Source organism: Danio rerio, chromosome 4, assembly GCF_049306965.1.
Source record: "Danio rerio strain Tuebingen ecotype United States chromosome 4, GRCz12tu, whole genome shotgun sequence".
In the NCBI taxonomy this organism is placed as follows: domain Eukaryota; kingdom Metazoa; phylum Chordata; class Actinopteri; order Cypriniformes; family Danionidae; genus Danio; species Danio rerio.
This window is the reverse complement of record NC_133179.1, coordinates 15,693,923-15,766,011: the sequence shown is the minus strand read 5'-3', so window position 1 is coordinate 15,766,011 and position 72,089 is coordinate 15,693,923. Positions and strand designations below refer to the sequence as shown.

General features: G+C 35.5%; 1 long non-coding RNA gene across 3 annotated transcripts; it reads left to right on the top strand.

Moving 5' to 3' along the window:
• Positions 1–42,604: 42,604 nt before the first annotated feature.
• Positions 42,605–48,472, top strand: LOC137491533 (uncharacterized). 3 transcript variants are annotated; one of them, XR_011011498.2, is made up of 6 exons: positions 42,605–42,650; positions 43,929–43,962; positions 45,313–45,368; positions 45,462–45,611; positions 45,723–45,799; positions 47,117–48,472. It is a non-coding gene; the product is annotated as an uncharacterized lncRNA (long non-coding RNA). The 3 variants fall into 3 exon arrangements; XR_012402015.1 differs by lacking the exon at positions 42,605–42,650 and adding an exon at positions 42,934–43,320; XR_012402016.1 differs by lacking the exon at positions 42,605–42,650 and adding an exon at positions 43,180–43,329.
• Positions 48,473–72,089: the final 23,617 nt, after the last annotated feature.

Genomic DNA, 72,089 nt, shown 5'->3' with positions numbered 1-72,089 from the left:
ATATATAGAGTGTGCAAATAATTTTCAGAAATATTTACAGTGATTCACCCTACTGTAATTTAGAATTTAAAGGGTGTAGTGCATTCCCAAAGGCCAGACAGACTTACTACACTTGAGATTTATTCATTTATAAATATACAATATGCAAATATTAAAGAAAAGTATTTACAGTAAATCACCCTATCATAAATTTATGATTTTAAAGGGTGTAGTACATTTACAGAGGCCAGACTGACTTACTACAGGTGGGATTTTATCCATATTTTCATTCATATTTGTACAGGAAACAAATAATTTTCAAAATTATTTAGAGTAAATCACCCTACTGTAATTTTATGATTTTAAAGGGTGTAGTACACTCGTAGCCAGACTGACTACGGTTGAGATTTTATCCATATATTCATTCATATTTTTACAGTACACAAATATTGAAGAAAAATATTTACAGTAATTCACCCTACTGTAATGCTATTATTTTAAAGGGTGTGGTATAAAGGATTTGGATTTCTACCTTCCAATTTGTCTCAGCATGACTGCATCAATTTGCATCAATGTTTATCCTTTTCTCATCATCCTGTTTCTCATTATTTTTATTAAAGATGATTATTGAATAATGAATAAAGTTAACAAATTGCTTAATATAAGAATGTTCAGTGCATTTGCCTGTCTCTTTATTATTATTTTCAGGAGCCACCAAACTAGTTCTGCGGTCACGGAGACCTTGAGTGGAACTGGGGGCCGAGGACTTGAAGCAACTGTTTCCATTGTTATTTTTATAAGTTAATACTGTCTAAAAGGTCTAAAGTGATTTTCCTATTTTTATGGTTAATTCTTTTAAAGCGATTCTACTTTTTATTTAAGATAGACTTTGTGTAGTAAGGGTATAACTGCCTGAATGTAGATTATACCGTTTTTTAACCAGTTTTGATAAAGACGACTGAGGGTACACTCAGCTTTAGATAAGAAGCAGATTATACTTTAAGTGTGTGTGTTCTATTTGATTGTGAATCCGTTTTACAGGTCTGGAGACAGCTCTAAACAGTCTAGTGGATGTCTGACGTTTATATGCTTAAGTTATTGTTTAGTATTGTATGCATACACTCACGTAGAAATTTTTCTAGTCTATCTGTGTTTTAACCAATCAGGTTAAAACACCTACAGTATACTGTATGTTCGTTGCAGTTAATGACGTTATGTGAGAGTATAATTGATGTTGGTTTGTGATTGTAAGCAGAGCGGAGTAGGAATTCATTGAGAGTGTTGAAGCTGGCTTTTGCTGATGAAACTGCAAACTATCTTCAGTAAACTTTATTTATTTATTTAAATCTCTGACTCCGGCCCTTCTTCATCTGGCAAACTGGTCATTCTTTGGGTTAAACTGTATACCATCCCTACAAGTAATTCACAGAAGCCAAACTGATTTTCTACAGGTGAGATTTCACACCTATGTTCATTCATATTTGTACAGTAAACTAATAGTTTCAAAAATATTTACAGTAATTCACCTTACTGTAATGTTATTGTTTTATAGGGTGTAGTACATTCACAGAGGCCAGACTGACTTACTTCAGATGAAATTTTACCAAGCAGCAACCTCCTGCAAATACAGAAGTAACTGAAACTGCAATTCATTCAATTTCCGCTAGTCCTGGCTCCATAATAGAGCAAATTTTTATTGACCCCACTTTTGAAATGGCCAACTTTACAGCAGAAAAAAGCTGTTTACAGCCTGGTACAAAAAACGGTTTGGGTGCATATAGCTAATATTACCCTTCATGACAACTGTGGGAGGGGTGAATTTTAATAACTCATCCGTTTCCTTTATATTAAGTCTGCATAATTAAAGGTGTGGCCATTTGAGTGACAGATAGGTCACGTCAGCTGATTCTGGCTGATTAGCCGCTGTACTCGGCATATACATTGTATTTTTGTTTTGTTTTATGTGGCTTTACACAGTTAGTTACCTTTTGGAATTATTTCATACAACTATCAGATGATATGGCATGCAGTGTGCACTTAATTGTGCTCACAAACCAATTACGTGGCCTCCGTTTCCCAGGTGAATGGAATTATATATTTATATACAATATCTATAAATTTTTTGTTTTATTTAAAACCATTTATCATTTATATTTTTCTTTAGAATTGCAATGCACGACAGAATCTGACAGATTGATTAGCTGTAGGCTTTGGAACAGTCATCTGAAATGTTGTCATACAGTGTTATATATTAAACATACGAGTTTTTCAATTGATCAAAAGTGACAGTACATACTATATTGTCAACTTCTCTCTCACTCCAACTTTCGGGATAATCACCGAATCAACATTTATCCACTCACATTCTATCCACTCTGCATATTTTTTCTTCTTTCTCCCCTCTACTTTCATCCTTCTCCACTCCTGACTTTTCCCTTCTGCCTACCTATGCTGGTGTTACTTCACTACTCTTCTTCCTGCCTATTGTTGTCCTTCTACCTTTCTCGATGCCCTCCTTCTACTTCCCTAGTTCTACCTACTGCCCTTTTTCTACCTACCTTTCTTCTAATTTTCTGTTTTGTTCTTTCTCCAACTTCCCCTCTGCCTTCCTATTTTAGTCTTTTCTCAACTCCACTGCTCTGCCTTCACTTCTCTTACTCCTTGGCTCCTCCTCTCTGGATAAATAAGAAAACAGTGGAAGGGAAAAATGGGAACACAGATATAGGAAGGTGCAAAGAAGAGAAGTGGAATGGGGGGGGGGTAGAATTGGAAGGGAGAACGATGATAACTACAAATGAGTAATAAGACAACATGTACATTTTCTCTTGTTTCATCCCTCTACAGTTATTCCCCTTTGCCTACCTATGCTGGTGTTTCTTCACTACACCGCTAGCTTACTATTCTTGTCTTTCTGTACACCCCTTCTACTTTTTCCATGCCCTCCTTCTACTTACTGTCCTCTTTCCTCAATTTTCCTATTCTAGGAATGTTCTTTCTCCAACTTCCCCTCTGCCTTCCTGTTTTAGTCCTTTATCCACTCCACTGCTCTGCCTTCACTTCTCTTACTCCTTGGCTCCTCCTCTCTGGCTCGATTCACTCCACCTCCAGCTCTTAGACAGCTTCTCCATTTTCTCTTCCTCCTCGGCTCCTCCTCTCCCCATCTCTAGACAGGATTGAACCAGGGTCCTCTCGTTGGTGATGCAGTGCTCTACCAGTGAGCCACAGGGCTTTTGCAGTTGGATGTTCTGGAACTCATATTTCACTGTTCAGCGCAAAGTGAAACTTTAAAATGAAGAACCCACAGGCTGAGTCTTGAACCCACATCTGACTGCAGCAACTGACCCTGAGACGGCAAGCTTGACCACTAACCTATCTCTTCATTGCTGTGCATTGAGCTCAGTGAACTCACTGATCTGCACAAGGCTCTACACACAATTTAAAGTGATAATAGTGTAATAATATGGGGGATATTTTCTTGGCACACTTTGGGCCCGTTACAAATATTAGTAAAGATGGGTTGGCGGTCAAACACAATGTCTCAGTGTGCGAGACTGCGGTTGAATTTGCGTTCAAGACTCAGCTGTACCAGTCTGGATAATTTTCTCTTTAACACTTCACTTTAAATTGTGTGTAGAGCCTTGTGCAGATCAGTGGGTTCCCTGAGCCTAATCTAAAGCATCGAAGAGATGGGTTAGTGGTCAAGCATGCTGTCTCAGGGTCAGAGGCTACAGTCAAGCATGGGTTCAAGACTCAGCCTGCTGGTTCTTTGTTTTAAAGTTTCACTTTGCGCTGAACAGTGAAATATGAGTTCCAGAACATCCATCAGCAAGAGCCATGTGGCTCGCAGGTAGAGCACTACAGCACCAACAAGAGGACCCTGGTTCGATCCTGTCTGGAGATGGAGTGGGGAAGAGAAAACGGAGAAGCAGGCTAAGATGGAGTGGATGGAGCTGGAGAGGAAGAGAGGTGATGGAGGTTAAGGCAGAGGGGGGAAGTGGCGAAATAAGAAGACTAGAGTTGTAAGGCAGAAGGAAAGAGTAGAAAAGTGGAGCGGAGAAAGAAGAGGACTAGAATAGGAGGGTGGAGTGGAGAAAGAAGAGGACTAGAATAGGAGGGTGGAGTGGAGAAAGAAGAGGACTAGAATAGGAGGGTGGAGTGGAGAAAGAAGAGGACTAGAATAGTAAGGAGGAGTAGTAACTGAACTAGAATAGAAAGAGGTAGAGTAGGTGGAAGAAAGAGCAACACCAAAATAGGCAAGCTTAAAGGTGGGAAGTGGTGGAAGCAGAAAAATAGGACAGCAAGGGGAAGGGAGAAAGAGGAACACTAGGACAGGAAAGAAAGGGGGAGAGAGAAGAAGACTGGAGTAGGAAGGCAGAGGAACACTAGGAAAGAAAGGGGGAGAGAGAAGAGGATTAGAGTAGGAAGGTAGAGGGATAGAAAATGGTGGAAGGGAGAAAGAGGTACACAGACAGGAAGGTGCAGTGGTGAAAGAAGAAGACTGGAATGGGGGATAAAATTGGAAGGGAGAAAAACGATAATTACTAATGGGTAATATGACATGGTTGCACTTTCTGCAGTTCCCCCATCTATTCACTCTCCACGTTTTCTCTTCTTTCACCCCTCTACTTTTTTCCCCCCTCTGCCTGCCTATGTTGGTGTTTCTTCATTACACAGCTAGCTTCCTATTTTTGTTTTTCTGTACACCCCCCCTTCCACTTTTTCCATGCCCTCCTTCTATTTCGCTATTTCTACTCACTGCCCTCTTTCAACCTTCTACATACCTTTCCTCTATTTTCCTATTCTAGTTTTGTTCTTTCTCTAATTTCCCCTCTGCCTTCCTATTTTAGTCCTTTCTCCACTTCACTGCTCTGCCTTCACTTCTCTTACTGCTTGGCTCCTCCTCTCTGGCTCCATTCACTCCACCTCCAGCTCTTAGACAGCTTCTCCATTTTCTCTTCCTCCTCCTTGGCTCTTCCTCTCCCCATCTCTATCTCTAGACAGTATCGAACCAGGGTCCTCTCGTTGGTGATGCAGTGCTCTGCCAGTGAGCCACAGGGCTCTTGCAGATGGATGTTCTGGAACTCATATTTCACTGTTCAGCGCAAAGTGAAACTTTAAAATGAAGAACCTGCAGGCTGGCAGAGTTAAGTCTTGAACCCTTGTCTGACTGTAGCCTCTACACTCTACAGAGTGTGCTTGACCACTAAAGGCTGATTTATACTTCTGCGTCAAACGCCGGCGTATGCTACGGTGCTGACGCATAGCCCTTCGCCGTAGCCATCGCCGTCACTGACGTGCACCTCTCAAAAAATGTAACTACACGTCGCAACGACGCGTAGCGTAAGCTCTGTGATTGGTCAGCTTGGTAGCGCTGACGAGTCTGGGCGGGACCGAGAGCCGCGCGAATGGCGCGAGCGATTGTTTACAAGTGTGGAGTCCTAGTTAAAGTTGTTGCACGTCCGCCGGTTCCTGCCTCAAAATGAGCGAGTTTGAGCCACTTGTACATCCCGGAAGTGTTCAGGAAAAGCAAAAAAGCAGAGAAGAAACTCGACACAGAGGAACATTTACACTTCACTGCCAACTAGCGTTTCGGAAGTGTTAATGCAGACCGACAGAGAAAGCGCGCAAAAGTATAAATGCACAGCCACGCGCGTTGCATGCGCCGTGGGTTACGTCGGTCACCTGTCGCAGAAGTATAAATCAGGCTTAACCCATCTCTTCATTGCTGTGACAACGGTTCTGTGAACCCACTGATCTGCACAAGGCTGTACTCACCATTTAAAGTGAAGCGTTAAAGGGAAATTTATCCAGACATTTGTTCAACTTTTTTTATTCTCATTTATCCCGACAGTTGGAGTGAGAGAGAAGATGACAATTTAGTATGTACTGTCACTTTTGATCAATTTAAATGAAATTTGTTTTGAAAAAAACTCAATTTTAACCTGCGTTTCCCAGATGACGAACTACTGCTTAGACTGCTGAGCCACTTGAGACACTACACCATCTCTTTTTTTTTCTGGACTCCACAAAAGAGATGAAAGCATAGTAAAATCAAGGTAAAACTATGTGATTGTACTTGCAGTGAACTTTTTAATGAAGTTTGCTTTAAAACAATATTATTTGGGGTTTTAGTCAATGGTTTGCTGGTCTAGATGATGTGTAGAACAAGCTCTGCCTTCTCGTGGATATGACAAAAGGGTCTAAGTATGAAATAAACGATAGTGTAATATGAAGCTCATGAGCAAAATATGAAGCGCTAGACTTTTTATTTTGTCCATATGGTATATATCGTCATTATTGCACAGCCCTATTTGTGAAACATAATATACCAGGAACTATGTAATTTTTGTTTGGCCAAAATGTTTTTGTGGCTCAAGTGGCTCAGCAGTCCAAGCAGTGGTTCGTCATCTGGGAAACGAAGGTTCAAAAAAGATCTGGATTATACCACTGAATCACTGGAACCGCCATGCTAATGGTTCATTTTATTTGGACTTTTCACTTTTAATCAGGCCAAAACCAATGGAAGTAAATTTTTGCAAGCGGCAAGATTTGAACCCGAATTTCCCAGATGAAAGAGCATCATCCTGAATGCTGAGCCACTGGAAACGCCACATTCTTTCTCTGCTTTTTTGGACTTTTGACTTTTAATCAGGCCAAAACCAATGGAAATAAAGTTTTTTTCATGCAAACAGCAATGTGTGAACCTGTGTTTCACAGGTAAAGGACCATCGTTCTGATTGCTGCGCCACTGCCCCCTCTGCCTTCCTACTCTAGACTCCACTGTACAACTGCTCTTCTTTCTCTCTCCCCTCTACTTTCGCCTCTACTCTATTCTAGTACTTCTCCACTTCTCACTTCTCCCCTCTGCGTTCCTATTCTAGTGTTTCTTCAATCCCCCTTCTATCTTCCTATTGTAGTGCTACTCTTTCTCCCTTCTACCTTCCTCCTCTCTGCCTTCCTATTCTAGTCCTTTTCCACTCCCCCCTTCTACTTTCCTATTCTTTCTCGATTCCCTCCTTCTACCTCCCTATTCTAGTGTTCCTCTTTCTCCCTTCTACCTACCTTTCCTCTATTTTCCTATTCTAGTCCTGTTCTAGAAATAGGATTGCTGATGGATGTTCTAGAAATGATATTTCACTGTTCAGCTCAAAGTGAAGCTTTTAAATGAAGAACCTGCGTCTTGAACCCATGTCTGACTGTAGCCTTTCACCCTGAGACAGTGCAAGATTTTTATTTTGTCATTTATTTTGTAGTTAATCAGGCCAAAACTAATTGAATTTTTTTTAAAAGAACGAAATTTGAACCTGTGTTTCCCAGATGTAGAAGCATTGCTCACACTGCTGAGCCACTTGAGACACCACAACTTCTCTTTCTTTTTTTTTTTTTGTTTTTGTTTTTGTTTTTTTGATTTTTGTTTTTTGATCAGGTCAAAACCAATGGAAATAACGAGACTTCAACCTGAGTTTCCCAGGTAAAGGACCATTGCTCAGCAGACCCCAAAGCAGCAAATCAGTGTATAATTATTTTTGAAGGAATATTTAAAGGTCGAAAGACTTCATTTTAAAAATATATTGAAAATTCTTCATAAAAAAATATTTTTAAAGAAAAAAGGAATACTAAAACCTACATTTTTTCATAGGAGTGATTAAGGGATTGATGCTAATTTAACTAAAACCAAAAATCGATTTTAACACACATACACTGTATCACACATCTAAAAGCATATCTGTGAATGTCTGAAATTGCCATAGACACTATGCGTTTTGTCCTTACCAAAGGCACAAAACGGGAAAGCCAGCACTTTCAGCTGCAGTTTGAGTAAAAAGCCTGATGATAACATGAAAACATCAGCTCAGTCTAGCCTTGTTGCACAACAGGATGCTGCAGTCTCAGAAAACACAGGTGTTATCTCAAGGCAGAAAACCTCAGGCAGTCTGACATGTATTCTTATCAGATTTCCCACAATCCTTTGGGCACACGGAGGAATGTCAGGAGACAGAATGGGACGGAGTGATCCAAACGCCTGAGGAAGTAAGATAATTGTGTATTAAACTTAACATCCACTGTAGCAGCCAACAAGCTGAATCAAAATACTAACCAAGTCAATGTGGGGTTAAAACAGGCACGAAGACCTGAAAAACCTCTGGTTCTTAATGGGGAAAATGAAATTAAAATGCCCTATTTAAATTTTTTTAATATATATATATATATATATATATATATATATATATATATATATATACACACATACACACACACACACACAGTTGAAGTCAGAATTATTAGCCCCCCTGAATTACTAGCACCCTGTTTATTTTTTTCCCCAATTTCTGTTTAACAGAGAGATTTTTTCAACACATTTCTAAACATAATAGTTTTAATAACTCATTTCTAATAACTGATTTATTTTATCTTTGCCATGATGACAGTAAATAATATTTTACTAGATATTTTTCAAGACACGTCTACACAGATTAAAGTGACATTTAAAGGCTTTACTAGATTAATTAGATTAATAGTCAGGTTAAGGTAATTAGGCAAGTTTTTGTACTAAATGGTTGGTTCTAGACTATTGAAAATTTATATAGTTTAAAGGTTCTAATAGTTTTGACCTTAAAATGGCTTTTAAAAAATTAAAAACTTAAAAAAAATATTGAAATTAAAAAATTATTCTAGCAGAAATAAAACAAATAAGACTTTCTCCAGAATAAAAAAATAGTATCAAACATACTGTGAAAATTTCCTTGCTCTATTAAACAAAAAAAAATTCAAAGGGGGGCTAATAATTATTACTTCAACTGTATATATGTATATATATTGAGTAATTTTTTGAGTTTTTTCAGTCCCTTGTAATCTATGATCAACATATCTTCCCTCATTTCCAGTGACCTTTTTTGGTGTACGCATTTCTCTTGTAAAATCACAGCAGTAGCAAGCAATGTAATTAATTCCTGTTAAACAAAATCTATCAGAAAATTAAAGGGATTTTACACTCACAGGACTTAAAAGAAAACAAGAAAAATATAGTGTTTTTCACAGTACGTGATTTCCATGTACTGATTTCTTATTTATCAATACCTATATCCAGATTTTCATTTTGTGGCAACTTTAAAATCTGTAGACACCTAGATCCTTAAAAGCATATGGAGTAAAATTTTTCTCATTTTAAACTAGAGTGAGATTTGAACACAAATAATCAATTTTCTATCTACTGAGCCACTATTTCTGTGGAGTTTTTTTTTTTTGGTGTGTTGTGAATTGGTTTTATTAATCACCCTGTTTTGTTTTTAAAAGAACAGTAAGTTGTTTGAACTCAGGACTCGCTGTTTGAAAAATCAATGTTTTATCCAATGAGCCACTGTGCCTGTGCTGGTTTTCAGCATGTTGTGGATGGGTTTTATTAAGCACCATAGGGTATATTTTAGAAGAACAGTAAATAATTGAAAGTCTGGACTCTATGTGAGAAAGATCAACACACTGTCTACTATCTGTGAGCCTTTGCAGATTTCTAATGTGGTGTAGACTGGATTTATAGATAATGTTTTATATGGTTAAAAAAAAATAATTGTAGGACTTGGATAATCACCATGATTCTTTTTGGAAACAATAGTGGGATTTGAACTAAAAGTCATACAGCCGCATTTACATTACATGGTTCAAGAGACCGGTCAGTAATTTTTTTAGTAAATGTAGTGTAAACGCAGATATAAGACATGGGGTAACTTGGCTGAAATTGGGCACCAGGACCTCTAAAGTAAACGCAACTTCTTTTTAAAAGACAACACTATCCAATCATTTGCTGAGTGCTGTATATAAAAAACAACTGTCTTTCTTTCCATACTAGATATATATACTGTATATGTACAAGATATGTAATGGTCATTAGAGTGAGTCAAAGCTGTTACCACAAATTGTAGGAGGTGTCCATCTGTTGCTTGGCGAGTCATAAGTCACGGGCCCTGAGTCAAGTCCCCATATGGTTGTTTCTAGGGGTTTGAAAGTGGGAGGCTATAATGTCTCTGCAACCCAAGGCTTTGGACCAGACAGGCGACGGTCAGCTCTCAGATTACAGGCTGTGACCTCTGGGTGGTTGACAGCTGACTTTGAGATGAAAAAGGTCATTGCCGATGCCTACTAGAACCAGATCTATTGTACTACATGCCTAAAAATTGTACAGCTGATAAGATTGCAGTGGTTTAAACTCCCATAACCATGACGTTCATAATATACGCGATCCTTAATGAACAGAAATCAAGCGTGAATTAATGATTATGTGCTCTTCATTAAATAGCAGTTTGTATTTTTCTTTCACCAAAGATCAGCGTGTTTATTCGACGTGTTCCAATTTGGTGAAAATCCATTCCACTGTTTTGCTTTCGAAAAACGAGAGCGGGACTCGAAAACCCTGAATGCTAAAGTGTTCTTCAGAGCACCTGCACGCTCGAATGGGCTTCAGATGGCAATTAGGAAATGGCCTGTGAAATGACTTGATAACAGCAGACTCCAGAGATGGTGGAGTCCAATTCGTTTAAAGCCGAGTATTTGTGGTCGCTGGTGCTTGGGGGCAGAGGCTTGCTGATAGTACATTTAAATTATGTCTTGACCACAGCAGCCTGAAGTCAACCTTGAAAAACATCATTCAGCTGATGCAAAGTGAGAGAAACTCAAAAAGCCCTCTAATAATACAGCAGCTTCTGAGTGAACGCAGGATAAACTCTTCCTTTATACCCTGTCATTCACAAATAAATAACCCTCCTCCACTGGAACAAAAAATAAAAATAAAACTCCAATTGTCAGTATTCATGTGGAGTTTTTTTTATAAACTGTATTGGTTTCTGCATATACATATGACCAAGCAAATTGTTGGTTTGGATGTTTGTACTGGATGTCAACAAGTTTGAAGCGTGACATAAAATACATTTTTGCATATGTATGTAAAAAGTTGTTGGGTTATTAAACAATGATTTTGAGTTCTGCTTATTTAGATTTTGAATGAATATATATATATATATATATATATATATATATATATATATATATATATATATATATATATATATATATATATATATATATATATATATATATATATATATATATATATATATATATAATGTATAATATATACATAATATATATATATAATATACTATAAACAAGTAATTAAAGTTTTTAATAGATATTTAGATATAGTTAAATGGCTTAACATAATAACATAAAAACTGATTAATATAAAAACCTTAACAAGTTAATTAACATTGTATTAGTTTATTTTTAAACATAGTTAAAATTATTCTTATTCTTATTATTGATCATGTTTTAAAAATGTTATTAAAATTGTAATATTTTTTGCTGTGGTTCATTTAATTTTTGAAAACATAAAAAGTGGAAATGTTGTTTAGCTAATAACTAAAATAAGTTAAAGTTGAATTACTAAAATGACTAAAACTAAACTGAAATACAAAATCACAGAATTAAAAAACTCAACCTTAATTAAAGTATAAAATTAAAGCTTATTAAAACATTTAGAAATATGTTATTTAACTATAAAACATAAGTGAAATAAATGTTGAGTTCTGATTTATAACTTTACCTGTACTAACAATAAAGGCAAAAAAAAATATGTATACATATACAATTACAGATTCTCATAATTGTTACTCCTCACTTCCTTAAAATTACAAAAGTATTTCTCACATTTGCTTACATTTTCCTCTATAAAGCTGAAATAGGCTTCCATAGAATATTCATTCATTCATTCATTTTTTATTAATCTGGGGTCGCCACAGCGGAATGAACTGCCAACTAATGAGCACATGTTTTACACTGCAGATGCTCTTCCAACTGCAACCCATCACTGGAAAACACCCATACACTCTCATTCACACACATACACTACGGACAATTTTAGCTTACTAATTTCACCTATACTGCATGTCTTTGGACTTGTGGGGGAATCCCGAGCACGCGGAGAAAACTTACGCGAACGCGGGGAGAACATGCAAACTCCTCACAGAAATGCCAACTGACCAAGTCTCGAACCAGCGACCTTCTTGCTGTGAAGCGACTACTGCGCCACCACGTCATCTTTCCATAGAATAATTAATCAAAATTAAAAAGGTAATTTATGCAAACCTGAAATCTTCACAAGGTGCAGATTCCCAAACAAGAACCTTTTGTTTGTCACAAATTAGCAAGTAAAGTAAAGTCTGTTGTCATAGAGACAAATATACTGTATAAGAAATATTTATAGCTGGTACATTATTTCAATTCACCCACCACTGACAAATGTCATACAGTGAGAAAAGTAAGTCAGTTCAAACTAATGGGATTGTTTACCCTTCAACCATGTTTAACACATTGCCAACTGTGAGTGTCAGACTGCACTGAAGTCCGCTGATCATCATTGCTGAAATGTTCAGCAAGACTAAATATAATATATTTTGATAAAATAGCACTACAGAACAAATGGCCATGCCTCTAGATACTGCATAGCCATGGTTGCATGATTTTTCCTTTTTGCTATTTTTAAAACTAAATTAAATAATGAAATAAATCTTGTCACAGCATTTATTTTAATTAATGACATCAATTCCACTCAACCAAGAAAGAAAAAATCCATTTCGCATTAAACTCTGATTCCTCCGACAAGCCCTCATCAATGCAAATGGAGATGGCATAATGTGGTATCAAAACAAAGACTGAATGGACATGAAGATAAGCTAATTGGTCTCCTAACAGAGCACATTCTCCGGCCCATTGCATAATTGCATTGCTGTATGACTGAGGCACTTGGAAACGGGAGATATTTACATTCTGACAATTGAGATCAGTGTCGGACCATGCGCTGGTCTAATTAGTGGGGCGGCCAATGACATCACATGCTACTAAACTGATTAACAAGGCAACTAGAGAAGAGCATGACTGCTACGCGAGAAGACAGCGATATCTTTCTTTCTTTGCTCTATATTTGTTACAATTTTTAGCTCTGATATTTTATCTTTGAGCACAATCAAATTTATTTTAACCATTTTAATTCCAGTTTATGGTTATTTTGAACCAACATTTTCAATTAAGCATTGCATGTTACTAGCCTGTTCAGTTTTTCAACACTATTTATCCCTGATTATTTTTTCTACTATAGAAGCTATGAATCACAATATTACAAATGCTGATCAAATTCGAACACACAAGACTGCACTACTAATTTGCTATTTATTGTTTTATTTTTTATTTGTTTTCTCTTCTAATTTGTGCTCTAGCCTAATAAAAACACATATTGTTTTCTCTGCTTGTGTATATATATATTTTTGCATACAAATTCTGCCATTGAACGCAATTGTTTTTAAAAGCTAGCTGAATTAATGCAAATAGATGGGTTCAAGAAAAAAACATAACTGATTAACAACCTCAAAAAAACACATTTTATACTCAGTTATTGCTGTACAGAAAATGAAAAACCCAACTGTTTGTCCTAAGTCTAATTATTGACCAGTCAAAAGACCATGGGCCTCATGTATCAACGCTGCGTACACACAAAAACTTTTTGTACGCCAGGTTTCACTATTACGTTTGGATTTACTAACAATGAAATTAACGTGAGAATATGCTTTGGTCTGCGCCAACTTCATGTCTGGCGTACGTGTATTTCTTGTGTGTGTTTGTTTTTTTCCATTGGCGGCTCCTAGAGGCAATTATGTTAAATTGCACACTACAAAGTATCTTTGAACCATGCAATGCCAGCTGTATGGGGCGAGATTATCCACGTATAGCAGGTATATAAGGGTTCAATATCATGCAGCTGACAAGCCAAACATTAAAGCACAATTTGCAGCAATCACCGATTTTCCCAATGTAATTAACATATAACTACAAATATAATTAACATGTAACTACAAAGTATCACACCGACACGTGAAAAACATTGCTAATAATTTATAATTAATAAAATGGGTTAATTAACACAATATATAGATATTTTTGACCAATTATTTGATTTAGAACATATAAAAGCATTTGCAAATGTATACAACCCTTAGTCTATGGCAGGGGTGTCCAAAGTCGGTTCTGGAGTGCCGGTGTCCTGCAGATTTTAGCTCCAACTTGCCTCAACACACCTGCAAGGAGCATGGTTAGCTAGCAAAGGTGTGTCTGATTGGGGCTGTAACTAAACTTATTACAGGACACCTGCCCTCCAGGACCGAGTTTGGACATGCCTGGTCTATGGCAATGGCAGTGTTGGCCTTATTAGAGGACACTGTCAATGAGAATAAAGAGAATATGCGTGGGATTTCACGCAAACTGTGTTTCATCTGAATTTTTATTGCGTTCGCACATTTACAGCTTTGTCCAGACGCAATGTTTTAGTAATTCAATGCAAGTCTTTGTACATGAGGCCCCAGGAATGGGATTAAATTGTGACTATGTTTAGTCTAATATGACATCCAACTATTTTTAATTCATACATAGCATTCCAACAAAAAAACAAAAGTGCTGTATTCAAAAAGAAAATAAATGTGTTGCTGCAGCAACTAAAATATCTTTGTCAGGTTTAAATAGATTATATCGTTGTGTGATTCTGCAGAATTTTCCTTAAAAATAATGCTGTTCTGTTGTCCTCCAAGCTCAAACCCCATAGCTAATAATATTTTCTTGCCATCGTATCTATTTATTTGCAAAATGATTCATGGACCACTGAACCAAACATTATCACAAGCACACAAACATTTACTCACTGAGATTATGAATTTACAAGACAAATATACAAGACTGATCTAATCCTTTTATGAGTAAATGTTTTAATATAATGGGAAAAGTCCTCCAGCAAGACTGTAAAGTATTATGAATCTTTAAACGATACATTTTAAGTCCTAAAATAAATGTATCCTAATATGCTTTTTTATCATGTAACACATAGTTTTGTTTTTGAGCCAGTAAACCTAATTTTTAACAACAAGAAAGGTTTCTTAATCTCATATTTCTCAATTATCTTTTTTTAATGAGTCCTGTGTCTTTGCAGGCCCATTCCAGTCTAATGACCGCTAAAGCATTATCCAGCTAGGTTAATGACCCACAAACCTGCCTCGCTTAAACGATTTGGACCTGAGCTATTGTGCCCTAAACAGCCACAATGACAAATTGTCCCATACACACACATTCCACATTACAGACATACAAAAAGGCCCGAGCACAAGAACATGATCCATAAACTGTATAACCAAAACTGAATTGAATCTCAGAATACATGGAGGGGGAAAGGGCATTATTGGAGGCATCTATAACATCACGGTTATTGCTTGTTATGAGAATGTCTTTGGTGGGAGCAGAGACAATTCTAGAGACGCAAAGCTAAATGTTGCTCATAAAATTCTACCAATTTCCTGGCATTTGCGATTTTAATTAAAAGAAAATGCACACATGAGACCCAAAAGCCAACATAGTCTCAGACATTTGGAACCCACTGTATCATTTTTTTTTTTCTACAAAGCAATCTTTTTTTGAGATCCCGTATTCGTGTGGGGGGAAGATTTTAATATCCTGTTTTATGGAGAATGAATATCTGGCCTTCATCCAAACAGTTTGGTTCATCTTCCAGCCTCACATCTTTAAACAACAACAAAAAAAAAGAAAACACTATCTCACAGTAAAACAAATGTCAGGCGATCAATAAAAGCTTGCTTCAAACAACAAACTTGAGGGAAAAAATATGGGCATCACAATAACCATCCAGCTGATAATAAAGAAAAAAATGTTACTTTTACAGAAAAAAAAAAGATTTGACAGCCCGCTTTAGATTGAGGCAGCTTATAGAAGATTGATCCTGATACTTCTATTCCCATCTAATGTGAGATGAATCATAATTGCCTAAAGGCCATAATCATGTGTAGAATCATGGAAAAAGGAAAGATGACAGAGACACAGAGGGGGAAAAAAGATGAGAAAGATGGCGTGACAGAGGAAAAACGCTCCCTGTTGATTGAGCATTGATCGCTATAGGAGGCAACCTATTGCTTTTCCACGTTTCCACCCCACATTTCATGCAGCTGACCCAGAGCAGGAAGTGGCATCATGGCCAATCAGCTCATAGTAATGTGACAGAAGCACTAATTATTACTGAAAGGGGAAGACAAGAGAGAAGCAAATGGGGAGATATGAAAAGTGGTTTTGAGGGGTCAGGATACTAAAGTGACAGTGTTGACAGTGACAGAATTTGCTGATAGTCTTAATGCAAGAGCAATGAACAAGCCATCAAAAAATTCAATTCATGTTTATTTATATAGTGCTTTTACAATGTAGATTGTGTGAAAGCAGCTTAACATAAACGTTCTTGTAAATTGAAACTGTGTCAGTCCAGCTTTTATATAAATAAATGCTGTAAATCTCACCAACAACCCAGATCATTTTACTCCTCAAGTTCAAGATGATAAATCAATGATGAATAGCAGTTAGTGATGACAAAAACTGAATAAACTTATATAAAAAGACTGATCTTTCTGAAGACCCAAGAAGTTCTATAATACAGTGCATACTGTGTTTTGATTTGCATTAACTATCCCATTAATCTCAATAGCAGTTGTTGATATTTGGTAAATCTTTGGTTATTATGGCTCACTGAGATTCCAGGTTTTATTGAACTGAAAATGCCTCAGTTTGAAAATGTTCAGTTTTTGGGATTATTTTCAGGACTAAGAAATTTAATTTATTTAAATAGTATAAAGTTTCTATTATTAAAATAATTTAAATCAGTAATTTATTTGTGTTGAGATTAGTAAAAAGAAAGCTGTTAAGCAAGCCAAAATGAGCTAAAGGCAGTTTGATGTTGACTTTAAAGAAATCAAATTACAGCACCGAAGCAAAAGAATCAAAGAGAACACTGTTGTCGGTCTTCTAGATTATTCAATAAAAGAGTCAGACCTATAAAACAACAAGAGGATAAAGTACACTAATTTGCCTAATCAAACCTTGTCTCTGTTGTTTCTGATCTGCTGTTATAGCTTTCATTCCCTTATCAGAACCAATGCAAAAGTGAGTCTGGGTAATTAGCAAGCGGTCTTGAAATCTGATCTGGATGAGGAAGCCCTTGCCAGAACTCATTTACGTTAGCAAGCAAAAAAAAAAGAAAAACAGCTACAGTTCAGCTGCTGGACTGTTGATGCTTTATCTCCACAAACCTTAGAGAGATTGTGATAAAGCAGGTGGTGATATACTAAGAGTCAGATATAGGGTGAATTCCAAGAGCAGTTGATGCACAACATTACTCTTCCTTGTGCTGCTCTATCAGCATTTCTGGAGGCCATTACTCCTCTCTTAACCCCCAGGCCTTTAATAGGAAACCCCTGTTCCCCAAATAGCTCCTGATAGACAAGCAGTGACACTAGGGGCCGCCACTTAAGGGCCTAATGACAGGGCAGATAAGCTGCCACTCTGCGGCCACGGTGCCATTACCTGGCTGGGTGTCTGGATTGATGGAACAAACCTGAAATCTCATACCGAGACGACAGCACGCCTCTCTCTCCCCATTAACGGCTCATTTCCCTTCGGATCCAAATTGAGTTTGGGCGTTTAATATTCAGAGGCTTCGGTATCCTCCGCTTGTTGTTGTCTGACATTATTCATCATTTAAGTGCCGAATATTAGATTGTGTCACTCATCTTCAGTTTATAAGCAGCCGATGAGGGAAAGCGATAAATCTCGGAAGTGCAGACCTCTGGCGATTTATTACAGACAAGAGAAAAGTGAGAGAGAGGAAGAAGTTTGCAAAAAACTTCTCTCTGCATTTAGGTTAGTTTTGTTAAAGACATTAAGCAACCAATAGGAAAATAGCGTGAGATGCAACAGAGCAAATAAAAGCAAAATCTTGTTAAAGGACTAAAATAGAGTTGCTCAGACATTGCCTCTCCATCAGTCAGCATTGTGGAATTTTTTCTGCCACTTTCTGTGAAAGGCACTTTCAGTCAGACTTGTGCTTGATAAATGGCAGGCCTTTTAATTCCCACAACACAATGTGGAGGTCAAGAATTCTCCATAGTGCAAAGAGTAGTAACAGATCTGCAAAGCTAATTATGAGCACACAAGATGACAGAGGAGAGATGAAAGTATGAAACTGTACCTCATCTGTTCAATCCTCCAAATCGGATGTTACAAAGGCCCAATCCCAATTCTACCCTTTAGCCCTTCCCCCTCGTTTTGCACATTCACATGAAGGGGTAGGGGTATCCCAGTTCGGCTAAGGGGAAGGGCTAAAATACCCCTTAAAATGGATAATTTTCAGGACCACACTTGAAACGAAGGGGTACGAATTTTTCCCAGAATACAACTGCAGCATGGCTGCACAAGAAAGTAATGAGATGCACAAATTTGTATTTTTATTTTTTTTTTGTCATTGTTATGAATTTTTACAAACAAGCATATGTTTTAATACATTCATAAGCGCGTAACCATGCTTTAAAAAAAACTTTAAAATAAACCCCCCAAAATTTCGTTATCTATAATCCCTAATAATAACTGCTGTATAGCAGTCCCACAACATACTTTCACATATGACACTCGATGACACTCGAATACTCGAAAAGACCTTTCTACAGTGTCTAGTATAATGTTGTGTGCGTTTACATAAATGAATATGGCCACGATGTAAATGCACAGTACAGTTATGATCTTATTGCCACTTTTATTGTCATGATAACATAATATATGCCTTCAGTGATTTCCTGAAGATAAGTACCAAAATAAAACACAAGTGGAATAACTACAGATCTTATATAAAGTATGAGATCGTGATGACATATGATGATGTGTGCAGGTGTTTTAGTGCTGTCTTATTTCTTAGATGTAAATTCTGAAGCTTAAGGAGAAGGGGTAGGGGTGCAAAAATAGAATTAGAATTGGGCTAAAGTGATCTCCATTGAAAGAAGGAGTTCTCCGTTGTGCCGGACAAGATGGCTTTACTTTAAATCAACATCTGTCAGACACCTTGCATATATCAGATAATTAACTGACCCCAAGGAATGTTGTTTCACGTCATCTTCTGATTGCTTTTTTGCTGATGCCTTACACACTCTATCGCCAGAGGCCTGTCATGATCCCAAATTAAAAAAGTTATTTGGTGTAAGGTAAGATTTGCCACTTTAAAGTTCTATGGCAAAATTGATTCTGATTGTTATATTTTATTGTTCTTTAGCTGAAATAAGATGAGCTGAGATGAATTTTACTCAAAACACATATAACTATTAATGGCAATTACAGAGATCTAGTAACTTGTATGTGTCTTTGACAAGTTAGACTGCTTTTGATATTTTCAAATTAGATGGATGTTGTCTGAGGGCCAATAAGGCTGTTACTTTAACTCAAGGCCGTTAACACCCACCCACCAACTTACACCAACTCTCTGTGATTACATAAATGAAAAGAAATATGCTGAAAAATTGGCTAGTAGATTGCTAGAATAAAATCACCCTGCCAACAAACTTTTATTGCCACATCTAGCACTACTGACTCTGTACAATAAGCAATAAAGATCAAAGTGAAATTAAATTCAAACAAAATACCAACAGGTGTTAACAATATGCACACGGAAAAACCAATTATAATAGAGTAATTGAGAGATTAAATCAAAATTTTCTCCCACTGTCCCCATAACTTCATCTCTCTTTCTCAATTAGGTGAGTTTTAGAGATTCTATTAAAGCTCAGCCATAATAATCAAGAGGAGGGAGAGTGGGAGGGAGTAATATGAGAGAAGCTAATCTGTTTGTGATTAGGGAACTAATTTACAACATCTCAAGCTATCAGTCTTCCAAACGGAGGAAAACAACACAGCCGCTGGAACTTATTGGAAGCACCTTCATCTAAAGCACTAACATAGTAATAAATACTAGGAATCTAACAGGGTCCATTAATTCCAACAACACCAATATTAGCTTAAAATGTGCAAGCTTTGTCTCAAACAGTGTACTATATGATATTCACTAACAGTCTACAGTCTTGTGTGTGAATTATTCAGACAATTTATTAAGTGAACATTGCTAGTACTGCGTAGGACCCTCTTTTGCCTTTAGAACTGTCTAATTCTTTGTGGCTAATTCTAGATCTAGCATTCTCCAGAGATGTTGGTCTATATCAACATGGTAGCATCATATGGTTGCAACAGATTTATTAGCTCCTTGTCTATTATTTAAATCTTCCATTCCATCACTTCCCAAAAGTGCTCTGCTGTATTAAAACCTGATGGCTGTAGAGACAGTTTAATGAACTTTCTGTCATGTTCAAGAAGTCAGTGTGAGATAATTTTTGCTTTCTGACATTAATGTTATGTTGCTAGTAATAACAAACACAAGATGTGTTCACTGTGCTTATTAAGGGGTGAACATACTTAATACTCAGGTAGGCTTTGTTGTACTAAATTAGTACAAATTATTACTAAGAAGGTCCAAAATGTGTACAGTTGTACCACCACTGCCTTTCTGAACCGCTGATACAAGGCATGATTGACTTATGGTCTCATTTTATAACAAACTATGACTTAAACATTCAAATCTCGAAACAGAAAACTCAAAACCAGGCAATCCTTTTCCTGCCTTGTCAAATTTTGGTGAGCCTGTGAGTATTGTAACCTCAATTTTTTGTTCTAACAGTAGTTCGCAGGAGTGTCACCGGTGTGCTCTTCTGCCTCTGTAGCTTACCTATTTCACAGTTTGACATGTAGTGTGCTCAGAGATGCTCTTCTGAAGACTTTGGTTGTAAACAAGTCCTAATTTATGTTACTGCTACCTTTTCTTTAGCTCAGGTGAGGTCATTCCCCTTTGACCTCTGATGTCAACAAGCTATTGTGCTGAGTACCTACAGATGGTCTTGCATGTAAATTTACAAACTACTTGAATATACTGTCAAACAAATGACTTTCATCCCCATTCTGATCCTTGGTTTCAATTTCACCAGATCTTTACCAAATATAAACACATTTTGTTCTGTCATATGATTGACCATTAAGATATAAGATACCAATAAGATTCAGCAATAATGAACATTTGAGCAGGTATATCTATTAAAGGGGCTGTTGAGTCTATATCTATAGCCATGGCATATTCGGTTTTGCTTTAGCTTGAGATTTTACTAAAAACTAAGAACATTACAAACCTTATCTTCCTGTCACCAATGATTAAGTCAAGTATAATACATAATGTAACAAACTTCAAAGATTTGAATCTTTCCTTCCTAGGAATTTAGAGTATAAATGACCTCAAATATCTTACTATGCTGTTTTAGCAAGTGTGAAGAGAGATCACATAAATGCACAATTTTAAGGGACAACTTAATTGCAGACCTCAATGGGGACTGAGATGAAAGAGAGTCTCTAGCAATTCCTCTGCTCTGTCATCATTATATAGTTTCGCTGCAAAGCATAAAAATTAGCTTGAAAATATGGCCTTGTGTGGTTTAACAATCATTTTGTAGGCTTATTTTGCAGCCCACGTTCATTCACAGGCCAGATAGATTATGACAATGCAGCTAGTGGGCTGACTTTGATGAGTCATTTTGTCAACTTTCTCTTGCACACCTACATAGTGGCAACACATACCAAACATGGGTTTGTAACCATATTACACACCGATGGAGACACATCCATACTCAATATTCAAATTAGCAATTGATGGAGTTTGCAATGCGGGTACATCTTTGATTGAAAATGATGACAAATACTGCTAAAACTGAGCTGGTTTGCAGCACACTGATTATGCGAGAGGAGGACAATATGCCCACACAAAAGAAAATATGCTGAATTTTAACAAATTGTTAGAGCCACTCAGAAGAGCCCAGAAGGAAAAGGCGCGAGCGTCATTCAGACATTTTGATTGTAATTACATGCCAGCACAGATAGCAGTCAGACAGACACATTTGTATCATTTAATGATTTAGACATGATGATGGCATGGCTCATTTTTATTCCATTATCTGCTGGTGCACGGATGGAGTGATTAAATGATGGTAAACACTGGATTTGACGAAACGGAGTCATAGGCAGAGTAAAGGAAAATATCACAGTTTTGCTTTGACAGGGCAGACGCATGACTGCAGTCACCCACAGCAAAACCCATTCTATTGCCTTGGTAACCCGGGTCTGAGGCCTCTTATGAAGCAATCTGATTTGAGAATAGCATGCCAAGTGCCTGGATAGAGAGCTTGCGCTGATTTATTGTGATGCTGCTTCTGAGAGATTTCATCATCACATTTAGACTCTTGAGATGACAAAAACACTCTCACAGCACAAACTTTTTGTCTTAGAGTTTTCTTAAACTCCTTGAGATCACTTCACCTTAAAGACTGACTTATATTCAAAACTGTAAACTTTTTGTGACATATTAACTGTTATAATCTTGTAATAAACATGTTGACTGCTTCTATAGTTTCTCCATTTCAAACCTTCGAACAGTTGAGGTTTAAATTAGGTTTTTTGAAAGTCTAATATGCACACCAAGGCAACATTAATTTGAAATATGCGATAGAAATGATATGTTGTGAATTGAAATTTACATTTTACAATTTTAGAACAAAATCAAATGCTTGTAAAGCAGATAAATCTTTTTTTTAACTCCTATAAGTAAAAAAATGCATTTTATATCATATAAATTACAATAATGCTTGTAAAGAGAATTGCAACAATGGTTTGCATTGATGTTTGGTTTATTATGACAGGACAATATTTAGCCAAGATACAACAATTTGAAAATCTAAATTATGTGGGTGCCAAATAATCTATAAATACAGAAAAAATTACCTTTAAAGCTATCTTAGACGCGCACAATACACAAAATTGTATTTTGATATACAGTGTCTTTTTGTAGGAAAATCTTCATGGAACATGATCTTAACATTCTGATGATTTTTTGCCATAAAATAAAAATAAATCATTTAAAATAAATCATTTTGGCTCATGCAATTTATTATTCGGGATTCCCCAAGCCATAACAGTGCAACATAAAGCTTGTCTAGTGGTACAGGGTCACATATTTTCATATTTTTCACATAGTTTCACCCATTATGCACTTAAAAACACAGCTAAACTATGATTTCACAATGATAATTAAAACATACATACTGTGCATTACTAACTAACAGGTCAAACAACAATATTAAAAAAACACACAAAAAATTAAGCCTGTTTGCAGCAGATGTGGGCTAATTTAAATGCATTCCGCCATCCAGGGCTTTATATCTAAGCCTATGAAAGCAAATCTGTGATTCAAAGCCTGAGAGCCAAGAATCTGAAAGTGCATTCGCTTCTAATCACTGCTTTCTAAGAGTCTCTGCACTTGCTGTTATGATAATATAGCCAAAAGATACAGTCAGAGCCGCAGCTTGTTCCAAATTCTATTTCTGCACTGACCCGGCTCATCCATCGCCACTATACATCTGAGCTACACACACTGCTGTCATCCACAAGAAACACACACACACACATTTCTGAGGAACGACCACAGATGGCATCAGAATTTTGTGCATCAGTGTGAAGGGAAAACTCAAGGCACAGAAGGATAGGAGCCAGCGAATGCCAGCGTTCAAACCTGCGGCGCGCTCCTGCCTCCTACGCACTCTTCTAAAACAGCTATATCTAATTATTCTTAATGAAACCCTCCATCTCAGTCACGGATGGCAGTGAGTCGCAGGGCGAGTTAGGTTGGATGGATGGTGCTTGGTAACAGCTGTGTTTCTGGTTTTTATTTTTGTGTGTGTGTGTTGAGATGTGTTGATGGCCTGAGGTTGTGTTTGACATGCTGACCTGTTGCGTTGGGCTTAATGAAGAGCAAACTGGGGTATTAGGATGTAAACATCATGCATGGTATACACAACAGGCCAGGAGATAATTGACAAGCGTTTCTGTTGCATTAACAGATGCTTGTGGTAGTTTTAAGGGTGATGATAAAGCATTAAGTCTTTTATGATGTAGTGTGGCTAATAACGTTTCATCCAAAGCACAAAATATTGCCTTTCTGTAGGCCTTGCTGTGAACAGAAAACAGCAGCTTTGTACATATTAAAAGCAAGAGAAAAATTATTAAGGCAATAATGCTATAAACATACTTATATTTAAGTAAAAACTTGTAAAAAATAAAATAAAATAAAAATTATGCTACTGGAAAAACTTTGTGAATATTCTGATTTTTTATGCTATGATAGTGTTTTGTGTATGAATTATATAATTTATGCATGATATACAGTATATGACAAAAGCAGCTATATGTTGCATGGCCAAAAACACATTGTAGGAGTCAAATTTATCGATTTTTTATTTCCTTCCAAAAACCATTAGAATATTAAGTAAAGGATTTTTGTTAATTTATTTTTCTAAATATATGAAAGCTTCATTTTAATATAAGTAATATGCTTTGCTTTGAGCTTAATTTGGGCAATTTTAAAGACCCTTTTCTCAAAACTGATATTAAGGTGTGTTATGTGCATCTTGAACAGAAACTGTCATATATAAAAATCATAGATCAATGAAAAGTTTATTTATTCAGCTTTCATATGATGTATAAATCTTAATTTTTTTATTGACCTTTATATGTGGTTTTGGGGTACATGAAATATACTGTATACAGTATAGGGTTCTTTAAGTTTCAAACTAATAAAACCGTATATAATTCTAAAGTTGTAACAGTTGTAATACAATTAAATCTCAAACACGAATTTTAGTACATTGCATTATGATTTAATTGTGGTGTATGCATCCACCATTTATTGTAGTTACTATTTTAACAATACAAGTGTGAAAATGCTGCTACCATTATTTTATGTTAATTATTTTATATTATAATGTAAAATAATATTTTTTTCAGAGTTTACTGTTATTTTTTATGAAATTTTTTTTTTATTAAATTTTATGATCAAACATTTATTTTGCTATTAATGAATCTCTGCTTAACTTGAACAGTCCACTTAAAGCTTGTTTTTAAAATAACCTTGCTCAAAACAACCACAGATACTCTGTAGTTTCTGTTTTAGAAGGTTTTGCTTGGATTTTTATATCTTTCATATCCCTTGTTATTCTTGTAAAAGTGCCTCAAGGATTATCTCTGAGTTTAAAATGTAAAGCACCAGCAAAAATTGACAAGGGGAGGACAGCAGTACATTTTGACGAGATTGTGTTCTGGCAGCAAAGGCGAACAAATGCTAAGGGCAGTAGGAACACTTCGGCTCCTCAGCAGATCTTCGGTTCAGGTTATCAGTCTCTGAACCTTGCGGGCATGTGACAAAGTGCTGTACAGGATTATTCAGTCCACCATAAACACGTTAGCTCAATCGCTCCACTGACTCAGACCAAACAGCCAACAGAATATACTAATGCTTCCCAATCTGTTCCCTATAGAAGATGCTCTTTTACTAAATGGCTTTATTAGATTATTTAAAATCATTCATATAAAATCTTCTATTAAATGTTAGCATTTACAAACTTTGGAAATGACACATTTTTCAGTGAAAAATGGCTTTATATTAGAGGCTGGATCAAGTTGTCAAAGTTTTTCTTCATTGGAAACATCAGAATTTAGCTTAATCCTAAAAGTACAATATCTGTTTACGCACATATCATTGCACAAAACTTTAATATGTAAACGTTTATGTTATATTTTAGGAAGGATGCATTAAATTGATCAGAAATGCGGGTAAAGACATTTATAAATGTACAAAACATGCAACCATTTGTTTGTTTTTGTTAAATAAAACTATGGGCAGGGCATATATAGCCTACATACACTGTTTGTATTTGACTTTAGCTCATCAGGCCTGTGCTGCTCTCAGGCTTTCTCAGTTTTTCATAGTACGAAACACTTTTCGCTGTTTTGCACATCTATTTGTGGTCACTGCAAGCTAGCTGAATTCTGTCATCAGCTGTGTTGAAGAAACTCGTGACGGGGGAAAAAAATGAGGAGGATGATGAGGAAAGAATAAGAAGAAGAAGAAGAGGGAGAGAGACAGGGAAGAAGTAATGGAAAAAGAAAGAGCTGACGCTGAGGGCGCTATAAAAAGGACAGATGATGGGGGAGAGAGAAACCGGTTGATATATTGTGTGGACTTTTGCACATTTTAAATAATGTCTCACACATAAAGCCCAGCCAGTCATGAAATTAGGCTTTTACTGTTTCTACAGCAAACACCAGCCCTGAACCGCTGCGATATCTGCCATACTGGAAGACTTTATAGTACAAAAACACACAATTCCAGAAACAGTGCTGTGAAATAAGTTTCTAGTAATTTATTTGTCTGTAAATAGAGGAAATGCAAAATGCATTGTCAAGAGCTGACAAAGACTTGAAAGATTTAGCCTGAAAGACAATTCTTGTGGATATTTTCACTTGACATATTATATTATATTATATTATATTATATTATATTATATTATATTATATTATATTATATTATATTATATTATATTATATTATATTATAACAAAGGAATGTAGAAACATGAAAAATACACTAACAGCTGTTCAATTTTCCTTTGCATTTTGCAATATATTAAGTAAAATTAAAATATAATGGGCATGACTTTGTATTTGGTCAGTGCTAAAGTCTTTATAATGACTTTTGTGATGTAAGTATCATAAGAATATGCATGCAATATTATAAGCCATATATGCATGTCATTATAGGCCTAATTTAAAATGCAACCCTCCATTTCATGCAATTTCTAGCCAGGAATCCATGATCCGTCTCTTTATCCATCAAGAGGTCCTTGGCCTGGAAAAGGTTCACGAATCTGCCTTAACTAACTCTGCTTCAATTTATTTCATAAATGTCCTTTGTTTCTGATGGATTTGTTTCATTTCAATCTCATTTCACCTCCTAAATGCATGAAAGAACGGTCACGTCAGGGTTACAACAATTCCACACCACACACAATCCATGAAGAACAAACTCTTTAAAGTTGAGGAGCGTTATTTACCTCAAACTCTGACTCTTTTCTCTTTCCACACTTCATTAAATAAAAAAAGCGATGAATGTGACATTTACATTTCAAAGTGGTTTTCATTCTTTACAGCAGAGAAAGAGAAAAGGAACTTGCATGAAAGGTCAATAGGCACATCTTTGAGCCCAGACGTGGGAGAGCGAGCCTGTGCATTTGTATGTGTGAAAAAAGAGAACTGAAATTAGTTGATTTTTAGAGACAGTAAATGAAAAGCTTGTCAAATTTTCCTCCTCACGCAAACTCTCATCTCACTTTTTTCCACTCACTTTCTCTGCTGCAATGCGCCAGTATCTGCGTCCTCACAGAGCAGCACTTATGACAACAGAACAGCACAAACCTGCGCTTCATCACAATGCCGTCTCCCTCTCTTACACACCTCTCCTAATCTTCGCCTTTCATTATCATGCTCTCATTCTTCCTCTCTCTCTCCATCTCCGTGTGCTTTTGTCCTACGTGACAGAGCCATTTTAACTCGACGTGTAACAATAGTTGCTGAAAGCATTTTTCAAACATCTACTGCCAATTGTCACTTCAGCTCGATTTTGTCTCGTTACAAAAAAGGTAATCAGTCACACAGAGAAAGTTTGGCTAATGCATCTTGATCTCCTCAACAAAAACCTCAGCGTAAACCACGCATTGGCATTGTGCTGCTATTTCTGAAGCTTGATTTAGAGCACATTCATAGCTGCTGCAAATTAACAAGCGTGCAAATGATTTGCTTCCTTCTTAAGAACACAGGCAGAGGAACGGTTTTATGATTAAATCTCATATTAACTAAGTAATTTATTCAGCAACAACAAAAAATCTAATATAAAGAAAACTATTTGAATTTCAAATTTAACCAGTTCACATATAAAAGAGTCAATATGCACTGTGAAGAACATTTTTGTAAATAGTAATAATAAACATGCTCATTTTGATGCTTATACATGATCAATTAGGATATATATTTTCATTGTTCTTTCCATATTAGTAAAAATCGAAATGTTTCAAAATGTTTTGGTCATTTACATGACAATGGTATTCTTAAAAATAAATATTTAAATCATAAAAAAACATATTTTGTAAAAAGTCTGTAGACATATTCAACACCAATAGAGTACAGGGCTGTTTGTTCAGAGGTACATAGTGTTTCCTTACAAAATGGCATTGATAAAAATGTATTATATATTGTTTAAGACACTTTGACACCTGCTCACTGACTTTAGTCCAATGTTGTTGTGTATAAACCAAACCAGGCTCATTCTGAAAACGTACCGCTATGTACATTTCTGGAGAGCACCAAATACGTCTCAGGAGCTATGTTTTTTTTTTTTTTTTTTTTTTTAAGTTTTTGTTTTTGTGAATTCACCAGAGGCCACTGTGTATGCTTTTTCAGATCTCAAGTGACATTCACATCTGCTTTTCTCACGTAAATCCACCGTAGGCCGCTGACTGACTGACTTACTGAATGACTGACCGATTGACTGACCAACCAATAGTGTTTTCTAAAGCACCAATTGATCTCCCCACCCACTTCTATAAACCCAACCGACATTTTCAAAAAACAATCCAGAAAAAGGAAAGCCCTCGCCTGGTTTTTACCACGTTTTCAGATTTTATTACATTCTCACTCTGATATTTGCTTGTTTATTTAATTTTTTGGTTTTCGTTTTTGTCTTACCTGCTTTGTGGTACCATTTTTCACAGGACTTGAACCCTGTTGTCATCTTGGTCAACTACTCTCTGTATCTAACGTCTGCTGACGTACATGGCGAGCTAACTGGACAAACTGGTAACAGCGGGAAAGCCGTCCATATGGAGGTAAGTGGTCAGTTGGTAAGCGCGAAAAGGAACAGCATCATAGTGTCCCGTAGCATTTGTTTTAAATAAGAAATGCAGCCATACGTACCTCTGGCTACAGAATTCGCAATCAATATAGAGCTACGTTTTCAGCCTGAGTCTATGTTGGTGTAAACATACCCTTAGTAAACTTTTTTTGGTAGCCCACTCAGTATTCTGCTATTGCATTGTCAGACTCATGCACTTGTACTTATCCAAAGTGGAACATGCTCAATTAAGTATATCAAGGACTTTAGATTTGTTATACACTAACTCTAAATGAGTTCTGTGAAACAACAGGATATTGAGCTCAAGATAAAACAGCTCCAACACTTCTAATAGTGAGCTAAAATGGCATGACTGCTTTAGAATCTGTATTTGTTTTTATCTCACATTTGCTTTTATCCACACTATTATTTGCATTGTTATATATGCAGTTTATTGCAGGTGGTCTGCTACTATCAAATGCGATGGAGCTTTTAGAGCCACTCACTGGACATTTCATTTCTGAACTGTTGCAATACACTCTCAACCAACATTATAAAACACTGAATCACATTTATCTGTTTTGAATAAAGCCAAATGCACTTGTAGCACCAAATCACTGGATATTTTATTTAGAAGTATTGCAAAATATAGAAGCCGCAAGATCATACCATTTTGCAGAATTGTCAACAAAGGCCCATTTTTCCACCAAGCCTGGGTAGTTTGGGAAAGATTTTGCTTGAAAATCTGTTATATGACCACAGTAATATCAATAAAAAAAAGAATAACAATTCTGAGCAATGACAAACTAAATGCGGTCAGTTTGTTCATGGCTTATTGCTTTAAAATATTAGCCTTCATTGTCTCTCTCCTCTCATTCTCTCTCTCTCTATCACAAACACGCGCAGTAGGCCTTCTCCGAAACTGACCCCTGAGTGTGGTGGAGTGTGACCCCGCTCTGTGGGTGAGTGTGTGCCCTCATTATAAATAACAGAAACACCCCAGTGCAATAACGGCAGGACAATTAGTGGCCGGTGAGGACCTAATTATGGCCCTATGATCTCCTTTAATGGCAGAGTTTGAGCGCTCATGCCCGGGGTGATTTTCCTCCCTGTTAATTATGCAATTATTCTATTATTGCAGATTGACTGATAGGCCTCGGCCGCGAGTGTAACCTTGTGGTCTTCAGTGGTGAGGAGAGCTCTTCAGAGCAGACAGAGGAATGGTGCCAGTCTCTTGCCCAGTGATGAGAATCCACAGAGCTGGCCAATTTCAGCTGAAGGCCCCACTCCTCCACTCTTTCTAATACACGCTAAATGAGCTTCAAATGAACGTGGAAGATGTGTGTTAATGGATAATATAAATTAGATAGAGGGAGGAGGAGGCATGGCAAAGAGCTGTTATTGAAGAGCTTTGCATGCTGGTATTTAGATTCTAAAAGGTGCCATTTATTGCTGGGGTTTTTTTCAGGCTTTGAAATAATGTATTACATTAGAAATGTTATTCAATGTTTGTATTTATTTGTTTTATAATTAATGCATAAGGATTTCAAATGTTTAAACTGTATTCTAAATGGTTAAATATTCAGGGCAGTATACTGAAAAAAGAAACATTCATATCCTTTAAGATTTTTTGTTTCTTTGAAAGTATTTGAACTATTACTACAGACAGAATACACTTTCGGTAGATACGATTATCTATCCAGGGATTTTAAAAAGCTCTTAGATCCGACCACATGGAATGATGTAACCATACATAATGGACTGTAATGATCTTGGCCGTACTTATGTTGGCAGGATGTACTAATGAACTGACTTCAGTCTTCTCCACCATACAGTCTAGTGATCTAGACGTGCTAACATCTGCTGTGGTCACATCACACATACAGTATTTCGGCAGTTCCGAATCAGGCAAAAAGCTCTGAAAATATTAGAAGCTTCTCTGAAATAAATGTATGTGCTGTACAGTCATACAAATACAGTACAGTAATAAAAATGGAAAATTGTGTCAACATTTACTCCGCCTTAAGACATGTTTACTCATGTGAAATGAATGTTTAAGCACACATGAAATAAAAACCACATTGATTTGGTTAGCTCACACTGCTGGTTTTGTGGTGAACAATTCATTTGTGCATCTAATTACAACAAAAAAAATAGTTAGCCCTTATAATCTAAAATTTAATCTTAAAATGCACTTCGGGTTTTTTTTTCATTTAAACTCTTAGATTTCATCTGTCGGAGGTATTGGGGTGTTTAACAAAATTGGTCATGTCCCTCCAACTGTCCATTTTAACGATCAGAAATGGTGAGAAGGAGCTGTCTGTTGTAATAAGTCTCCTGAAATCCTTTTCCCGATCCTTAAATGCCTACTTTACAATATCCAATCAGCTCACAGAAAAAAAAGCCATGGCTACTGTTTTCACATTAAATATTGAATTTCTCTAGAAACTGCATAGCATTGCAAAAAAATACAAAGACCCCTTCTATTGATTTTTTAAATATTATTTTTAATACTGTTAAAATAAGCCCTGTAATAAGCTTCCATGTCATATTGACTTTTTTATAATGCTAACATACTTGCATATTTTGTTTTTCCTTAGGGCATTTTCATCAGCTCAGGCCATCATGGATTGAACCATTAGGCCTGACATTTAATGAAAGCCATTCACGTGAAACCACAAAGATATGAACTCACATTAACATGTGTCCATACTGCTCCCGGTACATGCATTGACTTTAAACTTTATTGCATCCGCCGAAGGCTACAATCACCAACACAATCTATAGTGTGCAAGAAAATGCATTTCAACCCTATTTCACAGACACATGGAAGCTGAAACTATGTTGTATACTTTAAACTTTAAATGTACTTAATGGTTCACTGAAGTGCCTGAAATGCGTAGTTTTAAATGAAACATATCATGCAGCTTTTTCTCTTTTTTTTTAAATAGCCAATGTGTTATTATGTCTGTATTGTTGTTTTATCTAAGTGTTCATGCAAACACTTTTACATGCAAAAAAGTAGGTTTCCTGCTTTAGAATCCTGTAGAGGTAGAATTTGATTGTTCAGAAGAGCAATATCACCCTGAAGTGACGGTGTTAGGGTGAATGTAAGAGACTGCGAGTTTGGAATGTAAATGTTGTTATTATTGGAACACACTAAAGCTAACCTTAAGACTAGCATATTGATTATAACTCTCTCTTTCTATATATGAAGTGGACTTTAAAACTGGCAAGTGGAAGAAGGACCAAATGAATGCATGATAAATGTTACTGTAAAATCTAATTTACATAATAAGAAGCTAATTAACAAACACCAAAGAGAACCCTGAAAATGTGGCTATGAATACTGCATTTTGTCATATTTACTGAAATTCATGTGCCTACAAAATTGTTATACATAACTTCTGATAACAACATTTCATAATTAATTTCATTTCATTCTCTGCTGAATTCATCATTGTGACTCACACCTGCTATGCTGTGTTAAAACTGTTACCTGTAACGTGGGCGCTGGAATAAATACACATGGTTTTCACATGCAGTGAGAAACAAGCTTTAGGCCACAGCAACTCTTGTGTTTCCTGGCAGGTCTCATTAAAGACAACCAAAAAAGACTTGACTTTTGCCTTTGCTAAATTGTCATTAAAATGTGTTTCTTACTTGGAGTGGGATGTCTTTGAAGAACGTATGGCTTGTGGGTTATGAACAGGCTGTGAATGGACTGTGTGGTGAGGGAAAGTAGGCAGTGGATGTCAAAGAGAAAAATAAAGATGGCTGGAGACTCCATCTAATTGCATGATGATGGTATTTTAAAGTCTTCTTGATTATAAAGCTGCAGCTAAGTGCTATTGATCTGGGACCTGTAGGGGATGTCTCAGTCATGCGGTATTAGGACCCAAACCATTCCACCATGCATTATTCAACAGGCAACTGACAAGCTCTACTGGCAGCCAGCAATCCCAGGGCAACAGGAGCTCAGCTGTGACTAACTTCCCTGGCCAAACGCACACACATGCGCACGCACACTCGCTCGTTCCCTCACTCACATACCCACTGGCCCCTGGCTAGGCCGCTTTGGTGCCAGATTGTTGTCGAGAACTCATCGACCCAAAGCAGCCAGAGGTTAATATATGAACTGCGCGTAGACTTGTTGTCTATACCTGCTGAAAATGAAGCAGACAATCTGAGATCACAACCCCCCTGCTCTGACCCAGTGGAGGGCGGAAAACAACAAGAACAAAACCATCCAAACATCCAGACCGACTTAAAGTCTGAGAGGGCATAGCAAGTCTGAAGACAAACACAAGTCTGACACTTGTTTCTGTGCTTTCATTTTCTATCGTTTTTGTGCACATTTTAAATAAATTATCACACATATGCTTTTAATTTACTTATATTCAGGCTATCCAAAATGTAAGTGACTACCAAAATGTAAAGGTTTTTACCTAAAACAGTGGTCTTTGGTGATTCATAGAATGCAGTTATTTTCTACCAGCACTTTAAAAGTCAAATCAATAAATAAACAGGACAAACTAAATTAATACCTGCAGCTTCTGATGATACATCAAGGTCTGATGAAGCAAAATTTGCAAGAAATCGAATATTATTTACATTAATATTCCAACATCAGTGGTAACAGCTATTTATTTTGTTTTGCCTGTATACGAAGAAGGGAAAAAATTCACCTACATCACCTGAGGTTGAGTAAATGAACAGGAAATTTTAATTGTGTGAGCTATCCCTTGGATTTCTTTATTGATACTAATTTTCCTCCCTTCCTAAAATTAAATTCTTGTTTAAACTAATTCATACAAACAGCCACTTTTGTTGCAAACTAATTAGAGTTCTGGTGAATACATTTAAGTGTTGAAATTTGTGCTTGGCTCAAAAAAAGTTCAACAAGTGATAAAGAGAAATGACTCAACGGTATGTTAATCAATAGACCAATACATCAAACCCCATCCATCTCAAGCTCTTTACCCTTCCATCTCTTCTTCCAGTATACAATCCACTGTAAGGTTAGCTTCGTAAAGCCTGTATAATGTATCTTTGTTTGCACCGATTGCAATTATCATGGGGATCAATGAACGTGATCAATACTTTACAGCAATTAACATTTAATATCCCTGCACAGCCACTTAGTCCATTAATGGGAGATTGATTATTCCATGGCCTTGCTGGAGCTCTGAGTGGCACAGATCTATTTCCTCTGTCTATCACGCAGAATCAGGGAGAACAAAGGTACATTTATGTTCTTAACAGGTCTTTTCTTACCAGAAAGATGTTCTATGCTGTGCACAGTTACAATATTGGCAAACAGCAAGGCAGGGAGTAAAGAATACACACTTGCTGGACTGAAAACTAGACCTACATTGACTTAAGACATACAAATAAAATTATACTAGTGTATTTACATACACAGCAGAGGATCTACATTCAGTTCAGAAATGTATTTAAATATCATTCATTCGTTTTCTTTTCGGCTTAGTCCCTTTATTAATCCGGGGTCCAGCACGTTTCATGCAGTGGATCCCATTCCAGCGGCAATCCATCTCTGGGAAACATCCATACACACTAATTCGCATATACACTACGGACAATTTACCTACCCAATTCATCTGTACCGCATGTCTTTGGACTGTGGGGGAAACCGGAGCACCCGGAGGAAAACTTACGCGAACACAGGGAGAACATGCAAACTCCACACAGAAACGTCAACTGACCAAGCCAACCTTCTTGCTGTGAGGCGGCAGCACTACCTACTGCGCTTCTGCATTGCCGGTATTCAAATATACAAAGCACAAACTTTAAAAATCAAGAGGAATTAAAAGAATATAAAAATGTACTATTCATAATTAGATTGATGTGTTTTGAATATTAATGTGCCATTTAGGGCTGCACAATATTGTAAAAATCTGATATTGTGATATTTTATTTTTCTGCAAAAAATATTTTGATATCAGTACAGTTTCACAAAATGGTTTGAAGAGCTCTATTTAACATTTTTCTGGGGAGTCTAACAGTATCATGTAGATAAATTGAATAATCACAATGTAAAATATGCTTTTCTTAGTTTGCTTTCTCTTGTTTCTAGTCCAAATACAGAAAAATTCTTAGATCAAGTTTAAAAATATTGTTTTGTTTTCACATTATAAGTCAAAAGGAAGAGTTTTTCTTTAAAACAAGCTAAATTATCTGCCAATGGGGTGAGCAAAATAATCTTATTTTCGCATTAAGATGTGGGTTTTGGACTAGAAAGATGACAAAAAAAAATTAAGTTAGACAAGCATTTTTTTAGCAAATAAATTTCATGAATTCTATTTAAATAATTATATACAATTATTCTTTGTTACACCAATTTTTCGCACAAATGTTTTAAACTCTCTTGAAACTCGCAGGCCTTAAAACACATGGAAATGATAAACCTTCAAGCTATTATAGTTAAAGTAAGCAGTGTCTCCATAAGTCGCATGCATTCTGTAGCTCCTGGTCAGCTTTAACTCAAACTCAGCATTGCATTTCGGGCGATCTGACGATTACAAATCTGCACATTGTGATATCATTACTGAAACAATACATTGTGCAGCCCTAGTGTCATTCAAAGAAAATGTATTAATTCAAACTATGTACTATACTTAAAGGTCCTGTGAAAATAAATGAATATAACAGAGAACATGAAGGAGATAGAATAATATCCTGTTTTATTAAATCCCCAGAAACAAAATGTCTTCTAAAATTAATGCAACATGTTCACAAACGTGAAAATGGCAACCAGAGAACAAATGAAAGAAACTGAATAACTTAAAAAAATACAAAATGAAAATTAAACTAAACGCCAAACATATATAGAACTAATAATTAACTGAATGATGTTGGGAATAGAGCAAAGGGAAGCAAAACACAAAGCCCAGAACTGTGACAATCTGAGTCAGCTATAATTTTAACATGTGCATCGCTAATCTAGGGTGATTACTGACTGTTCATGAATATTTATACATGCATGTACCATAAATGTCCAATAACACAGTCAATAGACTGAGTGCTATCCACATGGTAGACATATAATGTGGCGTAAATCACACTGATGAATGAATCAATCATTAATTCCACACATGTGATCCTGCCATTGTTCCATCTCACACAGAAAAATCATTTCCCCTTTTACATTTAATCCGCCATGAAATAATTCTGTGTAGAAAAAGGTTAAGACTGGCTGTGGTTGTTGCTGTCAACGACCGACCACAAAGACCTGCCATTTATGCTCTGTCTGATATAATCACCGATATCACTTGAGCGATTGCAATGAGAAATATCAATCTCTGCTGCTGAGAGCTAAATTCGCCCTCGGGAGTTTAGCCCTGCTGCAGCATCAGACACAAAACAAAGAACATTTTGCTTCAGTGACCAGCAAAAGGGTTTGTGTAAGCGGAAAAAAAAGAGAAGGATCGGGCAATTAAGAATGCTGTCAGATAAACTCCTCTCGAGATGCTACAGGCATGCTTTACACTCAGGGGGTATCGACAGGAGGAGGGCCGGTGCAGCCTTTGCCTCTGACTCTTGCGCCACTGCAGCATCACGAGGGGTTCTGCTATATAAACACTTTGTTTCTGCTGACGATCAGAGGGATGAGCCGGCCGCTACATCCACAGTATTGATCCTCTGATTAGTTTCCTGCAGTTACTGCTCTGAGAACCACCGTGGAAACGGGGAGGATTATTTTAGGGAGGGGGAGAGAGAAAGAGATAAAAAGAAAATTGGAGGAAGGAGAGAAAGAAGGGAGGGAGGAATAGTAAAAACGGTTAAGAGCAAATAACCCTGGACCCCGGTTTTCACTGCGGTGATTAGGTAAATTGGACATTTCATGATGTGTTTTGTGATTTTAATCCGGTCTGAATAGAACACATTTCAAAATTACCTGCAATTTTTGCACCTTACTCTGGGTTCTTTGAGAAATATAATTCTTCCAGAATTGAATGGCTTTATTTGCTTTTTTCATAGTGATTGTCACTTAATTAGACCTTAATCAAATATCCATTGTCACAAACTTTTTGGCTAAAATGTAGTACAAGTGATGCTGGCATGCCATTTCACAGATATCAATAAAGAGTTGGACCATAAACTGCTCAGACTGGTACCCTTTAAATAATTGTTTGATTTGTAATATTTATATCTAAAAGACAAAAAATAGTCCTATAAAGTATCAAAACCATAAAAGTGCGATTAAAAAGTGAAATACATTTAGGATTATTAATTTAAAAATAATTTATTCCTGTGATGGCAAAGCTTTCAAAGATTTCATGATCCATTACTTCAGAAACTATTCAGAATCCATTACGTCATATGATTCTTCAGAAATTCTTCCAATATGCTGATTTGGTAATGCTTGATTAGAAAGCATTTCTTTTCAGTACCAACATAGTCCTTAATAGCTTCTGAAATTACCATATTTTAACAACGTTCAAACAACAAAAACACAAAATTACACTGCCTGTGTTACACCATTTACAAAACAATTAAATCCTCAGTTTTTTTGGCTTCTGTCCATTTCATTGACAGCTTCAATGTAGTTTTAAACATGCAAAGCCACTCAAATTTTCCTTCTTTAATGCACACAAATGCATGCAAAGAGAATGAAAAGAAGCACTTTATATGACAGAGCCATTTCTAAAGGAAGCGAGCAAGCAAGAGAACAACTGGCACAATTTGCACTTGCCACAGTACCTCCCCTATCAGTTCCTTGTGCTTTGTCAATGCTACTCAGAATCATGGGTCTGTAAATGGCATATAAACACCAGTTCTGCCAGACACTGAATTATGGCACCACATCTAAGTTGTCAGATAATTATGCAGTTCGTTATTACATTCTGCTGCACGGACCAATTAGCAATCAAATTATACTCACTTCAGCCAATTACTTCTGGATTTGTGATTTATAAACCAATCGTCACTCTGATTATTGTAGTGCTTCTTAGGGCAGGCCCAGAAGTGCAACTGAATGGTGATTCTCACAATTTAAAAGGTTTATTTTCAAATACATTTTAAATCAATTGTTCAGTAGTGGAGGTCAAATCAACTGTTTTTTCCCTTCATGCTCAGTATGAACTTTAGTAGGTTGTATTGACAGCATCTACATGCACTGAGTTGCTGCTATGTAATTGGCTGATTACATATTTGCATTAATGAACATTTTGAATACATTGTAGAGATGTACAGCAGTGTAGTTTTTTCTTAAAATGAGCAAATAACCTACCAAAAAAGAAAAACAAGATTATTTCCCTTACCCAACTGGCAGATTATTTTTAAGAAAAAACTCATGTAATTTTGGTATATTATTTCTGAAAACAAACTAAATAATCTGTCAGTGGGGTAAGGGAAATAATCTATTTTTTGGTAGATTGATTATTTTGATTTCAGAAATAATATGCCAAAATTAAGAGAGGTTTTTCTGAAAACCAGCTAAACAATCTGCTAAAAATCCAAGATTATTCCCCTTACCCCACTGGCAGATTACTTAGCTTGTTTTAAGAAAAAAACACACTTAATTTCGGCATATTATTTCTTAAAACAAGCAATATAATGTGCCAAAAAAAAGAGAGATTATTTCCCTTACCCCACTGGCAGATTATTTAGTTTTATTTAAGAAAAAAAAACATACTTAATTTAGGCATATTATGTCTTTAATTTAGGCATTTTATGTCTGAAAACAAAACAATATTTTTGCTTGTAAAGAAAATGCTTATCAGTTTAAGAATTAAAGTAAAAACAAGACAAAAGTAGGAGTAAAACATTTTTGCACTGTAATAATAATGATAATTATAATAACAATCATCATTATCATGTCTGATTAATAACTCAGAAAACACCATAGAAACTTTTGTCCTTTTCCTTTAGTATTATCTGGACAAAAACTTTTCATAGTATAAAGCTGTCCTCAATCATAACACTTTTATTGTCTTCTGTTACAAAGAATAACTCCAGCAATAACAAGAAAAATTATAAAGGCATTTTAAAAGAATATCAAAATGAAATAACTTGCATAAAAAAAATTAAATGTGTTGCCAGAGGTGAAGAGATAAGATGCAAAAAAATTAAATTGAAGTCACAGATGTCCTCTAGGCTATCTGTATAAATGTGTATTATTAAATGCTACATCACAGTGTACGTCAGGCGGCCGTTTCTCAGAGAAAATAGCTACCGACTCCTGTTCTTGCCAATTAAATTCACCCCGGGGCCTTTCGGTTCTCCGGCGCGTAATGCGGTAATCTTGACCAATCCTTTTGAGAAAGTGACAGAGTGGCGGTCACTTTGGGGTGGGTTATAGCAGCAGGAAGAAGGGAAAAGCAATCTTCCGAGCTGAAGCCACACCAGGTTGCGATATGCACTACAGCCAGAGGAGCCCATTTGTATCGAATCCATCACGTTCCGTCCATTCCCCTTCCTACTTTAATCACAAACAGTCTTTTATCTAAGCTTTGATATTGGTTGGGTCTTCATGTGCTATATGCGCCGGTGTCTATCGTCAGGGAGAAGGTGAGAGTGAGCTGTTTAAAGTCCAATATTGTGGCAAGCTGGTAATAAAAATGACATTCCGAGTGCACAGCATGTCGACAGATCTCTGATAGAGAAATGGGAGGCCTGTGAAGAGAGTTATCAGCGCTCTTTCTCTGGGCTTCACACTCAGCAGACCAGAGAAATCTTCACAATAATACAAACAGGAAGGCCTCTCTGTGGTCCCAAACCCAATATGATGCTTGGCATAGATTATAATGCAAAAACATAGGGAAGGTCACGGTGGAACGACAAAGTGAAAGTCTAGTTAAGGGCGCTCTTTTCAATGTAATCTGAAGTGAGGATCAAGCACATAACACCTCTCGAAATCCTTCTTTAATATTGAAAAGATCAGCTTACATACCGATTTAGATGCATTACCATGGAAATCACTGGGCTGAAATTTTTGATATTGAAATTCTAATTCTGAGATCTTTGTTTTAATTTTACAAGTGGTTATATAAGATACACACTTATCTGTGTGATATTTACTCATAGCAGCCTTTCCAGCATAAACAGACTGGGCTGTTTGGGAAGCTGAAATAAAACAGACAAACAGAGTTATCTTTGTTATTGTTATTCTGCGCAGGATGAAAGGTAAATCTGCTGTCTCAGAACACTGCAGCTAAGCATGTGCTGCTTTTCGCAATGTCTTTTCTTATGGTTGGAGTCTATTTTACGGAAGTTACTTCCACAACAACAACAAGGTGTGTCCGATCCCTGCATTGGTGCACTTTCCCATTGTCAAAATCAATCCAGTGCACTTACATGAGCATCAGCTGCTTACTGGATTCACTTACTGGAAAAGCTGGCATATCTTCTCAAGTTGTCGAATATTAGTAATTAATTATTAATCAATTATTATATTATATTTTATTATATTTTATTATATTATATTATATTATATTATATTATATTATATTATATTATATTATATTATATTATATTACATTATATTATATTATATTATATTATATTATATTATATTATATTATATTATATTATATTATATTATATTATATTATATTATATTATATTAATGTTGTTTTTATTTTTATTGTTATTAATATTATTACTAAAACAAACTAAAATAGTTTTTCCTCATAAATAAATTAAACGTTAAAATATTTTAAACGTTCATTTTTAATCATATTATTTTGTTCAGCTAAGACCCTTTCATTATGTAGATATCAAACTACATAACAAAAGTTTGCTGACTTTATATAACCTGCCTATTTGACAATTGGAGTAATGAATTCAAACGAAACATTTTGGAAAAAATACTTTCCTGTTAAATGATTTACGATTAATTTTTGGGTGCTCTGCCAATACGCATAACCATGTAAATAATGTAATTTCAAGAGTTCACACTTAGCTGATGATTTATCATAGGCTTGTCTGGCATGCTGTCTCAGGAGTAAGTCTTGAGCTTAAGGGATCCTCGAGCTTAGGGCTCCCTTCATTTGCAGAGTAAGGGGGAGACTGAGCTCAAGTAAATCTCCAAAACTCCCCGAATGAAGTGGCTAAGGTAAACTACTTTGAGATGGAAAGATACTTATGCTGGGAGCTTGACAAAGTGTCCATTTTGCTAAGACTGTTATGTATGATGCATATCTTTGGACGGTGGGAGAAAACCAGAGACCCAGGGGAAACCCACCAGCCTGGCGAGGAGCAAAGCCAGCAGTGTTCTTGCTATGAGGCCAACAGTGCTAACCACTGGGCCGCCGTGCTGCCCAATCTATGAGAAAAAAAGCAGGAGAAGGGGAGGAAGGATAACTTAGATGGATAACTTTATGGTAACTTAGGAATCATATGATTGGAGAATCATGATTAGCTAATGCAGGATTGGCTGTGGTAAATCATAAGCATGTGATCCTCTATAAATTAGTTTATAAATAAAATTCACTTAAATGTCACATCCTATTGGATTGCCCAATTATTTTTCTATTTCTTTTATTATTAACTTTATGGTATAGTATAATTGAAACATCTGAGTCGTGTTCTATAAAAAGTTTGTGAATAAATGTGAATTATTCATTTATTTACATTAGCATTTTCATATTTTCATACACTCTTTTATATAAACATATTTATAAAACATTATTTAAAGTGCATAGCTACAACAAATTACAAATTTTTTTGTAAAAAATTACAAAAACTTGTACATTTGACGTGTTATTACAGGTTGTTGAAAAGAGTTACTAAATTGACAGTCTCCAGAGTAAATTTTTCTCATCAACGGAACAACAATCCTCCTTCCCACATCGATGACGGACCCGTTCTACAGGGCAGATACTCAGAAACACAATGTGAATAACATCTAATCTCGTCAAATGCTGCCCAAAGCAATCAGAGCAGAGATCTATTACAAGCAAGAGATAAGGATTAAATTAATAAATTTCCTCAGGGGTAAATCAAATTCTGGTCATTACCCACAGAGATTAACTTCAGGACAGCTGGCAGGGGAAATAACAGAGAAGGGGCCAGATTTTACATTTATTCACTGGAGGATGTAATATTTCAGCAAATGGATTGCACATTCTAGTAAAGAGATTCTGATATGCAAAAACAACCTTGTCAAATCATAAGAGCCTCAAATAGTGTTATGAAGGTCTCTACATTTTAAAGCCAAAATAAAATCTAAATTGACAATTAACTTTCTTAATGCACATTTGCATATTTTGGTTCATATTGTGGAATGAGGAATTAAAGAGCAACCTGCAAACTTCTTCACATATTCTCCACTTGACAGAATTTTGAATATGACTTTTCATTTAATCAGTTTGATCAAATGTCCTATTGCAAAAAAATGTCAATAAGGTTGATCGTGTTTAATGCAAAAGAGGGTAAAAGCATTATTTGTGACTGCAGCCAAAGCCATTCATTAAGCAGAGCTCAATAGTGTTCAATGACAGATGAAGAGTTATCTTGTTACTCAAAAAGAAATATTCAATATGGACATTACAGCAGTTTAATAGATGGACGAACCATGCAGAGAAACTGTGGAGGATGGTTTGCAAGAGAAGCAATAATTAGCACCAATATCAATCATAGCTGCACTGTAAATGCGAATAGTATTCCTTACTATCAAAATTCTAGTGTGTTTACTTAATTTTAAGCTAATTGTTGAGTTTACTAGAAATGCATTAGTGTTGCTGACATAGTAAGGTATAAAGTTCCCATAACTAATGTAATTTGAGTAAAATTGCTTATAAGGGCTAAGCCATGCTGTTACGCATGCGTACTGGGTGGTGATTTCCCATCCCCCATCCCGAGTCACAACCAACCGCCACCCAGCACCGCCATAGAAGGACAGGATTTCATATTGAGAAGATGTACTGCTGTAAATCAAGGTAAACTTTTCGTTTTAATTACTACTTTGATTTTATTTGTATAGTATCAGTAATCTGTTTATTTCCTGCACTTTGTGAAATTGTTTGCTGTTTTGTGAACTAATTAATAGCCCATGATGTTGTGACTAAACGTTTTGACCACTGCACGTTATTTGCAATACTGTCTACTTTACAAGATAAGCTATTTTTAGCTGCTTAGTCCTTTTTAATAACTATTAATAATTTGTAAAGTTAGTAGTAATTTGTAAAGTGGGCGTTATGCTCTAAAAGAGCGGGCCGCGCCATTTTAAATGATGCACTGAGAGAGCAAGAGCGCGCGCAATGATCCGTTCAAATAGATGTAAAGTTAACACATAGCTGTAGGTCTACATTTTTAAAAAAGAAAACGAAACCTATTTATCCGCATTACAAATACAGTAACGTTAGTTATCGCTGAACTTTAGTGGCGCTTGTTGTGACGAAAATATGCGTGTTTTTTTTTTAAGATTTACTTTTATGAGATCACCTGCAGGAAGCAGGTGAGGAGATCAGCTGTGATTCGGTCCGGCGTCAGCGAGCGGCTCATGACCAGACCAGTCGTTGTTTTCTCCATGATCGCCGGGGCAGCAGCAGTTTTAACCCGCCGAGGCTTTTAGAACATTATAAAGCAGTTTCAGCTCAAAATGGACCCGTGAGTGTCGTGGGTAATTTAGGATTTCGATGCGATTACGATTCGTGTCACTGTATGAGGCAGATACATATTTACACATGATGCTAAAGTGTGCTTATGCTAACAATCCCTATGAAACTTAAAGTTAACCTTATGAAAATGCGAGAGATATTTAATTAACTCATTTATTTGTTTTATATGCTATTTGTCTTTTCTTTATGCCGTTTTGAAGGTTTATTCCAGTGTTGCCTTTACGTTATTGAGTGTTTTGTTTTGCTGTAATGACAAATAAATCTGACCAGACGCGACTGAATATGTGTGATGGATAACGTTAATGATGAAGTGGTATAACTCGTACAACCAAGCACAGAAACATCCCTTTGTTTGCTCAATATCACACAAAGGCATCAACAAGCCTTTGTTATAAGCAAACTTTCTGTAAAGAAACAGGCTTTGCCAAACCTGTTAGTTTGCATTTTTAAAGAAGGTTTCACTAATTTTTAACAATTTAGGGCAAATAAATTTGAACAATTACAAGGTTGTTTAAAATGTTGCACACCATTAGAGTATTGTGAGTGGCATATTTGGTTTGTAATATCATTATACCCTTTATTTATTTTTTATTTCAGACTACCAGTTTGTGAGCTGATATGCAGTGGAAATGTAAGTTTTGCACTTGCACATCAAAGAAAACTTTTTGAACAATACCGCACAAGCCATAGAACATATTCATGAATTGTTCTATTAACGTTACCTTGTCTCCTTACTGAGTGTCAGGGTAATTTTAAATCGTTTAATGCATTAAAAGTACATTTAACAAAATTCTCAGCAAAGAACTGCATGATCAAGAATAGTCCGAATATTTTGTCCATTTGAATAATCATCTGAGGACTAGTTAGAAATAGGGTTGTTGTGTTGTGATACCATTAATTTATGTTACAATACTATACCAGCTGAAGTATGGTGATACCAAGTAGTATTGCAATACTGTAATTCATAACTTAAATCCATGAAATAAAGAAAAATGTCAGAAATAATATATTGTATATGTTATTATAGGCCTACTTGAATTTAAATAATTCCCTTATTGTTGAAAAAAGTATTTGCACATCTCTTCACCTAAAATGTATTCATTCCAGCAAAAAAAATACATTAAAATAAAGATACATAAAGAAAAGAGCATTTTTCCAACAAACCTAGGCTATATGAAGTGGTCAAAAATTGTTTCCTGTTGCTATTTTGGGTTTTTCATCTATCATACTTTTTTCACACTTATTATCGGATAAGAATCCAAAGTAATTCAAAATTTCACTTTATGAGTCATTCTTTTTAATAGATTGTCACGGTTGTTGAAGCTATTATATCATATTGACAGGAACAGAAATAAACGAATTCCGATTCAAAATGAACCATCACAAAATATGCAATAGGCTACTATAAAAGGCGCAAATTTTACAACCTTAGAAGGCTCCATAGACTATTAAAATACAATGATCTATTGTTGCTGAATCGTGTAAGTATTTTAGTGACTTTTTTCACATGCAGCATTATGTATTGTAGGCAGACTGTTAATGACAAATCTATCGTTTACAAACTACAGTGGCACCGCCAGTATCTTGGAGCCATAGTATCACGATACTACCATAGTACCGGTAAACCGTGCAACCCTAGTCAGAAAGTTTAGTGTCCTTTTAAAGACATCAATTGAGACAAATATTTATTCCACTTTTAATGCGCATAAAAGTAAGGCACACCAGTAACAATGCCATGATTATATTTAATCGGGGGTTGTGTTTATTACTGTTTGGTGACAAGTATAGCTCATGCTTTTGATGACAGGCGCCGGGAGTATTTGGCAGCTTTTATTATTCAAGAACATTTAACTATGTCCTGTTAAAGTGTAACATCTGTTGCTAAATGGCATTGCATTGTATCATTGCATGTGTTTCTGTTTTTTGTTTTAGAATTTCGCTTAGCCATGTCAATAACACTTTACGTTTTTGTGCACAACAGTGACATCCAGAAGGAAGTCATAGAGGAAACACCAGCTGATGCAAGTGCTGCAGAAGGTTTGTTTTCTTTTCAAAACTTTGTGTGATTTTGTGAATTTGTGTTTTTAAATGTTATTAGTGACTAATAATGTTTTGATTGGATCTTTGCAGAATTCAATCGAATATCAGGAAGAAATGTGAGATCCAAGTTCTACGCTGCATTGGACACACACTGCTCGTTTGATTGAAATAAAAAAAAAAAAAAACAGGAGAAAATTGCAGAAGAAAACTAGAAGAAATTTTCAACATGTTAATTCAAAGGTATTTTTGTGACATCATCTTTGAATCATAATTTGCATTTGATTGCAATAAATTGCATTTGATGTTTTCATTGGGCTATAATGCATGTCTACCTGTCTTTACTTTTTCAAGGTCATCTGGCAGCAGTTTTCCGGGGTCTTTCAGTCCTTTAGAGGGATGAGTCTAAAGAAATTTTCAGGATGTGTTTTGTAAGTAGTATTATTGTTTCTGCTTTCTTAGACTGGAAATGAAGCAGTCATTCCAGTTTACTTAATTTATTAATAAAAAAATTCAATTTTATAAAAATAAAACAAATGCATTTAATGTAAGTATTTGAAAGTAAGAGGGATGTTATATTATGGCCTTTGGAGCAAGAGCATTGCTATGTTGCAAATACAGCAGCTTGTGCCATCACAGGGTCAGTTAGCTTCATAGGCCAGTGAAGTAATGAATGCATTTCTTTAATTTTTAAACACACTTGTTTTGAAAAGGAGGAAGATTAGCTTGAAAAAAAATCTTAAGTGTAATACCTATGTAATATGTTGAGAGAAATATAATTTCAGTTGAAAGAACCTGCTGGATTAAGATGTAAAAAGATAGTGTTAAAAGCCACAAAGTCAAAGATGCTCCGTATTATAACCAACCCTGTGAAGTCACCTGCTGTGGGATTGTAGATGGCTGCACCCTTGTTCTAAAAGCCATACTAAAACATCAATTTTCTTATTAAAAAATAGTTATTAATACATTTTTAAAAAGTGTGCTAAATAATGCAAACTTGACTCACTGCTTTAATCTAGCAAAACCAAATGCATTCATGAATCGGTTCCCAATTTATTAAGTTTTCACTACAAAATATTTATATTGATTATGTAGCACCAATTGGTCTCTCACACATTTGCATTTAATTTCTTGAAAATGTTTTAAAAGTACTTTTACTGCAGTTTGTTTTATTACATTACAGTGTTTCTTTAATTTAAAAAATGTATTGTTCCTTTAGAATAGTATCATGTTCAAGATACTGGAATTTAGTACCAATCTCTGCTGCAATTTTAAGCAGCAAATTTCCTGCGAACATTTTAAGCACTTTTGAGCACATTTTTAAACAGCACTGTTTTGCCATTCTGTTCACATGCTTAACAGAAATGACACTCAACAATGCTCAAATGTTAGCAGGAAATGGATGTTTTTAAAATTACTATATGGATTGGTAATAAATTCCACTATCATGACAAGCCTAGTAGAAGCAGTACAGGCAAATCCATCGTGTTGGTCTACATTGAAGAAGGAGCACCAAAGCAAGGCCTTCTTATAAGAAGCATTTGAATGTAAAATGTACTATAAACACAAATAGTCATGCTAATAAGCAACTAGTTAATAGGGTAATTGGTTCCTACTAAAGTGTTACTAAATTAAGCACAAGGAATTGTATTTTTTTTACCTCTGCTTTTGGTCTCCTGGCCACTACAGGCTTTATTAGTGCCATTTAGAATATCAAACTTTACTTATTTTTCTTTCTCTATTCATAGGATGTAATTGTAGAGTCGGACTTCAGTGCAGAAGATGTTGGCCTGCTGACTGTCGTGTGTGAAGATGTCTAAAGAACCTCATTATGGATGCAATGTGGGCCTTTATACTGGAAGGAAAAGTGGTTATGGACTTTGCCACATGCAGTATGTCTCTTTTTTTGCTTTGATTTACACACTGAATTCGGACTACCCAAAGACTTTGAGCAATGCATTTGAATTTGTTCAATGTGTGTTGCTTTTGCTGGGAGGGAAGCGTAATGTGTTTTATTCGGCGAGTGCCTATATACTGCTGTGCTTTATGTTTAAAGGTTCAGGTATAATGGCATGTTTAATTACAAAGTGTTGCTTTTTAACATGTTGCTGTTTGCAGTGTTACATTTAGGACTGCAGCATTTTGGTGTTTAAAACACTTTTTTTTTTTTTACCAAAAAAGTGTATTGTGATTTATAGGGTTGTCAAAAGTATTGAGTTTGGTACCAATCGGTACTGAAATAAATAAAAAAAAAGTCCATCCATTTCCCACTAACATTGCAAGAACTGATTGGCCATTGTGTTCACATGCTCAGTAGATATGACTGATTGGCTTTGAAGGTCATTATTTTTACCACACTTCACCACTGTTCACCAGGTGCAAAGATACAAAGACACTGGATAGCTTCAAAGCACTGTCGATCAGTCGATTCATCACCAGATAGCTTATATGTTAGCTTCTAAACAAATCAGCTATCGACATGGCTTTGAAACACTTCAGTGTCTGTGTAACTTTGTTTGGACTCAGTGAAAAATGGTAAACCTATGACAGTCACAGCCAATCACAGTCATTTCTGTTGAGCATGTGAACACAGTGGCCAATCAATGGTGTTTAAGAACGAGCTCAGTAGCACTCAAATGCTGGTGGAAAATGGATATTTTTAATATTTCAGTATTGATTGATACCAAACTCAATACTTTTGACCACACTAATGTGATATTTTCTGTAGAAAAATCTAAACTACACAGTCTAACAAATTAGCTTTAAAGCTTAATATCTGTTCCTCTGTGAGTGTCTATATGCTGCCATGTTTAAGGTGCTGGTGCAATGGCATGTTTAATTACACTAATTCAAGTATCTTTTTTCCAAGTGTCAAGTATTTAAAGATTTTTTGATTGATTTTCAAACCTTTTCGAAAACTTGTGTTTTAGGGTTGAACATGTTTATTATATTTTTTGTCTGTATTGCTGTTTACAGTATATTACAGCACTTTACAACAGGTTTTTACAAAACTGTATTGTGTACAAGTGTATTGTGATACTAAAATATCACAAGTGTATTGTGAAATTCTGCTAATTTTGTCAAATAAAATGTTTACATTTAAGACCTGTATAATGTCATTACTTGTAGGTTGAACTACATATTTTATGTTCAGTTTAATTGAAGAAAATGTGGAAACCGATTGCACGTAGTTTCTTTAGTTGACATTACTTAAAATGGTGGATTAAAACAATGTTGAGACTACTAGCATTCAAGATGTTAACTGAACATGGTAGAACAGTATTAGTTAAATAGAGTTATTAAAGTAATCTTACTATAAAACCCTAAGTAAGATTACTAAATAATGACAAGTATGTTAACTAGAATTTTCTATTAAACTTACTTAATTTTTAACAGTTAGTTTACTTTATAAGTTTTAGTTTTCTTACTTCAAGGCAATAATTAAACTTAACTTAAGATTTCCTTGTAAGTTTATATTGCAAAAATAAGGCAATCGGTTTCCAAACTTTTTTTAAGTAAACTGAACATGTTAGAATTTACAGTGTGTCTATAAGGGCAGGCTTAAGTGCCTCGAGTGCAGAAACGAAGTATGGGGATGTTCCCGGTCCACAATTAACTTTGTAACATGGCAGGAGAAGGAATCTGAAGAATTGCCACCCCTAAATTTATTTCAAACAACATAAAACAGCAGTGTGTAACTGCATTGCTATTATTATATGCACATAAACAGAAAACAATCAAATTATTTAGTGCATATCTTATTTACAGTACAGATACATTTTATGTATATCTATGATGTATTGGTCGCTTCTTTGTGATGATAAGTACTACAAATAATACTACAGGAAAAAGGCTAGATGTATCTTAAGTGAATTTACTGTAAAATCATGGATAACATGGATAATATGTTAAGATAGTTTTGTTATTCTGCAACAAAAAAATCCCATAGACTTTATTTGAGGATGAATTTTCAAACATTAACATAAATATTAATCAGTTAAAGACCTTCAGACCTCTCTGCTTGTCTGTCAGTTTGGAAACAAACATTGAATATGCTAAAAGCTTGTTAAATTATGTAAATAATTTGCTAGCCATATTATAAACTTGCCGTTTTTGCTGTGCTTTGCACAAAACTTTGCATTGAATTTAACAGAATGTTGTGTAAATATTATTTTTAGGTGTCACCTTTAGTATCACACTGCTTAAGTGAAACAATGAATTACCAAACAAAAACTGTAAAACTATACAACCCTGTGGCATCCAAAGAATAAAAATACTAATTAAAAAACTTTTTTTGGATTAACTGTAACTTTTTTAAGTCTTTTTTTTAGCCTGCAACCTGTCAGCCTGTAATATTTAATAATGTTGTATTCTTCTCATGCTTTGAATTCATAAAAAATCATAAAATCTATTCTGCAAGTTTAATAATATTAACAACAACAACAACAACAACAACAACAATTAACTGAAGTAACCCCTGGCATTAGAAGCACACCTATTTCATAACCAGGTGTCTATGAGTGACCCAAAAAGTATAGTGATTTCAGTGGCTTTGTACAAAGATTATTCCACATATATGTTTCTACATGGAGCTCTTTGGTCATCCTGAGGTGAAAGTTTGAAGACATGCAAGTTTGTTTACACGCATAATTCCCAGTAGAAAGTGAGTTTCCACCTTGCAGAAACAGTTCAAAGTCCTCCAAAGCATTACGAGAGGCGATTGAAGAGACAGCTCTGGAGAAAAGATGGGACAAAGGCCCAGCTGGGTGCATCTTGATGGTGGGACACAGAAGAGGGACCCCCCTTCCTTACCCACAGATGAAGAGAAGCAGGGCCCTGTCGCTCTGATGGGAAGCCTCAGCGCCTGGCTTTTAAAGCAAAAGACGAGGAGAACAGGGTGGGGGTCTCTTTGCTTTCATCCGGAAATGAGACATGACCAGTGGTCGGTGTGGAGAAGCCATGCATTTCAAAACCACTCACATCCACAGTGCCGAGATCTGTCTGTCCGCATGCACACACACAGATTTGATTTGCTTTCCGAGCCCCTGCAGAGACTGGAACATACATATATCTATCCCGCAAACCAACGCACACACTCTCGAATTGTTGGATATCCTTCACAGGTTTCCTCCGATGCATCTTCAGAACACACACTCTCATTTCCACACCTCGCTTTTTCTCACAGCTCAGAGAAATGAGTTGAAGGAGGAGTTTCTGTTGTGTGGCTCAAATGGGCTTTGAGTGCTGCATTTCCAATCAGTCACAGCTGTGTCAAGGCATTTTTCTCAAGCTCTCCTCTCCCCCTTTTTTACTTAGTTTTGGCTGTGGAAAGGCGCAAAGAAAGATAAACACATTCGGCACTTTCTGTTTAAGGTTCATTACACAGCCTCAATCTGGGGCGGGAGAGTCGGCGAAGAGTTAATTCCTCGCCGTGTGAGAGAAAATGCATTAACAGAGTCCTATCCATCTTCTAACTGACATATCCATTTAAATGTTTGCCTCTTATTTCTAAAGAGATGCGGGCCGAAGATCATTGCTCTCTTTCTCTCTTCTATATACACTTGCTCACCTACTTACTCAAATACTTTTACTTTTAAAACTTTTAAAATATCACTGAGCAAGTTGCGTCACTTTTGCACCACTGCAAAACCTGCATCTTGTTAACTGGCCACATATAAAAGAGTTTTGCCAGATGTTAATTGTGTTGAAGTAATGCTGTTTCATCATTCTCTTGCTGATACACTAAGGACAATTTTAGCCTATCCAATTTACCTATATCACATGTCTTCGGACTTGTGGGGGAAACCGGAGCACCCAGAGAAAACCCACGCAAACAGAGGGAGAACATGCAAACTCCACACAGAAATGCCAACTGACCCAACCGAGGCTCGAACCAGCGACCTTCATGCTGTGAGGCGAATGTTACTCTCCAAACATATTCAGAAATTAAAATATAATACAATTAAATTCAAGCAAAATATTGCAAAAACATTTACATTTTTTTGCTTCTCTTGATTTTTCCTCTTTTTAAAATTTGTAGTTAATATTTTTCTATAACATATCATTTTGGCTGTGTTCATTTTTTGGCTGTTATCGTAAGTTATTTTGTAAGATAAGCTCCAGATTTGGCTTCAATACTGACTAATCTAATGTACAGTATATACACAAATATAATATTGTCATGCTTCCTATAAAGAATATTAAAAGATAGGTTTGTGAGGGGTGTACTTATATATGCTGAGCACTATTTCTTGCTCTATATCATGCTTTCTGTTATGATGTATATATATATATATATATATATATATATATATATATACATATATATATATATATATATATATATATATATATATATATATATATATATATATATATATATATAATACATTTCATTTCTCATAAAATATTACCAATATCCTTTTGAATTTATTCAGTTGTGACAAGTACTAATACAAGACTTTTTTTTAAATATTACAGTACTTTAAATGAAAATCTTTTTTTGTATTTAATTATGTTGGCTTGATTTACTATTTTTTATTCTGAGACCAGATTTAAAACCCATCTCGTTTTGAACTAGCAGCATGGCAACAACATTTTAAAGCATGCTAAAATATTGTAGCAGCATAATAAAATGTTTGTTTTGTTTTGTTTTTAATAGAGTAAATTTACTAGAAACAGCAAAAAAGCATTCTAATTCTAGGCTAGCATAGTCAAAAATAAAGGCTAGCAACAAGGTGGACATGTTAGCTATGCTTAACATGCTAAATGCTATTGTGCCAGTATGCTAAACATGCTAGAAATGTACTACATGCATAAATGTTTAAAAATCAACAAAACATGCTAAAACCATGTTCGAAATACGCTAGAAACGTGTTAATTCATGTTATTAACAACTCATGCTAGAAATATGCTAAATATTTCTCTATTTTTCTTTCTTTCCTCAGTTAAATATATTAAAGTGTTTCAAACAAGGTGCACGCCAACATAAATTATCCAATGAACTTGACTACATATATTTAATTTACCTAAAACAATCTTTATCTGATTTGATTTCTGGCACTGTGCTCATAAAATTAGCTCTGATGGCATAAAATGCTAACAGGCTAACAGTATTCATGCCATAATTAAGACTGATGTATTTTACCACAGGTCATATTGAGTGCTTCAAATTGACACTAAATTACCCAATAACCAGTAATATAAAGCAACATTCTTTAAATAAAAAGCCTCTACAATTTAGCAAATCAGCAAAAGCATCATGGGAAATCTATGATTAAGGTCCCATTCCTCTGAGAGTGCTGTCTTGATCACAAAGCAAACCTGATGCACCTTTTAATATATCTATCAATAAAAATGTCATTTACACAAAAGTAGGACTACATTCATAAGCATTTATGTACATGAATAATAAAATTAAACTATACCATCAGACATTTCCTGACCGGTGTCCATGTAGAGCTTTCACTCTGGAAATAATGAATGCACAGAGGTTGTCTTCCCTGTTTGCGATTAAATAGCTTTGAAAAGATCTGCAGGGTTATTAAAATCAGCTACGCTCCGAGCAATCTCTATATCACACTCCATCAAGAAAAAAAGAAAAAATCCTCAAGCCTCTCTTAAACAACACTCCAAAGATTACAACACAAGACAGAACGAAAACCAAGAGAAAGATTTAAAACCTCACAAAAGGCATAAAGGGCACTTACTCTGAAAATTATATTAAAGTTGCTAATGAGATTTATAAATTGAGGCTTGATTAAACCCAAGTGGATTGAGGTTATGTACAGACATTAAAACTAATTACAAGGTTTTTATTCTTCCAAAAGGAATTCCTCAGGTACAGACTGTTTGTTGTTTAAATTGGATATGATTTTTCTTCTCTACTCCTTGTCAGGGCAGTGCAATAAGGGTCTCTACCAGCCGCCAGCCAAAAAGAGGATCGAAAAATACACACACACACACACACACACACACACACACACACACACACACACACACACAAACACACACACACACACACACACACACACACACACACACACACACACACCAGACAGAATGAGATGATCCAGGCCCTGTGAATCAGGGCAGAAAGTCTAATACTGAGCACCTTTGTGCCACAGAATGAACATGACGAAGCGCTCTAACCTTCCTCAACACTTCAGTGGCCTTCAAAGCCGTAAGAATTCTCAACAAAGACGAAAATAATTTCCAATACATATTAATGACTTGGACTAAAATCCATCCATGTCCTTGAGACTTCAGCACAACAAACAAAGCCAACAGCTTCACTCCGTAAACACAAGGGTCTTGTCAATAAAACAATCATTACCTGAAGCACAATGAGACACATGAGATGCTGAGAGTGATCTAAAATTCACTGTCACACCAAACATGAATTCATAATAAGTCAAATGGTGGCACTGAAACTTTAAACACCAAATACTGGTGTTTTTACATCAGATAAATTAACTGTACATCATGATTACCACTGACTACTGAAACTATTTGCTTAAAATTATTACAATTAGATAACATTTTTGGTTACCCCAAATCATCTTTATTCAGAGATTCAATCAATTAGATCAACAGATAAACAGATAATATATATTTTTTTCTTTTCAGCTTAGTCCCTTTTTTAATCCGGGGTCGCCACAACGGAATGAACCGCTAACTTATCCAGCATATGTTTTATGCAGTGGATGCCCTTCCAGCTGCAACCCATCACTGGGAAACATCCATATACACTCATACACTACGGACAATTTAGCCTACCCAATTCACCTGTACCGCATGTCTTTAGACTGTGGGAGAAACCAGAGCACCCGGAAGAAGCCCACGCCAACGCAGGGAGAACATGCAAACCCCACAGAAACGTCAACTGACACAGCCGAGGCTCGAATCAGTGACTTTCTTGCTGCGAAGTGACAGCACTAACCACTGCGCTGCCATAAAATAAATTATAATATATAATTGTATCAATGAAATTATTTATTTTAGTTTATCATTTATTTTATATTGTGCATGAAATATTATATACAGACAATGTACAGATTAAAAAATAAAATTTAATTATTTATGCCTTTTATTTAATCATATAATATTCACTGTGTGCACAAATACTATATGAAATAAAAATAAATTAAAAACGAGTTTTATTAAAATATATAGATCATTTGCATAAATATTATTTATAAATAGCTATTAAGATAACATAATAACAATAATACTGTAACTATAACAACAACAACAACAACAACAATATTAATAATGATAATAATATCTACTCTAAGCGGTTATGTCATTCCTTAATTACTAAAAATATATTATCCTGTTTGTGAAAACCAGACCAACTAAATGTTATTATGTGGGTGGGTTGTGGACATGAGATTGCACATAAAACAGCTTACAGACCAAGGTTAAAAATCCTGGCTCTAATCACTCATCTGACAGAATACCGAGAACACAAGTAACAAGTAGGCAGGAAACAGCGATGGTGCACATAAGTTATCATCAGCCCCCTTTCTCCAGCCCCATTGACACCTCAACTGCTTTTGCAGCAGATCTGGAGCTTCAGCCCGTCTCAATCCTTTTATCAGGCTCTGCGTTTGGATCGATTGTGAAGGAAGTTACGGTGTAGACAGCAGTTCTCTGTTACAACCCTGATGCAGGCACTTACGGCTTGCCCAATAGGCCATTAACACTCCATGAATTACAAATTTAAACATGCATTAAAAACACATTCAGCTCTTTCTGAGGTCACGTATGCTGTGTATGCATACACACACACACACACACACACACACACACACACACACACACACACACACTTCTGGTTGCAGACTCTGTATCATTAAATGTACACACAGCTCATGGGATCTCATTTGCTATGCTGTGATGGTGCTCATGTGGGCAATCCTGCTGACCCATCATTGTTGTTATTTATAGGTGCGAAGAAGAACTTAAGGGTCAGGGGAGTCAAAACCAGGACTCGTAATTACTGCTGACTCACTGCCTCTGCAAAGAAAAGGGTTATTACCTTTACTATACTGACAGAGGGGGGAGGCAGAGAGAGAGAGAGAGAGAGAGAGAGAAAGAGAGAAAGACATAGGGAAGGAGTAAGAGAGAGGGACAAAGATCTCACCATATTTAGTAGTTCACCCAAATCTAAAAATCCATGGGCATCACGGTGGGCAATGGGTAGCACGATAGCCTCACAGCAAAAAAGGTCACTGTTTCGAGCCCCGGCTGGGTCAGTTGGCTTTTCTATATGGAGTTTGCATGTTCTCCCCATGTTTGTGTGGGTTTCCTCTGACATGCGCTATAGGTAAATTAAATAAGCTAAATTGACTGTATTGCATGTGTGTGAACGTATATGGTTGTTTCCCAGTGTTGGGTTGCAGCTGGAAGGGCATCCGCTGCATAAAAACATATGCTGGATAAGTTGGCGGTTCATTCTGCTGTGGCGACCCCGGATTAATAAAGGGACTAAGACAAAAAAAATAATGAACAAATAAATCTGTTATTTACTCAATATCATGCTATTCCAAATATTTTATGTAACACTATGATATTTTAAAGTTGTGATAACCTTTTTAAGTTACAACATTAGTAACAACATTTATTTAATGATTGATACAGCATATCATAATTCTATCTTCCAAATGATGTCAATCAAAGTGCCTTTGGGACTTGCCATATTATTTGTAAATGGAGAGAAGTTGCTTTACTATTATTTCCACCTACGATTACATTATCAAAATCCAAATTCATGCTTGTTAACTTTAGTAACTTTAGTAACTATTGTTAACAAAGATTAATTATATAAATTATTATATAGATAAATTAGTTCCACCTGAGAGAGACAACTGATGGCAGAATTTTCCTTTTTTTAATCTCTTTGAGTTAATTTTGATTAGGATCTTTTATATGTTTATTTGTGATTTGTGCACAAGCATTTCCAGCTGACATGTACAATATGTGAGAGTCTATAATAAATTTTTAGACTCACAAGTATGTTTTTTTAAGAATCAGTGCTAAAAATGTGGACATGAAGAAATGTATACAATTTTATTATAGACCTTTTAAAAATTGCCATATAAAAATCATATAATTTGGATTAAGACATGTGGACTTTTCCATTGTTTTCATCACAGTTTAAAGCTGGAAACATTTGGGTGAACACACTTTCAAAGTGTCACAGAAATCTCTAAAATGCATGGACACCAAAACGAATAAATCCCCATTCATTTTTTTAGACTCTTTTGTATAGTGTTTATAGGAGCAAAACAACTTTAATGCTTTGTTCTATACGAAAATTTTAATCTTGAAGCTTCTACAAAGTTTCTAATAAGTAACTATAAAAATGTTTGGTAAGCGAATCTGTGAAGTTAATGTTGTAGAACAAAACATTCAAGTATCGTTCATTTGTTTACTCCAGCCCTTATTTTACTTCTTAATTGAAAACACCTATTACAAAATCCCATAGGAATGTCTTAATTTTTTTAGGTAAACAATCCCTATAATGTATTTCACTTTGTTTAATCCACTAACTTCTAATCTTCACTAAAAACTCCATTTATTTGCAATCATTGTTTTAAAGACATTATTAGTCACATGACTCAGCTGATTGGCTGTGGATGTATCACTCTAGAGCTCCAAATATAAAGGCTAATTATTTAGTTCAGAGCAAGAGTATGACAGAGAGAGAGAAAGAGAGGGAGAAAGGAGATGGAATTTAGGGCCTCAGTGCTGCCGAATTGCTCTCTCACACCTCTTGACTGGACACTTTAAAAGAGAATATAAAAGCTCTCCAGGTGCTTATCTCTGGCCAGTGTTCACAGATCCAACTGTTCACCCTGAGAGAGCACTGACTAGCCCGCTCGACCCTGCGCTGCACCCTTAGATTGAGAAACCACAAGAGATGAATGAAAGCACTCCTTGCATCAGCCACTAGAGGGCCATCATGGAGACTGTGATGTAATAAAACAATATTTTAAATATAATATAAGTTAGTGGTTCTTTGTTATTTAGTTGCAACATGTTCTACAAATCAAGTATTTTTTATAATTCTCAGTTGCTTACTAATGATAAATTTATTTAATTAAAAATACAATAATATAAGAAAATACTTGGAATTATGCCTTTAATACATTTGAAAAGTCCATCATTTTACCTTTTTAAAAGCTTTTTTTTATTAAAAAAATTTAAAGATTTAAATTTTTTAATTCTTTAGTGTCACAAGCTCTTTTAAAAAACATTTAATAATATTTTAAACAACAAAAACCATTGTGGTTCTTAATATTGCTGTAGAAAGTGTGGCAAACAAATTTTCCAGGATCTTTTGATGAATAGAAAGTTATAAAAGCATTCACTGTGACTTTTGATCAATTTAATGCATTATTAATGGTTTAATTTACTTAAATGTCCTACTAGTTTCAAACTTTTAAAAGGTAAAGCAATTGCAAGCAAAGCATATTAAACATAATAAAAATTGCAAAAGAAATGAAAAGCATTTTTCTTTGCCTTTAAAGAGTTGACAGGCCAAAAAATTAGCAATTATTTAAATAAACATCAATATTATATACTTAAATTAATGGCAATGCTTTAATACTTTATATACAGTATCTTAAATGCTGAATCACCATGTGATGTTAACTATAAAAATCTGGCTTTGAAGCAAAATCAGAAATAAATGTCATAAAATGTCCAATATCTAAAAATGATTGAAAAAAAATGACTATTCCTAATTAAACGGCTGAGTCATGTACTTCTTTGCCTGTGCAATACATGTAGTTGTGCAAAATAATGAATTATGCATAACGTGACAGAGAAATATTCCCACATGAGTCATTTTTGAATGAGTCCTGCAGGTAAACAGCAGCTCCAAACTCTTTCAAACTAGCTTCGAGAGCAGCCAGCTTTTCAACAGTGAGAGATCTAAATGACAAAGAAGGCCCGCACTGCAGCAGGCACAATAGCGGGCAAACACTCGAAGCACGGCAGAGCAGACGGGCCCTGGGATTCAGTGAGTACCGCAGGGGATTACAGATGGCCCTTCAAATTAAATCAAATAGTACAGCTCAGGTTCGGGCTTATGGCCGCCTACGGCTCCAGGAGAGGTGTATAGGACTGGAGCTGGAGCCAGCGGCTGCGGAGAGAGCGAAAATCACCTCCAAATGAGTTTCTGAAATATCTATAGATAAATTGAATTTGAAAATCTTGACAGTGAGTGATCTGAGGCTGGTTGAGGAGCAAGTCAAAGGTGGCAGTTGTTCTTTCACTGCTCTTCAAACACAAAAGAGAGAGATATTTTGGTTGTCTATTATGGTGAGGTTTTCTATTGCCTTCAATTGTTTTTACTGAGCTATTTTTTTTTTATTATTCTTAAAGGCCTTGATACACCAATATATATGCAAAAATGAGGGACAAACTGATGTGACGTAGTTTCAAATAAAAAAAACCTGCCAATACAACGTTTGTTTTAGAATTATCATGTCCAACCTTCTCACATATTTTAGTCAATTCAACTAACATTTGCTCTCATAAGGAATGCACATGACATTGTTTTAATCTAGCACAAAAACTAAGGGCCCTATATGTATATATATATATATATATATATATATATATATATATATATATATATATATATATATATATATATATATATATATATATATATATATATATATATTCTGACCAGCGCAACCCTAATTTTCACATTTGCAATGTATAATGTTATTCATTCATTTTCTTTTCTGCTTTAATTATCTGGGGTAGCAGCAGTGGCATGAACCGCCAACTTATCCATATGTTTTACCCAGCAGATGTTTTTCCAGCTGCAACCCATCTCTGGGGATCACACATACACTCTCATTCACACACATACAATAAGGACAATTTTAGCTTACCCAATTCACCTGTACCACATGTGTTTGTACTTGTGGGGGAAACCAGAGCACTTGAAGGAAACCCACACAAGCGCGGGGAGAACATGCAAATTTTACACAGAAATGCCAACTGACCCAGCCGAGGCTCGAACCACCGACCTTCTTGCTGTGAGGCGACAGCACTACCAACTGCGCCACCGCGTCACCCATACAATGTTATTACTATTAGAAGTATTATATTTATTATATTTATTATATGCATATTTACATTTGTTTTAATAAAAACAAGTTTAGATTTGTCCACATGTCTTGTTTTGGAGACGTATGAGTCACTATAAAGGGCATAAAAATAAAACGTGTGTTTGGATAATACTCAGTTTTTTGACCACACTTTGTGATTATTGTTTATTATGCATTTGCTGAAAATTAGAACTGAATTTACAAATAGTTTTGAAACAAATCTTTGCACTTAACAAACATAATGAAATATTTAGGGTAATGGAGTGTGTACAACACCATTTCATTATCCACTAAAATAAAGAAATAAAGTAAATAGTAAAAGCAAAGTAAAGAGGCCGAATGAAGGAGGCTCATTCTTTATCCTCGCGCTGCAGATAGTGTGTTAACTATTTTCTCGCCAGTGATGCATTCAGTTTTTCCTGTTACAAAGTCCTCTGTCAATAGCAAATGTGCCATGGCGCGACGCAACTGACTCTTAAAGGCAGGGTTCATATACATTTTTACTACTAAAATTCCATGACTTTTTCATCATTTTTCCAAGACTTTCAAGTAATTTTTTATGACCTATTGTTTCATGCAATGTCTATGAATGGTGAAAGAAAAACAATGCATGTTCAAATTTGTTACAGCACATCGTAAAACCGTATAGCAACCAATTTAGTTTCAATTTATATTTATGTTTATGTAAAATTGATTCAGATAATGCTTACACTGCACTAATACTGTGGGAGTATGTAATTGGCCAAAGACAGAAAAAAAATAAAGACAAATAACTTATATTCAAGTATACAGATATCTGTTTTCCTTGACTTTTCCAAAACTTTGTGGGTTTTTCTGTTTTTACAAAACTTTTCCAGGCCTGGAAATTGCTATGTCAAAATTCCATGACTTTTCCAGGTTTTCCATGAACATTTGAACCCTGAAAAGGGAATGGGAGATGACTGATTGGTTTAATGCAGGTTATGCTTTACCCATAACTTATTAAAAGAATAATTACAACGCTGTTAGACCATGCACCGGGGTGCAAAGCGTATTTATCCATCCATAAAATAGCTTAAAAAGTGGATTCAGACACGCCCTTAATGCTTTCGCACCATGCACTTTAGACTTTGCGCCTTGATCTTTAAAATAGTGCATTTACTTTTGAAATTCTATTTTAGCTTGCCCTTTTTAAAAGAGTTACCTTTATCTGAAATGTTTCCAAAAATGCAGATTGAATAATCAATAGTTTCCGTTTTTTAACAAGTTGAGAGAATCCTCAGCGACTCGATACCACCATTCGGAGATAAAATGTACAGTTTGAACTTAGATACCAACAACTTTTATAGGCAGAACTCCGTAGATTAATTTGGATGTACCAAGAAATCAACATTGCACTTATAAAAGTAAACACATTTAAAACTAATATTCTTTTAATATTCTTTAAAACTAATAGTCCTTTTTCACTCCATCTCATTCTCTACTTGACTCTTCTTTGAATAATAATTTCATTCATTTCTCATCTCTATAAGGTCCCTGTTCTTTCATTACTCATACGATTCCTATCACTTTTGCTGCCACATAATCATTAGGCAAGTTATTATAATACAAATACAGAGGAGAAGACATCTTGTCTTTTCCCTCTTGACTTTGAGAAAAATGATTACCTAGAAGAAACTCTCCTAAGAGCTCAGAAAACCTTCAAAAACTTGTGGAATCAATTGCATAGCATTTACATGTGAAGTGGCCATCTACAGGCTTCTGTGCAGGATACATGGCTTATGAACATCACAGAACATCACAGAAACCTCAAATCAAAAGTTAACACAGGTTTTTGATTAACCTCAGAATGCATTACTTATGATTGAGACATAGAATTATGCATTTTATATGCAATTTTAGTTTGTATGATAGCTAACTGTTTCTGTGAGATTGTTTTAAGAGCAAAATGATCTGGAAAATGTCCATTATTATCATCACCATCATTCTTTATAATAACATTAATAAAAATGTTAGTAAATGTAGAAATTAATTCAAATGATTTACTTCAACTTCATGTAAAAGAGTATAGAATATATATTAAAAATGAACATGTTTTTACTCCATCCCTACTGAAAAGTAACATTAAACTTTAATATAAAAAAAGAGCTTGTGTGTACACATAGTAAACAAAATATTTCTCTCTGTGCAGAAGATTTTTGTGACAAATGCTCCAGGTTAATTCCTAAAAAGACACAGGGGGATGCAAACAACAACAAAAACTGCATTAAATGGGACATTTGCACGAACCATCCAAATGTGGGAGTTTTTATTTTGTTTTTCACTTTTCATTTGTCTTAGATCATCACAGCAAAGATTCAAATGAGAGTTCCTGAGACGCGCACAGGCATCACCCTAATGTGTTTCTTTCTGCCACATCTCTTTACAAAGATAGACCATTAAAGCTGATCACAGAGGCATGTCTAGCATCAGTTCAGTCTTTTTTATTTGCTCGAGGGAGGATGCCCTTCATTAAAATAACAACGGCTCATCTCATGCATATGGAAATGGAACTTTCTCCATCTCCGGCGCTGGGTCTGGCCTGTCCTCGGAAAAGTCTTATACAGGACACGTCGCAGGATTAGGAGGAGCTCATAGGTTTATCCGCATGGCTCCATTGATGCATACACAAACCCAAATCCTAACCCTGAGCAAAGTGACCCAAACTGAAAGACTGATCTGAAATCAGCAATGATGGGGATCAGGCGCAGCATTGTGGGTTGGCTTTGTGAAGGGCGTTGAATCTCTGAATGTTTTAATACCTTGTATGCATCATCATTAAATTTAAATAAGAACCACTCACTAAGGCTCTTAGCTACTTTTGACCGACAGGTAAACTAACCAATAATAGGGATTATATGATCCAGCCAATAGGATTAGATCTTACGCAGCCAGTTCATTTGGTATTTTGTTATACCAATTTATTTGAAAATAAACAATGACATCTTATTATTCTAACAAAAAAAGTTAATAAAACACCAGCCCCCACAGGCACTTATAATGCAAGATGCCATCACATACTAACATCATTTAATCTCAAATTATGTTGTAAAGTAAGGGCCATTTATTAAAAAAATAATAAAGCTAATGATGGATAACGTTTACCACTTAACTCAGTGTAGCATCATGACTTTTTTTTAATAACCTAGAAAAAAATGTACCACTTATTCAAACAATTTACCAAAAATCATATCACTTAGCCAATGAAACTTAATAAACATGTCATTTAAAGTGTATTCTGACAAATATGATCATCGCTCTTGGCTAAGCCCCTGTTGGAAATACTAACTCTTGATTTATTTCAACCTTTTTTATCAGACATACTACAATAACCAATAAAATAGGACAGAAAGCAAAACTCCTAATCATTCAAAACAAAAGCCTTCATGATCAAAATAAGCCTGTTGAAATCTGTCCTCACTTCAGACCACCATACTGTCATCTAATTCCCCAAAAATCCTTTTGTCTTCGCTGGATGAAAATGTTTGGGTGAAGGGGGCCTGTGGAAGTGTGTCTCGCAGTGGGGTCAGCATAATAACAAGATTAGTGAGTTTTAATTTAGATTAAACAGGGTTTGGCTGTGATCGAGGCCCCCGCTGTTATTCCCTCTGTACAAAGGAGGGGATCGTGCGGACATCAAACAGACATGAGAGTGACATGCTGTTCACCGCTGCACTTCATTAGGCAGAACAGCTGGGTAAATGCATCATCTGCGGCATTGACTCCAGAGAATTAAAGAAGGATTCATGTTGATTTGCATTATATTTATTCATGCCCAGCGTATTCCTTGTAAAACAGTATTGACTAAACAAACTTACTTTTGATGTCTTCGGGATTTGATGGTGTACTGCTAAAACAATTTTTTTGGTTACGATGTGAAGTATGAAGACCTGAGACCAGAGATGCCCAAATAGGGCCAGCAGTCCAAAGTTGGCCCATGGTAACCTTTGATTTGGCCTGCCATTCCATCTGAGAAGAGAAGGAGAATAATGGAAAGGTAAAGGCTAATGCCTTCAACAGAGCTCATCATTTCTAATTTTAACATAACCTTTTGTTTATGTGTTTATTTGTTGAGACACACTCAAAAAATGATTGTTTTTTGTTTGGAACCCAGAATTTTTTACAGTGTAAGAAAATTTCAATTAAATGTTGTGCATGAATCAGGTTTTAAAAACTGTAAGGATCCTCAACGAGCAAGTCAAGTGTATTCAATGTTTTCAGCATTATGAAAGTGTTTGTTTGTTTTTATTGTAAGAAGTTTATTATAAAATGTAAAGAGTTATTTACAATTTAATATTAATGCGAATGAAGTACTTTTTAAAGTATTTTTTTCCAAATATTAATAAATTAAGAAATTGCCAACTAACCAAGATTTGGGCACCCGTGCCTGGGACCAAAGAGATATTGATAAATGTAGTGTAATTTCATAACATTTAGATTTTTAAAACATTCGGTATCAAACATTCAGTACACAAGTTGCATCCAACATGCTCTTTTGCACATTAAAATATGCATACATTTTTAAATATTTACTTGCTTAAAATAATGTACTACTCCAAAATAGGCTATTTTTAGGTATTTTACCTCGAGTTTGTTTTATTATTAGCATAATTATGACCAAAAAGAATATTTCTTTAAATATTTTTACTATAAGAAACAGGGAGTTTTAATATTGAACCACAACTCATTGTGTTTCACTGTATTGTACAAAGAACAAATATTCAGGGAGAAAAAGAAATGCTTTTATTATTATTTAAATTGTATTTATTATCAAAATGAAACATAACAGTAACAACAATAATAATAATAATACTTTAAAAGTTTTATTTTTATTTTATGTCAGAAATTACAAGTTAATTTAACAACTGAAAAAAGCAGCAAACAACATATTGAATTAAATGTTAAATATTGAAATACTATTTTCTTGTAAAAACATAATCCAATGTTTTGTTTTGTTTTTCATATCCAAGCTGTTTTTGAAAATATATAATAAAAATCTAGCATAGAAATACTTTTCACTCAAAAATGGCTGGTCAATTTCACAAATAATTACAAAGAAACAGCAAGCAAACATTGTATTAAACATTATATTTGAAGTAGGAAATAATTAAATGTAAAACCTACCCTAACGATCTTTATTTACAACTACGAAAAATCTTTTTTACAGTGTAGTAGTTCAGAAGATTTACACGAACGTCCCTCCCCTTTAATCACAATAACCGCCTGTCTCTGACAAGCAATAGTAAGTAGCAAATCATGGTTTGGTGTGCCTCCGGTTCATCTAATGCTCATAATTTATTTTCTTTTTCCAGGCCATCAATTTCACCGCATGCAGACCAAGTGGCTAGAATTCATTCGTTTTGATAGTGACTTCATTGCTTTCACCAACAGCACTTGTCAAGAGTGGTTTTGACAAACTAAATGCGATTACATATTAAAAAGAGGAATTTGTGGTACCTTGACTGATATTAGCATAATGTGGATAAATCAATCCCATTTCAGGCCTGTGGATTTTAAAAGCATTACAGTTCATCTCCTGCTTGTGAATATGACGACTTACAAAAAATAAATAAATAAATAAATAAAAATACATTTTTAAATCTTCATTTCGACCAGATTTTAACAGATTTTAACTGTTAACAGGGCTGTGGCAGTGATGCTAATGCAGTGCTGGGCAAACGTCAGCAGAACATTATGCATGTGCCCGATTTACGGCAACTGCCTTCATTACGCAAAACCTGATTAAATGTTCCCTCCAGGCCAAGGTAATGATCCCTCACCCATTGTTATTCATATTCGCTAAGGGTTCAGGGCTAAGCAGCTCCTTGTATCTCCACTCTTGGCTCCATTAATAATGTCTATTCACTGCTGTAAGTTCGGCATTCGTAAATGACACCTGGGGGTCCTCGCAAATGGTGTGCGATTGCAGATGGGGCCTAGTGGAGAGTGTATTAATGTCCATTTGTTTGTGTGTTTGTGTCTGCGTGACAAGTGGACATATGTTATCTAGCATTTCTAGCAAAAGCCCAGATCGCCCTCGCTAATGCTCAGATGCTCCCCAAAGAATCACAATGCACACATTTACATAATGCTGTAATGTAAAAACAATCAAACCAGTGGGCAGGATAGAGGGAGGAGGAGGTAAGGCTAAATATCGCCTCTCATTTTCACTCCATGGATACTGCTGCTACTACTGATGGCGTCACACCTTTTTCAAATTAAACCTCAAAGAGATTTATACAAAAGCATTTTTTATAATGGCATGTTGTCAAAACAGTGTTGTGCAATGCCTGTTTACACTGGATAACGTAGCTAATTGAACCTAAAGGGATTTAGGAAGGTTTTGATGAGCTGGAAGCAATGTATTTGTTTTGCTGAAGTTTAATTAAAGAAAAAAAATCAAATAACAGTATAGTGCATAATCAAAATACAGTATTTGAAGTTTCACAGTTCTGGCAATAGAGATTAAAATTAAATCAACCTACAGTTTACAATTCCAAAGTCACTGTTTATTCCTGAAGATATAACAGAAGTAAAATAAGAGTTTTAAAGACTGTATGAGTTACATATGGTGTATTCTGAATCTCTAAATAAAACACTAAATAAAAATAACAAAAAATGATTTTAAAAAAATAAATAGTTATAACATGTTCAGTTGGGTGACATGGTGGCCCAGTGGTTAGGACTGTCGCCTGGTTCAAGTCCTGGCTGGGTAAGTTGGCATTTCTGTGTGGAGTTTGTATGTTTTCCCTGTGTTTGCGTGGGTTTCCTCTGGGTGCTCCAGTTTCCCCCAAAGTCCAAAGACATACAGTGTAGTTGAATTGAATAAGCTAAATGGGCCGTAGTGTGTGTGTGTGTGTGTGTGTGTGTGTGTGTGTGTGTGTGTGTGTGTGTGTGTGTGTGTGTGTGTGTGTGTGTGTGTGTGTGTGTGTGTTTGCGTGTGTGCGCGTGCGTGCGTGTGTGTGTGTGTGAATGAGTGTGTATGGATGATTCCCAGTATTGGGTTGCAGCTGGAAGGGCATCCGCTGTGTAAAACATATGCTGGATAAGTTGGCAGTTCATTCCGCTGTGGTGACCATGATAAATAAAGGGGCTAAGCCAAAGGAAAATAAATTAATGAATGATAACACGTTTAGTTTTCAGTTTCTACTGACTTTGGCTTTGTTTTGACATACAAAAAATACACACATCAGTCAAATCAGCATGGTAGAATGATTACTAATAAACTAATACTGTATCTTTAATCAGTTATTTTCAAATTAGGAAGTGTTATCACAACTAAAACTTTATGGGTGACAACTTTGCCAAAACAATCAGTGAAAATAACCAAAAATTGCTATTATGCATGCCAGTACAGTAATTGACTATGTCTACAAACATGCAATCTTGATGTTCACCATTGCTATTTTAGTTGTTGTTGTTTTCACAAAATAATATTTTAGTAGTTTACAGAAAGATAGTATTATTTTGTTTGCTTTTAATTTTGCTTTTCAGACCTCAAAAAAAAAAAAACACTGTGGTAAAAGTTTTCTGTTTTTAGTTAAAATCAGCATTGTGCACATTTTAAAAAATCCATATGCATATACAAACATCCGATTTTAAATGATTACAATTCAAATGTACTTTATTACATTGGACAGCGGCAACATTAAATCAGGAAGACTCTGCACAGAGTTCAACAATCATTAATGTTGCCATCTTTCTGCTCAATCATCTCAGTGCCGCCGACTTTCCATCCGATGCATTCTCTAAATCATCTTTCCAGGCTCAGTACCTCCCCAGACCCCCAGCATGCAGACAATCAAGTGTTTTCTGAATCACTCGGCCCACCGCCTGATAAATTATTCAGCTGGATATAAGTAGACACTAAAAATTTAATGATTTGGCGAGTTGGATTCTGTAGAACAAACCGGAATACGAAGAGAGGATCGATGTGGCCTGGATCTTAATATTTTACCATAATGGCACAGCTGGGTTGTTTTAATAAAAGCCTTTTGATATATTGCCCTTTATATGCGGATTTACTGATTTGTGATACTGTGAGCAGATGAAAACACTTGATTGGAAGTGATATATACACATTCTGAGGCAAAAGTTATGTTCCTATGAATACAAATGCATTAACAGGCTGTATGTAGGAATCGTACTATAAAGCTGCATAAATAAATAAACACTCAATCTTCCATTCATCATCTTGGAAATGAAAGGTAAATTTAGATTTAATATGGGGTTCTGATTCACACACCTGCTGGACCCACATATCAACACAGGCGCACAAGGCAGTGTGAACTGGAGTGTGAAAAAGCATTTTATAAAAACATGCGTATACACACACACACACACACACACACACACACACACGTATGTTTGCTTTTCAGACATGATAGGGAATTCCATTAACTTCCATTATTTATAAACTTTGCTGATGATTTTTATTTTACACTCTCTTCCTAAAAAAACGTAAACTTTTTTGTTGTCATTAAAACTTTTAATATGTTGTGCATATACCTGAAAACCTGACAATGATGTGATTACAGAGATGTATTGGATGTTTTCGTTTCAACCTGGAATAAGTGATTATTAGAGCACTAGTTTATCTACAAAATCTACATCTTAGACATGAATTTTTAGATATTAAATAGACATTTAGAATATTTAAGATGTTAAAGGAAAAATTTTATGCAAATTTATTATTATTTTAATTTAAAGAAAATTTGAGATTTTCTACATTTAAGATTTTCCAGACTAAACAATCTTTAAAAATCATTAGTTGCACTCCTAAGTTAACAATTATATGGCGAATATGACAAGAATACAAAACTATCAAGGACAATGCCTTTAAAGATTTAGATCAGGGGTAAATGTGCTAAGAGTTGCTAACCTGCTCAAGTCATAGTCAGTATGCAGAACTCGTCTCCTGCTTCATTTGTTCATCCTTGCAGAACTGCACTGATCCAACTTCAAGAGGACATTCTGAAGGACAAAAAGTCAAACAACATCAAACAATTCTATGGTCTCAGTTGAAATTCTTTTAAAAAATAAATCAAAACCATGTTTACTCTTGTTAACAATTAAAGCTTGGCATTCATTTGCAGTACATCACTAAACATTGGGCTGAATTACTTTTTTAAAAAATTGTGTCAGTGTCATTTCTTGGACAACCACAGCATGTACCAACTTTAATGGCTCTAATAAGAATCATATTGCAGACTGTACTATAAGAAACCTAAATAAAAACAACAACAACAACAACTACAACAAGAAATTGGTTGGAAATTAGAAGTTCTGTATAATGTTTTATTCTCTTGTACAACATACACCAATTACCATTATTTACATATATAACGTTTATAGTGTATGTCCTCATAAGGGAATGGGGGAGAGATATTGTTTCATAATGCAAAGCATATTTTTAACATTAGTTCAGGTAGATTTTTAGGTAGAATTTATATGAAAAAGATTAAAAAGTAAATTAATTCAAACTTCAATCATCTTCAAATGTAAGGGTATTGGATTGGATTTCATACCTTGTTTCAAATCAAGGAGAGCATAGAAATATCATAATATTGATAAAAGTGAAAGGTCTGAACTGAGATATCCTGCTCATAAGTCTGTGGTATTGGAAATCTATGCTTTTCATTACTCCAGTTTACCTAAAAATCTCTACTGCCCCCAAATGGGATACAACAACCAGATGACATTTGCACAGAATGTATGATTTTCTGGTTAGTTTTGCATTTTAGAACAAGTATTTGTTTGCTAGCTCTCCCTTGTAATTTATTCCACCGAAATCAGCAATATCTCAAGTGCTTAAATCCTATTTATCGCCGATGACATCACTTCCCTCAACTTACGTGTGCACTTACGCAGAGGTGCAAAGCCAAGCAATAATGGCACAATGAAATAGCCTGCAGCTCTGCATGGATCAATGGCTGGTTTTGTAAACCTAAACACGTAGCTCCAGAGTCAGTTATAGAAAGGACAAGACATGCTCCCAACCTCAAGACCCTGGCCTTCAGACCACATTCCAACTTACATTCACCACCTCCATCCAAAAACAACAAGAAACACCTCTCAAACTCAAGTACAAGAATGACTGTGCAAAAGCAAATGCTGATGTTGGCATTGTGAAAAGGGCCGAGCTTATATTTTGTACACTAATAAGGCTGTTTGTACTTCCATGCTTTGTAATCAAGCTAGTTTGTGCTTTGTTGTAATATATGCATCACGAATATAATTGTGCATACAGAAAGGATTTGGTCAACACTGTCCGAAACAAAAAAAGACAACAAATAAGTGCTGAGCGCAAGAACTCTCTTAGACCTGCAAGTCAACGCTCACTGTGAATCAATAAGAGAAACAGAGCTCACTTTCTCCATTTATTACTCGAAGAGGCGATAAATTACAGAACAGCACTTCACGCCAATGTTAATAAGTTCAAAACAGGAGAGTTAGCAACTTTCCACGCCATTATCATATTTTGTTTTAAATCCGAGCTATTGACATAATTGGGCAGCTGAACACTAGGGTGACTTTAACAATACATACTTTATTCAGTGCCGTGTCAGCCAAACTGTGTGCAAAAAGACTCAAAGTAATAAGATCTCCTGGGAATTCGACCTGTGAGAGAGGTGCCTTAGGATCCATCGTTTTGCGCTTCACAGTAAGCAGCACTACACAGTTAAATGCCCCATGTGTGTTGAAAGGCCAATTCACTACAAGGATTTTCAGCTATCTCTTAAGAAAATGAATGTGGTGGAATCTCTGACTTACTTTTCTAGTGGATAATAAGGCATCTAATGTGACTCAAAATTGAATATTATACGGGTCTAACTATCACATAGTAGTAACGATGCTTTCACATGATAAATAAGAAGAAATAAAAATATTTACACACATTGAAGTCAGAATTATTAACTCTCCTGAAACCCTCCGAGTGCAGTCTAAAGACATGCAATATAGGTAAATTAAAAAAAATTAATTAGTGTATTTAGTGTAATTAGTAGTGTATGTGTGTGAATGAGTGTGTATGAATGTTTCCCAGTACTGGATTGCAGCTGGAAGTTGCAAAACATATACTGGATAAGTTGGCGGTTCATAAAGGACTAAGCCGAAGAAAAATTAATGAATGAATTAATTTAAATTTGCCATGATGACAGTACATAATATTTGACTAAATATTTTTCAAGATACTAGTTGCTCTAAGATAATAGTATCTTTTTCAAGATACTCAGCTTAAAATGCATTTTTTAAGACTTAATTAGGTTAATTAGGTTATGAAGTTATTAGGCAAATAATTGTACAGGGTTATTAATTTAGACCTCATTTTTTTTAATAAAAAACTGTGTTTATTCTTGTGAAAATAAAAACAAATAAGTCTTTCTCCAGACAAAAAATTTTTTATATTAAATATTGTGAAAAATTCCTTGCTTTGTTTAACATAATTTAGAAAATATTTGAAAATGAAAAAATAATTACAAGAGGGCTCTTAAACTTGACTTTAACTATATATATATATATATATATATATATATATATATATTTTTTTTTTTCAAGTATTGTTTAGTTGTATTTATTTAATTAAATATAGGTTGTTTTATTTTTTTCTTACTTTTTCTAGAATATTTTTAAAAATCCCAGATTTTTAGCCGAGAACATTGGGAACCCACTGTTTGTCCCTGTGAAGAGAACAACAATCAAGTGCAGGGGCTAGGGGGATTGATTTGGACTGTTTGTACAGATCGCTTTGTCATTCTTTCTGTTGTTCTTTCTCTTCCTCTCGCTTTTAGCCCCCCACTCTTCCTCCATGCCCTGTCATTACTTGCAGAGCAAGAAATGTCACAGTGGGGCACTAATGTCAGAGCGGTACAGTCCCCTCCTGAGCGTTAAATTAAGCATTCACATCGAAGAGAGACAGAGAATGACCCTTTTAGTTCTACTGTAGACATGTGACACAAGACTGTTTAGAGCACCCAGTCACATCGACAGATCTGTTCTCGGTTTTGTCCTTTTCTTCTGAACCTAAATCTTCCATAATAGAAGTCTACCTCTCAAACGACCTTCAAAAGAATTAGATTTTTTTCTATTTCTGATTCTTTTGGATTCACTTTCTTTTGATGTCTACCAAACTACATGACATCCATGTTCAATAATTCAACTCTATGCTTGAGTTTTGAATATTAGGTACAAAATATTGCTATGTGGTTTACAAGGTCTGCATTTGATGTTTTAGTGCACATGGTGGTTTGGTGGTCTAGTTAAATAATTCACACCATATAAACATCACCACAAATTTCAGTGGAAATCCCTGTAAGCACTTATTCAACATATTCTAGCGTAAAAACAAGCTATGACAGATGCCAAAAGACATTGACAAGGGCAACACACTGACTCATCAAAACCTACCGAATCGTTTGCTGCTGTCAATCAACATCTGTCAATGTGGTGGGGATTTGCCTTCATTTGTCTACACTCTAAAAAAAAGGTTCCTAGAGGTTCTATATAGAACCTTGGGGTTCTATACTTGGCCAGTAGAACCTTTTACCCAAAAAATGGTTCCATTTAGAAC